Here is a 72,089-nt window from a genome sequence, read left to right as displayed (position 1 = left end):
ATCAATGCCCTCGACATACAGGAACTGCTGACACACTCTGGCCACATGAGGACAAGCATTGTCATGCATGAGCAGGAACCCAGGGCCCACTGCACCAGCATATGGTCTGACAATGGGTCTGAGGATCTCATCCCGGTACCTAATGGCAGTCATGATACCTCTGGCTAGCACGTAGAGGTCTGTGCGGCCCTCAAAGGATATGCCTCCCCAGACCATCACTGACCCACTGCCAAACCGGTCATGCTGGAGGATGTTGCAGGCAGCAGAACGTTCTCCACAGCGTCTCCAGACTCTCACGTCTGTCACATGTGTTCAGTGTGAACCTGCTCTCATCTGTGAAGAGCACAGGGCGCCAATGGCGAATCTGCCAACCAAGATGTTCTCTGGCAAAGGTCAATCGGGCTGCACGGTGTTGGGCTGTGAGCACAGGCCCCAATTGTGGATGTCGGGCCCTCATACCATCCTCATGCATTCTGTTTCTCACTGTTTGAGCAGAAACCTGCACATTAGTGGCCTGTTGAAGGTCGTTTTGTAGGGCTCCGGCAGTGCTCCTCCTGTTCCTCCTTGCACAAAGGACCAGATAGCGGTCCTGCTGCAGGGTTGTTGTCCTCCTGCGGCCCCCTCCACGTCTCCTGGTGTACTGGCCTGTCTCCTGGTACCTCCTCCATGCTCTGGACACTGTGCTGGGAGACACATCAAATCTTCTTGCCACAGCACGCATTGATGTGCCATCCTGGATGAGCTGCACTACCTGAGCAACTTCTGTAGGTTGCAGATACCGCCTCATGCCACCTCTAGTGGTGAGGGCACTAGCAAAATGAAAAACTAACCTAAGATCGGCCAGAAAAGATGAGGACAGGCAAATGGTCTGTGGCCACCACCTGCAAATCCATTCCTTTTATAGGGGTTGTCTTGCAAATTGTCTAATTTCCACCTGGTGGAAATTAGACAATTTACCAACAGGTGAAATTGATTCACAAATCAGTGTTGCTTCCTAACCGGACAGGTTGATATCTCAAAAGTGTGATTGACTTGGAGCTACATTGCATTGCTTATGTGTTCCCTTTATTTTTTTGAGCAGTGTACATTATTGATGAATCTCAAAATGGCTTTATGTCTGGTAGATATATAACTGATAATATAACACTCGTCCTTGATATCTTAGACTATTCAGATTTAGTACTAGCCAATAGTTTCATTCTCGATTTCCACAAGGCCTTTGACTCTATAGAGCATCAATTTATGTTCAAAGCAATTGCTTTATTTGGCTTTGGAGAACATTTAAAAAATCATCCATTTATTCATCATCAGCCGCTTCTCCGGGGTCGGGTCACGGTGGCAGCAAGCTAAGTAGGGCACTCCAGACGTCCCTCTCCACAGCAACAGCCTCCAGCTCCTCCTGGCGGATCCCAAGGCGTTCCCAGGCCAGATTGGACATGTAATCCCTCCAGCGAGTTTTGGGTCTACCTCGCTGTCTCTTCCCAGTTGGCTGTGCCCGGTAAACCTTAAAAGGACGGCGCCCAGGAGGCATCCTAATCAGATGCCCGAACCACCTCAACTGGCTCCTTTCAACGCGAAGGAGCAGCAGCTCTACTCTAAGCTCCCTCCGGATGTCCGAGCTCCTCACCCTTATCTCTAAGGCTGAGCCCAGACACCCTACGGAGGAAACTCATTTCAGTCACTTGTATCCGCGAATTCACCCTTTCGGTCACTACTCAGAGCTCATGACCATAGATGAGGGTTGCAACGAAGATTGACTGGTAAATTGAGAGCTTTGTCTTCCGGCTCAACTCCTTCTTCACCACAACGGTCCGGTACAACGTCCGCATTGCTGCTGATGCTGTACCAATCCGCCTGTCAATCTCCCGCTTCATCCTACCCTCACTCCTGAACAAGAAACCGAGATGAAAATTTTAAAAAAAATCAATACGCGCTTTATATGCGTTTGGGAATACTTCGATTAAGTTACCTCATGGAACTACAAAAAGATTTAGAATAGAATGGGGGATCCGTCAGGGATGTCCCATCTCCGCATATTTATTTTTACTTCTCATGAAAATTTTAGCCTATGACATTAAAAAGAGTAGCTTAAAAGGAATCCCAATAGCAGGAAGAATAATCTCTCTGAGTCAGCTAGCAGACGATACCTCTCTATTTCTGTAAGATAAATCTCAAATTGATATTGCAGTTAAACTCTTTGATACATTTTCTGCAGCTTCTGGTCTCAAGCTTAACTTATGCAAATATGAATTGCTCCCCATCAAGGCCTGCAATGATGCAGAAGTTTCAGGAATTCTTGTAAAATTTAAAGTTAAATACCTTAATCCACTTATTTCTTAACTACAGCAGAGATTTATCGATTCAGAGAGACTTAACCATAACTGGACAAGTGTTGCTCTCCAAAGCTGAAGGTCTATCTAGACTTGTCTATGCCAGCTCAGCTCTCGATGTCTCAAAAGATATTTGTACAAAAATTGATAGACCTTGTTTTATTTTATATGGAAAAGGAAATCTCATTTCATTCGAAAAAATGTAATGATTAACAAGCTCAGTAATGGTAGTTTCAATGTTTTAGACTTTCATACTCTACACTCCACTTTTAAAATTAAATGAAACAAAAAATACTTGACAAATCCAGATTCGTTATGGAACTTTATATCAACATATGTATTTGACGCATTAGGAGGATTACTGTTACGGCTCGCCCACCCCGCGCCGTGGCCCGCCCACCCCGCGCCGGCAGCCAATCAGCTCGTCAGGGCCGGGCTTAGCCGTCAGGGCTGGGTTTAAGTTTGGTGGCCTCCCACGCGACCGTTGTCAGTTCGTGTTGTAACCTCCTCGCAGTAGCGGCTACTCCTCCCTCACGGTCCTTTTCTCTCCTAACTCACCCCAGCCCTTGGTTTATGTTTCCCCGTGGAAGTATCCTGCCGTGTTTCCGTTTTGGATTACCCGCGAGTTTTTCCCTTTGGACTTTCCGTTTTTCTTGTCGCTCATTGCCTCCCTGTGTTTGACTATTTGTACGCGTAAGGAATAAAGTACGCCAGTTTTCGGCTAACCCCATCTCTGTCTGGTGTCGTGCGCTTGGGGTCTTCCACAAACCCTAACAATTACATTTTATATTAAGATGTAATTACAATATAGAAAAGCTCCCTGCAAAACTCTCCAATTTTCATAAACAGTTACTATTATTCTGGTCCTTGGTATACAAACATAATTTCCCCCCTCACAAATACTACATTTGGAATAACCAGGATATATGTTTCAAGCACAAATCATTGTTTTTTAAGAAACTGGTTGATAATGGCATACTTGTCTGTCAGTTGTTTAACAAGTTATGTCATATGTTTACTTATAATGAATTCTTATCAGAACATAACATTCCTGTACTTCCTAGAGAATTCGCTATTGTCTTCGATGCTATTCGGTCAGTTATTACATTTCTATTTTTATCGTCAACCAGAGATATTATCATTCAAACTACTCCACCAGAATTATACATATGGAATTCAGATCCTTTTTTGAGTAGAAAAACTTATAATAGATGTATAAGGTAAATAATTCAGAGGGGCACAATTAGTAAACCTGCTTCTGTTTTTGTTTGGAATAGACTGGGAAAAAACATGGTTATTGCCCAAGAACTATTTTGTTTCAAATACGGTGCAAGAGGTGTCTTTGAAAATATTACACAAGTGTTATCTCGTTAATTCTGTTATTTTAAAATATAGACTAAATGTTGATCCTCATTGTTCATTCTGTCATCACACAGATGAAATGTTAACTCTTCTTTTTTGGGACTGTACCTTTTGTCAAACTTTTTGGTATGACGTTAATCTGTTGTTAAACAGAAATTTATATATTCAGCTCAAACTCAAAATTGAATTCATTTTATATGGTCTCTTTAATGATGAAATGCCTGTCAAGAAAATGTCTGTCATTAATCTTGTTTCTCTAGTGGCAAATTTCCACATACATGCCAGCAAATTTGCAAAACAAAAACCCAACCTTACTGTTTTCATGTCTTACTTGAAATCCTACATGGACACACTAAAATGCTGCACAAACTCAAAAGCTGTGAAAACTAGAGCCTTATGTAATGAATTTGATTTAATTTGATTTGTAATGTATTTTAATTTAACTTTGTTTATGTCTGCATTGTTTTATTTCTTTATCCTTTTATGTATTTTCTTTTTATATATTATGATTTATCAACACCTCGAGCGTACACTGCCTTGTTGAAATTGTGACCATTTTGTAAGTTCAATTGTGTAAATAAAGTTTATTATAAAAAAAGTCAAGTCAAGTCAATTTTATTTGTATAGCCCAATATCACAAATTACAAATTTGCCTCAAGGGGCTTGTCAAATGACAGTGAAGGGAATATTAAATCAAGTCAAGTCAATTTTCTTTGCATAGCCCAATATCACAAATTACAAATGGGTTTGGCAAAAAAAGAGCTTTAATTTTGATAGCTTAATTGATTTGCATAGGTCTATTTTAACCCTCAGGTTGAATCAAGTGGAAACACTAAATGCCTTATTCCATTGAGTTTCATTTTAAGCTGTGAAAGGATTTGAGGGTGCATACCACATTCGTGGTTGCCTTATTAACAATTTCAATAGATTAACTGCACCTTGGGTTGTTTTTTTTTTGTTTTGTTTTTTTTGCTTTTCTTGATATACTAGATAAGGGCATATTTTTTAGATGAATGTCGAAATAGGCTTATATCATCCAAAACACACTAAATTCAAAGGTGTGGGATAGCACACGTAGGCCATTTGCCAATGAAAGGGACAATGGGAAATTTAAAGTTACATAGCCGAAGGCAATCAATTTAATCACCCAGACACTTATTTTGTTTGTTGAAGGTAGTGGCAATTTAAATAAATGCCCTGTTTGTGTCCAGCAATGAGTAAGGCACAATCTCTTTTATTCTTCGGACCTCTAGGAGAAACTGTTGAGGAAATGGTGATTTTTATTTTTAATTCCCTCAAATGAATAATAAAAGTCGTTACAGTGTCGACTTTATACTTAGGATGTCTTATTTTATTTCTCACTCAAACACTTTGTCTGTTATCTATGTCGCAGCACTATTCTACTCTGCTCTATTCTATGCTATTCCACTCCCCCCAATCAGCCGAGGCATGGGACAATTTTCCCAATTGCTGATTTTTAACACCTGGTTATCAACTACATGTCAAAGTCATCAACTTTGTGAACATTTTTAATCTATTCTAGACTCGCCTAGGCTTTTTGAAGAGTTGGTCTCCGTCTCAACTTTTTGGGGTCACATGTACTACTACCCCTACTACCACTTTTGGCTGCTCCCGTTAGGGGGCGCCACAGCGGATCACCCATTTCCATCTCTTCCTGTCCTCTGCATCTTCCTCTGTCACAACAGACAACTGCATGTCCTCTCTCATCACATCCATAAACCTTCTATTTGGCCTTCCTCTTTACCTCTTCCCTGGCAGCTCCATATTCAGCATCCTTCTCACAATATACCCAGCATCTCTCCTCAACACATGTCCAAGCCATCTCAATCTTGTCTCTTTTGTTTTGTCTCCAAACCGTCAAACCTGAGCTGTCTCTCTAATATACTCGTTCCTAATCCTGTCCTTCTTCATCGCTCCCAAGCCACCTCCAGCTCTACCTCCTGTCTTTTAATCAGTGCCACTGTCTCCAAACCATATAACATAGCTGGTCACACTACCATCTTGTAAACATTCTCTTTAACTCTTGCTGGTACCCTTCTGTCACAAATCACTCCTGACACTCTTCTCAATCCACTCCACCCTGCCTGCACTCTCTCCTTCACCTCTCTTCCATGCTCCCTGTTACTTTGGACAGTTTACCCCAAGTATTTAAACTCATACGCCTTCATCACCTCTACTCCTTGCATCCTGACCATTCCACTGTCCTCCCTCTCATTCACACATACGTATTCCATCTTGCCCCTACTGACTTTCATTCCTCTTCTCTCCAGTGCATACCTTCACCTCTCCAGTACCTTCTCAACCTGCGCCCTACTCTCGCTACAGATTACAATGTCATCCACAAATATCATAGTCCACGGAGACTCCTACATGATCTCGTCTGTCAACCTGTCCATCACCATTGCAAACAAGAAAGGGCTCAAAGCCAATCCTTGATGTAATCCCACCTCCACCTTGAACCCATCTGTCATTCCAACTGCACACCTCACCACTGTCACACTTCCCTCGTACATATCCTGCACCACTCCTACATACTTCTCTGCAACTTCCGACTTCCTCATATAATACTACACCTCCTCTCTCAGCACCCTGTCATATGCTTTCTCTAAATCCACAAAGACACAATGTAACTCCTTCTGACCTTCTCTATACTTCTCAGTCAACATTCTCAAAGCAAACATTACATCTGTAGTGCTCTTTCATGGCATAAAATGATACTGCTGCTCACAAATTGCTGCCTCTCCTCTTAACCTAGCTTCTATTACTTTTTACTTTATTACTCTTTCCCCTATCTTCATGCTTTGGCTGGTCAACTTTATGGCTCTGTAGTTGCTACAGCTCTGCACATCACCCTTGTAGTATACTGATACTAAATGCTTAGCTGAATGATAATCATTAGTAGACCAACAGCGCTACCTAGTGGTGGTTAAGCTAGGCTCTAATATACCCCGGATGTTGACTGCTGCGCCAGTCGGAGAGTTACAATAAAGAGGACCAGACGTTGGGAATTGGTCTCCGGCTCAATCACTGTTATGGATATATTAGCAGTATAAGATACATCCAGATAATATAGAGAATATATTACAGTGGCGACGAGGATGGGATACCTTTAATGTGAGAAGGTAATCCCAGTAGTTAATAAAAGCGAACGAAGCAACGTGACGCTACAAGCTAGCTTACAGCCAGCTAGCAAGAAAAGACTAGCTAGCTAAGCCAAGCACAAGCATGGCGCATTTCATCGGCAATATTGCTGAATACAAGGAAGGTAAAGAGGACTTCGAGTCGTACCTTGAAAGATTGGAGCAATGGATGATCGTTAATGAAGTGGAGGACGGTAAAAAGGCCAATGTTTTCCTGTCTGTGATAGGCGCAGAAGCCTATGGCCTACTAAAGAACCTCTGCATACCAGAAAAACCGAGTAGCCTCACGTATGGAGTACTGAGTGGGAAACTAGCATCCCATTATAAACCCAAGCCACTAATCATAGCTGAACGTTTTAGATTTCAGAAAAGAAACCAACTAGAAAATGAGTCAGTGTCTGATTATGTGGTTGCTTTAAAGCACCTGTCCACACATTGTGAATTCGGTCAGCATTTAAATGAAACACTGAGAGACCGATTTGTTAGTGGTTTAAAGGTGGAGGCTATTCAGAGAAAGTTGCTCGCAGAACACAATCTGACTTTTGCAAAAGCATGTGAGCTGGCCTTATCTATGGAAATGGTGTCAAAGAATACGCTAGAGTTTGCCAGCAAACCAAGCGGAGCTGCAACTGTGAATAAGATAGACAAGAAGAGAACAAGCAAGGGTGCGGGGAGAAGCAAGTCGTCCACCAGTGAGTGGAAAAGCAAGCAACCTACCAGTGATAACTCTAGACCACAGAGAACAGAAACGCACCAACCCTGTTACCGATGTGGAGGTAACAACCATGCAGCTCAAGTATGTAGGTATAAAACCGAGACATGCCACAAGTGTTCCAAGGTAGGGCACATAGCAAGAATGTGTAAAACTAAAAATAGACAGGGACATACACAGTATGCGGCTGAAGACCACAGTCCAAGTGAGAGAGGAGATGGAAATGAGGATGAACTGTTTGGTGCGTATCCAATGAATACAGTGTACCCCACGAATACAGTTGGTAATGGAAAAAAGGACATTGAGGTCAATATTAAGTTAGAAGGAAACCCTGTAGACATGCAGCTTGACACAGGAGCTGCCGTAACCCTGGTATCTGAGATAGTGTACAAGGAACATCTCTCACACCTGCCACTGAAAGAAAGTAAAGTGCGTCTGTCAACCTTTTCCGGTGAGAACATTCCCTTGATGGGCCAAGTGACTGTCAATGCGAAATATGACAACCAGAGTGGAGATTTACCTCTTATGATTGTGAAAGGTGACAGACCAGCCCTCCTTGGCCGTAACTGGCTGGCCAATTTTAAACTAGACTGGGCAAGCATATTCTCAGTTACACCAGCAGGGGGCAGTGATAACACAGATGTAGAGGCAGTGTTACAGAGACACAAAGCAGTATTTGCTGAGGAGCCTGGCACTATTCGTGAATTTAAGGCAAATATCAAAGTGAAGCCAGATACAAAACCTGTTTTCAGAAAGGCAAGACCAGTGCCGTACGCACTAAAAGACGCAGTTGAAAAAGAGCTAGATAGGCTGGAAAAAGCTGGTATTATCTCAAAGATAAACCATAGTCAGTGGGCTGCCCCGATAGTAGTTGTACCCAAATCAGACAAGTCAATTCGTATCTGTGGAGACTATAAAGTCACGGTTAATCAGAGTGTGGAAGAGGAGACCTATCCACTACCGAACGCCAAGGATCTCTTCACCACACTGGCCGGGGGCACTCTCTTTAGCAAATTAGATCTCTCACATGCCTACCAACAGCTTGAGTTAGAGAAGGACTCAGAGAAGTATTTAACAATAAATACCCACAAAGGACTGTATGTTTATCACAGACTTTCATATGGAGTGTCGAGTGCACCTTCTATGTTCCAGAATGTGATGGACCAGATACTACAAGGCTTAGAGCACGTGACCTGCTTCCTCGATGACATACTAGTCACAGGCAGAACAAGAGAGGAGCACCTGAGGAACCTAGAGGAGGTTTTGAGCCGACTGGAGAGCTACGGGGTAAGAGTGAAAAGAGCAAAATGTGACTTCATGCAGGAGAAAGTAGAGTACCTGGGGCATCTGATAGATAAAGAGGGACTTCACCCCACTGAGACAAAGGTTTCTACCATTGTAAATGCACCCCAGCCCACAAACGTCACAGAGCTATGGTCATTCCTAGGACTGTTAAACTATTATGGCCGTTTCATGAAAGATCTGTCGACCGTATTGCAGCCACTACACCAACTCCTGAAGAAGGAAGTCGAATGGAAATGGACACCAGAGAGTGCAGCAGCATTCAAGGCTGCCAAAGAACAGTTAGTGAAAAGCTCAGTAGTAGTACACTACGACACGCAGAAACCACTGAGATTAGCTTGTGACGCATCCCCTTATGGGATAGGTGCGGTAATGTCGCACATAATGGAAAATGGGGACGAGAAACCAATCGCCTTTGTGTCACGTACGTTGACAGAGGCAGAGAGTAAATATAGTCAGATAGAGAAGGAGGCGTTGGCCATAATATTTGGCGTGACCAAATTTCATAAATATCTCTATGGCCACAAATTCAGTTTAATAACTGACCACAAACCCCTCCTTGCCATCTTAGGACCCAAGTCAGAAATCCCTACACTAGCCACTTTGCGTATGCAGAGATGGGCACTGAGGCTTGTGACTACAGTATAGAGTACAGAACGTCAGCGGACAATGCAAATGCGGATGCGTTATCTAGACTGCCGGGGAAAGAAAAGGACAACACAGCGGAGGAGAACAGCATCTTTTATTTCTCATTAGTAGATGAGCTACCCGTGCAGGCTACAGAGATTGCACAGAGCACTCTCAAGGACCCAGTCCTATGCAAGGTACTGGAACTGACCCGGTCTGGATGGCCGAGTTACATCAACGATGACATACTGAAACCGTACTTCAACCGAAGGAATGAACTGTCTGTGGAACAAGGATGCATTCTGTGGGGAATTCGAATTATCATCCCACCAGCACACAGAGAACGACTACTGTACGACCTACACCAAGGGCACCCTGGAGGGTGCAGGATGAAAAGTTTGGCGATGGGCTATTTATGGTGGCCTCAGTTGGACAGTGATATGGAACGTGCAGTGCAGCAATGTGATGCTTGTCAGAGTGTGAGGAAACTACCAGCAGTAGCACCACTACACTGCTGGCAGTGGCCTACGAGAGTGTGGCAGAGGCTACATATTGACTTTGCAGAGAAGGATCAGCAACACTTCCTAGTGTTAGTAGACAGTCATTCAAAATGGCTTGAGGTGATCCCCATGGCAACAACTACCGCCGCCAAAACGATCGAAGTGCTGCGGAGTATCTTTTCATCCTACGATCTTCCTGAGGAGATCGTCTCAGACAACGGTCCACAATTCACCTCGCTGGAGTACAAAACATTCCTGAAAAGCAACGGCATTAAGCAGACCTTGGTGCCAGCTTACTATCCTGCTTCTAATGGTGCCGCAGAGAGAGCAGTCCAGACGGTGAAAGCTTCGCTTCTGAAACAGCTGCTCGATGAGAAGAGACAAAACGTCACTATTACAGTGAAACACAGGCTCGCCAACTTCTTGTTGTCATACAGGACCACACCACACAGCGTTACAGGTTGCACACCAGCAGAACTGTTCCTCAAACGTCAGCCTAGGACCAGGTTCAGCCTGCTGAAGCCAGACCTCGCTCGAGTGGTGGGGGACAAACAACAAAAGCAGAAGGACTATCATGACCAACCCGCCTCGAAGCTGAGACATCTGTCAGAGGGGGACTCAGTACTGATCCGAAACTTCCGTGGAGGAAAGGAGAGGTGGACAAAAGGGACAGTGGAAAAGAGACTCGGACCAGTCACCTACCTGGTGTGGAATGGAGTGAACCAACATTCAGTCCACATTGACCATCTGCTGTTCAACCAACCCTCCAGTCCTCCTGAGGCATTTCAGTTTCAGGATGACCAGATGGGCATCAGCAACACCTACCCTGCAGTTGCGGATTTGGGAGGGAAAGGCACACCTGGAGCCGTAGGTGCTAGCCCGTACTCACCTGAAGATACACCAAGGATGCAGGCTCCGGAGAAGCTTGCAACACCCTTACGAGGTTCGGTGGGCAAGGCCGTGTCACCTCCTCACCGAGTATCCACTTCCCCTGAGGTGGTTGAGCGCCGGTACCCTCAGAGAGAGAGGGCACCTCCAAAACGACTGTCTCTGTAAGATCAGCCGAGTTCCTGAATAAAAGAGTTCCTGAGAGACTAAATTGTTCAACTTCTGTTCAGAAAAAAATGTGAAAAAGAGTTCCTGAGACTGATAAGTCAATGGGCAAATGTGGGTCGAAGTGGGTTGTGTAACCAGTAATGACCAAGTAAAAGATGTTGAAAGTAATTTGCCATATCAGCATGTTTTAGAGTGATAATATTTTATTAGGGGAACTTCATAGTTTAAGGGGGAGGAGTGTAGTATACTGATACTAAATGCTTAGCTGAATGATAATCATTAGTAGACCAACAGCGCTACCTATTGGTGGTTAAGCTAGGCTCTAATATACCCTGGATGTTGACTGCTGCGCCAGTCGGAGAGTTACAATAAAGAGGACCAGACGTACTTCTTCTCCACTCCTCAGGCATCCTCTCACTTTCCAAGATGTGTTACATAAACTAAACTTAGCACAAAAAGTAAGGAAATTTGTGTGTGGTAGATTATTTCTTTGTTATTAATGCTTCTTGGCAATAAATCTTATATCAGGCACCTGATTGTCAGCACCTGGGGTACCAGAAGCTTAAAACAAGAGTCAAGAGTAACAGAAAAATAAGCTGTTTGGCATTGGCAGACAAGATTTGGCAAATGTTTCCTGGGCGCAACCCACGTACTCAGTTCTGCTGCTCATCCCACAAATGCATGTTCCTTACAAATTTGGCACCATGTAAAAGGGAAATAAACAGGCTTTCCAACGGTATAAAATGTATTGCCAAGAAACATTGTTACAACAAAGAAATAATCTACCAAACACAAATTTCCTTACTTTTTGTGCTAAGTATAGTTAAAATCTCCACTACCATGTCTCCTAAACATCTCCATGCCTCCACAGGTATATCATCTAGACCAATGGCCTTTCCACTCTTCATCCTCTTCATAGCTGCCCTTACTTCCTCCTTGCTAATCCACCGCACTTCCTGATTCTCTATCCCCATATCATCCAACCTTCTCTCTCTCTCATTTTCTTCATTCATCAGCCCCTCAAAGTACCCCTTCCACCTTCTCAACACACTCTCCTCACTTTGTCAGCACATTTCCATTTCTATCCTTGATCATTTTTACCTGCTGCACACCCTTCCCAGCTCAGTCCCTCTGTCTAGCCAATCAATACAAGTCAATTTCTCCTTCCTTAGTGTCTAATCTCTCATACAACTCACCATATGCCTTTTCCTTTGCCTTTGCAACCTCTCTCATCGCTTCACGCTCTATCTCCTTGTACTCCTGTCTACTTTCTTCATCTCTCTGATTATCCCACTTCTTCTTTGCCAACCTCTTCCTCTGTGTACTTTGCTGTACTTCCTCATTCCACCACCAAGTCTCCTTGTCTTCCTTCCTCTGTCCTGATGACACACCAAGTACCTTCCTAGCTGTCTCCCCCATTATTTCTGCAGTGGTTGCCCAGCCATCAGGCAGCTCTTCACTACCACCCAGTGCCTGTCTTCACTACCACCCACTCCTCCCTGAATTCCACACAACAGTCTTCTTTCTTCACTTCCACCATTTGATCCTTGGCTTTGCCTTCACTCTCTTCCTCTTCTTGGTCTCCAAGGTCATCCTACAGACCACCATTTGATGCTGCCTTGCTACGTTCTCCCCTGTCACCACCTTGCCGTCTTCAATCCCTTTCAGATTGTGCCTTCTACATAAGATATAGTCTACCTGTGTGCACTTTCCTCCACTCTTGTACATCACTCTTTTTTCCTCCATCTTCTTGAAATATGTATTCACCACAGCCGTTTCCATCCTTTTCACAAAATTCACCACCATCTGTCCTTCCACATTTCTCTCCTTGACACCATACCTACCCATCACCTCCTCATCACCTCTATTCCCTTCACCAACATGCCTATTGAAGTCCACTCCAATCGCCACTCTCTCCTCCTTGGATACACTCTCCACCACTTCATCCAACTCACTTCAGAATTCTTCTTTTTCTTTCATCTCACACCCAACTTGTGGGGCATATGCGCTGATAACATTCATCAATACACCTTCGATTTCCAGCTTCATACTCATCACTGTCCAGTACTCTCTTCACCTCCAGCAAACTATTGACTTCCTCTTCCTTCAGAATTACCCCTACCCCATTTCTCCTCCCATTCGCACCATGGTAGAAGAGTTTGAACCCACCTCAGATTTTCCTGGCCTTACTCTCCTTCCACCTGGTCTCTTGCACACACAGTATACCTACCTTTCTTCTCTCCATCATATCAGCCAGCTCTCTCCCTTTACCAGTCATACTGCCAACATTCAAAGTTTCAACTATCACCTCCACGCTCCTACCCTTCCTCCTGTCCCACTGCCTCTGGACATGCCTTCGCCCTCTCCTTCTCTGTCACCCAACAGTAGCATAGTTTACACCAGCACTCTGCTGGCCAACAGTACCAGTGGCGGTCATTGGTAACCCGGGCCTTGACTGATCCGGTATGGAAATCTGATTTGTGATCTGCATATTAGATTTAGCAAAGATTTTACGCTGGATGCCTTTCCTGACACAACCCTCCCCATTTATCCGGGCTTGAGACCAGCACTAAGAATGCACTGGCTTGTGCATCCTCAGTGGCTGGGTTTTTGGGGTCACATATGCTGACAGCAAATTGGTTTTATAAATTAAAAAAAAAATTTGTTAAAGGGCTTGGGCTGAACAGAAATCATCTAGAGGCACACAGCCCCATTTGTTTCTGGTTATTTAGACTATAAAACCGATTTCGGGATCACATATGCTCACATCAAATTGGTTTTATAGTCTAAATAACCAGAAACAAACGGAGGTGTGTACCTCGAGATGATTTCCACTTATCATCCCTTCCTTTTAACTTATAGCATTGGTTCCACTTCTCAATTCTCCAAAAGGTCTGGGCCATGTTAAGTCATCAATTTTATTTGTGTAGCTTAATATCAAACATTACAAATTTGCCTCAGTTGGTTTTAGAGCAATACAACATCCTGTTTTTAGACCCTCGCATCGGATAAGGAACAACTCCCTCAAAAAACAAAAAAAAAAAAAAAAAAAAAAAACACTTTAACAGGGTGAAAAAGTAGGAAGAAACCCCAGGGAGAGTAAGAGAGGAGAAATCTCTCTCCCAAGATAGACAACGTGCAATGAATGTTGTGTTTACACAATTTACAGAATACAACATTTAAAGAGGATGACAGAATTATAATGGAATTCTAAGACATATGAAGAATATGATGAGGAGGATGCCAAGCATTGTCCAGATGCCACTGGAACAGCCCAGGACCTGAGCCATGTGACCACCATCACTATGTAGACCTGACAGGAGGACAGACTACATATGCACACAGAGGAGACTCACATCACACCATTCATATACACGGGAGAAGAGACAAAAAAATATTAGTCACACATCAGAGAGAGAGAGAGAGAGAGAGAGAGAGAGAGAGAGAGAGGCATAAAGCATTGAAACAGGATAACAAAATTATATGGATTTATAAGATATATAAATAACGCGATGAGGAGGATGCCAAGCGGCGTCCAGGTGGTGACCACAGTCACCATGGAGACTCAGAAGGAGGCCAAACTAACTACATCCGCACATGGGGGAGACTCACATCACACCATTCGCATACACAGGAGAAGAGATGGGAAAATACACTATTAAGAGAGAGAAAGGCATGTGAGAGAGAAGAGAACGGTTTGCAATATGCAATAATTTAAACTCTATATTCTTGATGGCAGAACAGTGCTTGGTAAATTCATTTAGACAGAAACTGACTTGCCATGCAGTACAGGTTATGAAGTACTCAAAGGCAACTAATTGTAGGTTAAGGCAAAAAGATGAGTTTTAAGTTTGGATTTAGAAGACTCAGCAGACTCTGATCGTCTGACAGCAGCAGGCTGGTTATTCCACAAGAATGGGAGCTGATAGGAAAAGGCCCTGCCACCAGCTGACTTCTTTTTAACTTTGGGTATACACAGGAGCCCTGTATTTTGAAGGAACATATTGTTTAAGGAGATCGACCCAGCCAGAGAATGCATGGGCCACTGCATTCTTAGTGCCAGTCCCAAGCCCAGATAAATGGGGAGGGTTGCATCAGGATAGGGCATCTCATCTCAGCTCATCTCATCTCATCTCATCATCAGCCGCTTCTCCGGGGTCAGGTCATGGTAGCAGCAAGCTAGGGCACTCCAGAGATCCCTGTCCCCAGCAATGCCCTCCAGCTCTTCCCGGGGGATCCCAAGGCGTTCCCAGGCCATATTGGACATGCAGTCCCTCCAGCAAATTCTGGGTCTACCCTGGGGTCTCCTCCCAGTTGGCCATGCACAGAAAACCTCCAAAGGAAGGTGCATAGGAGGCATGCTAATCAGATGCCCGAACCACCTCAACTGGCTCATTTCAACGTGAATGGGCAGCAGATCTACTCTGAGCTCCTTCCAGATATCCAAACTCCTCAGCCTAGCTCTAAGGCTGAGTCCAGACACCCTATGGAGGAAACTCATTTCAACTGCTTGTATCTGCAATCTCATCCTTTCGGTTACTACCCAAAGCTCATGACCATAGGTGAGGGTTGGAACGAAGATTGACTGATAAATTGAGAGCTTTGTCTTCCAGCTCAGCTCCTTCTTCACCACAATGGTCCAGTACAATGTCCGCATTACTGCTGATGCTGCACCAATCCGCCTGTCAATCTCCCTCTCCATCCTACCTTCATTCGTGAACAAGACCCTGAGATACTTGAACTCCTTCACTTGGGGCAACAACTCATCCCCAACCCGGAGAGAGCAATCCACCATTTTCTGGTAGAGAACCATGCCTCAGACTTGGAGGTGCTTACTCTCAGCCGGGCCATTTCACACTCAGCTGCAAACCACCCCAGTGCATGCTAGAGGTTGCGTTCTGATTTAGCGAACAAAACCACATCATCTGCGAAGATGATGTCAGGAAAGAAGTCAGGAAGGGCATCTGGCATGAAATCTGTGCCCTCTCCCTTGAGCCACATATCTGCCAAATGGTCTAATCCTCCTTCTACCACCTTTACAACATTGCGAAAATAAGACCGTCTCTCACACGCCCTGCTGCTGAGATACTGATCCATGTCTTCATCTCCTCCCGCCTTGATTACTGCAGCTCACTCCTCTTTGGCATCAGTGCTAGCTCTATCAAGAGACTCCAATTGGCCCAGAATGCATCTGCCCGACTTTTAACTTTCACCAAATCCTGGCCCCACATCACCACAGTCCTAAAAGACCTCCACTGGCTACCCATCTCCCACCGGTTCAATTACAAAATCCTGGTTCTTACTTATAAAGCCCTTCACTGGCTCCCCCATACCTCACCAACCTCTTCTCCCCCTACCAATCCTCTCGGTCCCTCAGATTCACCTCAGCTTCTCTTCTCTCTACCCCCAGGTCCAACCTCCGCGGCATTGGTGACCGAGCCTTCTCCAGAGCAGCTCCCAGGCTCTGGAACTCACTCCTCCAAATCATTAGAGACTCAGACTCCCTCCCACTCTTCCAATCCCATCTCAAGACACACCTCTTCTCCATTGCCTTCTCATGCCCCCCCCCTCATCCACCCCTAATCTGAGGCAGACTAAGGACTGGGCACTCGACCTGCTGCCCCCTCCTCTTGGAACTCTCTCCCCAAGTACATCAGACACTGCTGCGATCTGCCCACATTCAAGTCATTAATCAGGACTCACGTCTTCAGACTTCATCTGTAATTTATGTGATTTATGATGTTTGTTTTTCTTCCCCTTTTGTATCTGTCTAAATTGGAAAGTATTGCTGGCATCGTGTGTGGCTGCCGCTTCTCCCTATCTTGGCCTCCCTTCCCATCCACCCCTGTATGTCTGTGTTATGTTTATCTGTTTTCTTGTTTCACCCCATTTATTGCAAAGTGACTTTGAGTGTTAGAAAAGCGCTATATAAGTTTATTTATTATCATTATTATTATTATTAAATCAAATATGCGGATCATGAATCAGATTTCCATACTGGATTGGCCGAGGCCCGGGTTAGCAATGACCACCACCGGTACTGTTGGCTAGCAGGGTGCACGTGGAAACTATGCTACTGTTGGGCAAAGGAGATGGAGAGTGTGAATGTTGTGAATGTTGGCACCATGACTGGTAAAGGGAGAGAGCTAGCTGAAATGATGGAGAGAAGGTAGGTATACTGTGTGTGCAAGAGACCAGATGGAAGGGGAGTAAGGCCAGGAGCATCGGAGGTGTGCTCAAACTCTTCTACCATGGTGCAAAAGGGAGGAGAAATGGGGTAGGGGTAATTTTGAAAGAAGAGTATGTCAAGATTGTGTTGGAGGTGATGAGTATGAAGCTGGAAATCAAAGGTGTTTTGATGAATGTTATCAGCGCATATGCCCCGCAAGTTGGATGTGAGTTGGAAGATAAGGAAGAATTCTGGAGTGACGTGTCTTGATGCATGCTCAATAATCCAGGTAAAAAAATCAAGGAAAGCTGAATCAGTTTCTCTGGATACAGTTTTATTGACAGATACGTTTCATCAGTCGACTAAGGGACATCTTCAGTCTAAACTGATTGCATGTATTCCCATCCTTATAAACACTACAGTTGCATAAGGATAGAAACCAACGACCAGTTTCATATGCAAATATGGGTGTGACCATTAATTAGAGTTTCAATGGCCATGTATACTATTCACAGAGGATTAGGGAATGTTTACAATCACAACATTTTAAGATGTCTGTGAATGTTCTCCTTCATTCAGGTGATGGTTATCCAAAGGAGTTGAATGAAGTGCAACTGGACTTGGTATATATCCGTATATCCACATTCACGGATATATACCAAGTCCAGCTGCACTTCATTCAACTCCTTTGGATACACAGCATTGTAAAATGGCGACAGATGCATAACGACCAAAACCAACTTTCAGTTTCATGTGCAAATATGGGTGTGACCATTAACTGGCATTTCAATGGCCATGTGTACTATTCACAGAGGATTTGGGAATAGTTGCAATCACACCATTGTAAGATGTGACAGATGTACTCTTAGCCTCCACCCCCCACCCCCCGGTTCAGGGATGGTCATTCCCTCTTAACATAGATGACCTCTCTGACTCCCCGTTCAAACCAGCGTTCCTCCATTTCAAGGATGTGCACATCCTCATCCTTTAAAGAGTGGCCACTGGCCTGTAGATGGGTGTAGACTGTGGAATCCTGGGCTGCACCTGTTAACTCTCCTGTATTTTGTCATTCTCTTGGCCAGCGTCTGTTTAGTTTCTCCAACGTATAAGTCACGGCAATCTTCTTGACACTTAACCGCGTACACTATATTGCCCTGTTTGTGTCAGGGGATCCAATCCTTGGGGTGGATAAACTTCTGGTGCAGCTAGCTGCTGCATTTATTTCTCGCTGCAGCATTTTGAACCATGTGAAGACTTTTAGTATTAGCATGTGGTAGACCTGAAAACATAACATTACAACAATCAAATCAGGATGAAACAAATGCATGTATTAGAGTCCCTGCATCAGTCATGGACAGGAAAGACCGAATTTTAGCTATGTTATGTAAGTGGAAAAAAGGCGGTCTTTGTGATTTCTATAACGTGCTTATCTAAGGAAAGGCTGGGATCAAATGTAACACCAGATTTTTGCCTGCCACACTTCGTGGCAACCAGATCCTTTCACCATCCCATCATCAAAGATGGAACAGACCGAAAATGCAGAATCTATGGAACATACGAAGAAACCATCGACCAGATTGTCTTAGGCTGCCCAGAACTTGCAAAGACCGAGTACATATACAGGCACAACAAGGCAGCAGCATACCTGCATTGGAAGATCTGCAGGAGTTACAAGATCACGACGACTGAGAAGTGGTAATAACATCAGCCAAAAACGGTCACTGAGAAAAATGATGTTACCACCCTCTGGGACATGCCCATCCACACTGACAGAGAGATAAACACCAACAAGCCCGATACCTTTATCAAGGACAGGAAGGAAAAGAGGCCCATGCTCATCGACATGGCAATACCATGTGAAAAAAAACACCTCAGTGAAAGTCACAGAGAAGGTGACCAAACATAAAGACCTGGAGATTGAAATCAACAGGATGTGGGGTATGAAGACCGAAACAACACCAGTGGTCATCGGAGCTCTAGGACTCATGAAGAAAGGAATGGAAAAGTTCACCAACCGTATCCCAGGCAACATCAACATCCATGCAGTCAAGAAGATCGCCCTACTCGGAACAGCCCACATATTATGACGAGTACTGTCAGTCAAGTGACATCTGCCCTATAGTGGCTCAGGTCCATAGTTTGGACCTTGTTCTACAGGATGTAAAACAGGAAACACAAAAGAAACAACAACAAGAACAAGAACAACAACAACAATAATAATAATAATGATAATAAAACCCGAAAATTTACAGACCCATCACCTGCCTACCAACAATGTACAAGATCATCACCTCCATCATCACAGAGAGGACCTATAGCTTCCTCGACAAAAACAACTTGTTACCAGCAGAACAGAAGGGATGTAAGAAAGGTAGCTATGGATGCAAAGACCAGCTACTCATCAATAAAGCCATATTGCAAGAGGTCAAATCGAAGAAAAAGAACTTGTCAACAACATGGATTGACTACAGGAAGGCATTTGACAGCATGCCACACTCCTGGATAGAGAAGAGCCTCAAGATCTACAAAGTCTGCCCAACAACTGTCAAATTCATCATGGAGAGCATGACGACCTGGAAGACCACCTTGACTCTCCATCATGCAGAGGGGTTGTTAACATCAAGACTGATCAACATCAGAAGCGGAATCTTCCAAGGGGATTCACTATCACCACTGCTTTTTTGCCTTGCACTGGCACCACTCAGCAATCTATTGAACAACAGCAGCTATGGGTACAAATCACAGAATGGCAGAATGACCCACCTGTTCTACACTGACGACCTCAAGACGTTTAGCAAGGATGACAATCAGCAGAAAGGTCTACTCACCATTGCCAAGACCTTCAGTGACGACATCAAGATGGAATTCGGAATCGACATGTGTGCCAAAGCCACTTTCAAGAAAGGAAGACTTACCAAGACTGCAGACTTAGACTTTGACACTAACACCATAATCAAAGAGCTAGACCAAGATAGCACATACAAGTACCTAGGAGTGAACGAAGAAGACGGCATGCAACACTCAACCATGAAGGAGAAGATCCGGAAAGAGTACCACAGGAGAGTGCATATGGTACTGATGAGCAAACTCAATGCGGCAAACAGAATTGAAGCTATCAACACCCTAGCGATACCTGTAGTGATGTACAGCCTCAACATCATAAATTGGAAACTGAACGACATCAAGAGACTAGACACCAAGACAAGAAAGACGCTGACCATGGAGAAGATGCACCATCTGAAAGCAAATGTCGACATGCTGTACCTACCAAGAGCTTCAGGAGGACAAGGCCTAGTCCAACTCGAACTGACCTTCAAGACTACCACTATCGGGCTGGATGCATCCCTGACAAAAACAGATGACCCACTCCTCCGAATAGTAAAACACCAGATCTACTCCATCAATAAAGAAGCTGCGCAATTCAAGAAAGAGCTTGATGTACCAGAAACCCCACCAACAGAAAATGAGGCAACTACCATCTATGCTAAATGAGTGAAGCAGAAGGCAGAACACCATGGCCAGCAGCAACTGCAAAAAAACCTGGGAGGACAAAGCAATGCACGGGAAGTACCCAAAAAGAATGACAGGTGCAGACGTGGACCAACAAAAGACACACCAGTGGCTGAGGAGCAATGGGTTGAAAGCAGAGACGGAGGGCCTGATAATCGCTGCATAAGACCAGAACCTGGCAACCAGATCCTATCACCATCGCATCATCAAAGATGGAAAAGACCGAAAATGCAGAATCTGTGGAATGTACGAAGAAACCATCGACCATATTGTCTCAGGCTGCCCGGAACTTGCAAAGACCGAGTACATATACAGGCACAACAAGGCAGCAGCATACCTGCACTAGAAGATATGCAGGAGTTACAAGATCAAGATGACTGAGAAGTGGTACGAACATCAGTCAAAAACGGTCACTGAAAACAATGATGTCACCATCCTCTGGGACATGCCCATCCACACTGACAGAGAGATAAAAGTCAACAAGCCCGACATCATTATCAAGAACAGGAAGCAAAAAAGGTGCATGCTCATCGAAATGGCAATACCATCTGAAAAAAACACCTCAGTGAAAGTCACAGAGAAGCTGACCAAGTACAAAGAACTGGAGATTGAAATCAACAGGATGCGGGGAATGAAGACCGAAACAACACCAGTGGTCATCGGAGCTCTAGGACTCATGAAGAAGGAAATGGAAAAGTTCACCAACCGTATCCCAGGAAACATCAACATCAGTGCAGTTCAGAAGATCGCCCTACTTGGAACAGCCCACATATTACGACGAGTACTGTCAATCAAGTGACATCTGCCCTGTAGTGCCTCAGGTCCATAGTTTGGACCCGGCTCTACAGGATGTAAAATAGGAAACGTGAAAGAAATAATAATAATAATAATAATAATAATAACTTTATTTATATAGCATTCTTCTAAAACAATGTTACAAAGTGCTTTACAAAGAAATAAAACCAGACAAGGCAAAAATGAGAGTAAGACCAAATAAGGGTAAAAATAAAAACTATAAATAAATAAAAACAAATATCAAACATTTGTAAAGGCTTTCATAACAACATACAACGTGTTTTTGTTTAATTGTAATTATTTTAATCTCTATGTAAAGCACGTTGGTCAGCGTTTGGTGTTTGTGCTCTATGAATAAACTGACTTTACTATTCTGTTCAAAAAGACATGTATGTTAGGGTTAATACTCCTGTCTGTGCCCCTGACCAAGGCAATAGGAAGAAATAACAAGTTGGTCCCTGGGCGCTGCACGGCTGCTGCCCACTGCTCCTAGCTACATAGCTAGGAAGGGTAAATGCAAAGAGTGAATTTCATTGTATGTATGTACAAATGACAAATAAAGTGTATTCTGCTATATTCTATTCTATTATACAAAAAGGCAAGGTAAACAATCACATCCTACTTGAAAACAACCTAACGCTTAGCCCCGGTAGTGAGACAGGACTTATCGATGTCACGTTTTCTTCCTTCCTCCTTTCTTCCAGTGACAAACATGCCTTAATTTATTACGAGTTAAATGCATGCCACATATAGCCAGGGGATTCAGTTACAGTAGATAGACATCAAAACATTGGCTAAATAAACGAAGAGCGAACGAGCGCGCGCGCGCGCGCACACACACACACACACACACACACACACACACACACACAAACACACATTGTATCGCAGATGTTTGGTTTCATTTTCCGACATCAGGAATTGTTAAGTATATTTAGATTTATGAGAGTCGCGTGTTTACGAGTGGCTGGCAAAACGTCATTAGAGGAAGTGGGGGCGTAACCTGTCACATGCTAATATCAACTTCCTGTTTACTGCCCGTACCTACCTTGAGGTAGTGCACAGATTGCGACCCGTTCTTGTCGCTAAGTTTTGATCGAGAGCAACGGATACCTAGTTGTTAAGTGCAAAAGCAGCGAGATTGGACGACGGCGTGACTTTCATCAGTTTCGTCTCCGTTGACAAAATGGATATAATGTGAAGAAGTGACATTGGAGTAACGTATGCAGGCCGGGAGTCCCCGGGATTTCTTGGAAGAGTTCAACCGGCGGGAGTTCAATCGACGCCCCGGCTGATCTCGAACCTACTTGTCAGTGAACCACAGTGCTAAAACTATAAGTGGGGCAGGACTACAAAATATGATCTGAAAATCCGCCTCAAACGAGTGTTTAGTGGATTTGATTATTTTGCGACGATTGTGTAATTCCCCATCAAACGAATAACATCTTACATATTTGAAAGCTTGGCTAACCGCAGTGTTTCCACTTGGCAAAATCAGCTAGCCCGGAGGCTGGCAGCGAGTTTTGAATCGGAGGGTATCAGGCCGCCGGTGCCCTGAATTCGGGAAGACTCCCCGGCTCCGGCCCCCTCAAGCGGGCAGTCAGGAAGAAACTGGCTGGGAAGGGATGGCCCGGTCGTTCAGCCCGTTCCCAAGGACAAGGTGCTGCGGTGTTTGAAGGAGGGCGAGTGCGGATAGAGCCCGTGGTGGGTAGCGGTGCTATGATGGCCGCCTCCCCCACCGCGTCAGGTGGCTTCACGGCCACCGGGCTGTCGGTCAAGAAAAGCGAGGAAATAGCGGATTTGATAGATTTGTTTTCCAAGACCCAGTACAGAGCAAAAGAAGTCACTCCACGGGTAAGTTTGTCGTCCCTATCTGCTTTTTCCCATCTTTACATCAAGAGTTTCAGTCTCTGCCATCTGGTACCTTAAGACTTCCACTACGTAAAACCAACAGATATAAACACTCCTTTATACCGTCTGCCATCTCCCCCCCTAAACTATATATGTTTTAACTTTTTTTTTTTGCTGACTTGAGTAATTTACCTTGTATTGTTGTGTTCTTTGGTCTGAGTGTTATATTTATGTGCCATGTGTTTTATATGTGCTAAATGTATGCGTCCCACTGCTGCATAACCAATTGCCCCCCTGGGAACAAATAAAGTTATTGATTGATTGATTGATTGATTGATTGATTGATTGATTGATTGATTTGTCGTCCCTACTGGACTTACTACTTGGCAGTATCGCAAACTTCTGCTCTTGTTGTCACACTTGTTTCCCCTTCGCCTACGTGTCCGACATCTGTCCGATGTCAACAGCCGGTTAATTGTGACTATCTCATGCTAAATATCATATCAGGTAGGGGTGGGGGACAAATATCGATTCGGCGCAAAATCACGAGGTTGTAATGATTTCCACCAGGGATGCACTGATATAACAGTTCACCCATACCAAGTCCAGATCTTTGAGTGTCAGCCGATACCGAGTACCAATCCGATCCTGAACAGTGCACACTTATACCATTAGTTTGGGGGTCAGTGGGCAAAATAAATTGGATAGAATCAGATTTTTTTTCTCGCCATTAAAGAAATACAGGCCTCCATGTGCCAAACATACAGTAAATTAAGCCGTTTTGCTTTTATATATGACATATTGTGTGTGACTTGTAGCAATTATTTAATTCCACCCAGACAATAAATGCATATGCAAATAAATTGCAATGCGTATACATTGTGATTTTTGAAAAATCGCAATATGTGTTGAATTGTCACTAAAATATTGTTATAATATCGAATTAGAAGGTACTGTAACTGACAGTTCCCAACCCTAGTATCCGGGATGTTGTAAACTAGAGGTATGAACGTTTACATGTATACACACCCATGATTTGAAAACATTTTAAAAAAATTAATTACTGTTAACCATGTGGTTTTGTTTATCTAGCTGAAATCACAAGCTCATATAAAAATAAACGTTCACTCACACCAATATAAAGGCAAGAAAAAAAAACCATTGAACTTCAAAATTTAATTTGCTTTCACATTTATGGTAGGCTATTTATTTTTGCAAACAACTCATATCGCCGAAACAATGGCAGAGGCAAGGCGTAAGCCTATACAGTGGGGTCATGCATAGCATTATTTGAAAAAATAAACAACAGTGTGAAATTCAATTGCTGTAATACAGTGGTAGTACTGGCTCTATGTTATGTGTCGTAGTTTATTGCCTTTAATAGCCAGTTATATTGTAGTGCACATTTATTATGAAGCTGTCGTTATATTCTTGTGTTGAACTTGAAATATGTAGCTTTTGCCTCAAAGTTTGTGTGTTTAAATTGTGTTTACATTGTTTTATTGATACTTAGTTTGGCTATTGAGATTATATAGGCTGTAAATGGGCTTTATGTTGTCCTAAAAAAACTCACCCTCAAACGGGACCTCTGTTTCCCTTAATGGTTGTGTGCTCATTTACAAGATGGTAGGTTAAACATTTACATAAATGTTGATTTGTCACATCTCTGTTACAAACGCTTGCATGTTATGCACGTAGTAACAGTAGCCCCTTGTTCTTTTTGAGAGCATATTATTTTAAGAATCAGACTTTCAGACTTTTACCCTTTACATAAAACTTGTATGATTTTGATAGCAGTCCAGTAATTCTACCATGAGTTTAAAACTAAAGACAACATTTAACCCTTTTGTAGAAGATTTTATTTGTGTGTATATATATATATATATATATATATATATAGGAAAAAAACCTTTTAATATAGTATAGCAGTACAACCTTGTTTCGTGTGTCGCATACTCATCAGCTACCAATGGCAACAAATGAGCGGAATATGAAGATATTTTCCTACATCTATCTTAATGTATGTATGTATGTATGTATGTATGTATATATTTTTTTTTGACTAACTTTCTATCTGTCTTCGTTCAGATGGAGGCAATAGAGAAGCGTTGCTTAGAACTCTTTGGCAGAGACTACAAGTACAGTGTCATCCAAAACACCAATGGAGAAGTTTGCGGCCACTACCCTCGGCAAATAGTCTACCTGGAGTATGAATGCACAGAGTTGCAGAAGGACAGGTGCCTCTCCATTCCTTAACTCATCTGTTTAAACAGTACAGGCATTCAGTTAGCAATTATGCTTTTGTTTGCGTCATTCATCTCATCTAATCATGTCTACCTTTGCTGTGGTGTCGGGAGCAAAGGTTAGATGTATAATCATTTTGATTTCATCAAGGCAGCAAAAATGAAGGCTTTGTTACAACAGGCCATGTTCTGCTCAAAATTGGAAATTGGGTCTTAGAATGTTATCCTCTTTATGATTTGTTGTAGATGTTGGGTTTTTTTTGTGGTTTTTTTTGGTTGGTTTTTTTTACGTGATTACTGTTGACCATTAACCACGAGTTGACTCATCAGAAACAAGAATCAAACACAATTGAAAAGGTAAAAAAAACAAAAAGAAAGTTGAATCAGTTTATCTGGATACAACTTTTATTGAGAGAGTATCTCAATTAATATTTCTCTATCAGTAAACATTGTGTCCAGATGAACTGATTCAACTTTCTTTGATTTTCTTACCTGGATGATTGAGAATGCTTAAAGACAACTGCAAAGGGACTGTTGTGCATCATTATATCTGTTGTCTGGTTGAAAGGCATTGTGCAGACATGTTCGTATTATCTGGTGAGATGCCATAATCGATGGGAAAAAGCTGTTCAGCAGTAAGTGGCCATTTCTAATAAGTGGGTCCAAGCGTCAGTCACCATATGATGCATTTCTGTGATTTGTTAAACCTCAATTCAAACTTTTTTTATTTACAGAAAATGTTTGCTGTGTTATGGAGAATCATGCTGAATTTTTTTTGCTCTCATTGTCACCAAGACTAGCAGAAACCCTCCCATCCCTCTGTAATAGTATACCATTATAGAGCTTTTTGAGTTTTGGACAGTAACAATTGCCTTTCAAAAAATCAACAGAGGGCTCAATTATTATTCTGCTTTGTAGCCTTTTTTTGGCAGTAGTTACAATGGTTTAGTTAACATGATTACATTTTCAGATGTTGTTGACACTAGAGGTGAAGTGCTTGATATTTAACTGAAGACCTATATCTCAAAAGTCAAGTAAAATTGATCATCTGGTCAAGTTGACTCTTAACTAGAGCTGTTGGCTCAGCTGACAATTGTAGCTTTGATACCACTGTATATTCTGAATAGAAGAAGACACTAGAATAATGGTCTGGATCAAGTGTTTTCTGTTTTATAACTGCTTTTTTTTTTGTTGCTTTAAATTGTTAAAAAGACTGGCCAATGGATAAAATTTGCTGCTCTCTGTCTCACCATCTCTGTCTGTGTAGATTTGAGAGCTCAGTGCAGATAAGTAAATTACAGGACCTGGTGAACCGGAGTAAGCTAGCTCGCTGTAGAGGCAGGTTCGTCTGTCCCGTCATCCTCTACAATGGCAAGGTATGGCATCTTAGACAGCATTTTCCAAACAGTCATTCTTTTGCTATTATCTGGTTTGACTTAGCTAAAATAAATTCTGCAGTTGTAATCAGAAGCTTCATTGAAAGATTTGTGTCAGGGCTCGAAATTAACAATATCCCATCATCCTGAGGCTAACTGGAAAATTTAACTCGGTGTGAATTAATATGACTTTTGGGGCAATCCTGTGACAAAAGAATATCCCTGCATCACGCTGTGTGTAAGATTGATTCTATAAACTAGACAATAAAATATTAAGAAGTGACATTTGAAATTTATCGCAAGTCTTGCTCACTGGCATTATATCAGTTTTACATCGACCTTGCAGCTGCAGAAGCTGATAATACCTTGGAAAATGTACAACACTTGTAGTTGTACAAGTGGTACGCATATAAAAACTACGAGTCGCTGCTTTGGGGTGATAAAGATTGACTTTGGGACGGTTGATGTCAGAGCTCGAGATGGTGCCAGGACGGTAGAGAAAAAAGTTAATTTTGGGGCCTTTATGTAAATCCAGTGAATATATTAATTGGTTTGTTTTACTTTTTTTTTTTTAATTTATTCTCCCCAATTGTATCCGGCCAATTACCCCACTCTTCCAAGCCTTCCCGGTCGCTGCTCCACCCCCTCTGTCGATCCGGGGAGGGCTGCAGACTACCACATGCCTCTTCCGATACATGTGGAGTCGCCAGCTGCTTCTTTTTACCCGACAATGAGGAGTTTTGCCAAGGGGACGTAGCGTGTGGGAGGATCACACTATTCCCCCCACAGCCTCCCCGACAAACCAGAGGAGGTGCTGGTGCAATGACCAGGACACATACCCACATCCGACTTCCCACCCACAGACACGGCCAATTGTGTCTGTAGGGACGCCCAACTAAGCTGGAGGTAACAGGGGGATTCGAACCAAGATCCCCGAGTTGGTAGGCAATGGAATAGACTGCTACGCTACCCTTTTTACATTTCTTTTTTTTTTTTAAGGATTGTTGAAACTAAGTTTATTAGTGATATTTGATTAAGAATCATTTTGCCCATTGATTACGCTCTTCTGTCTTGCTATTCCAGTAATCAATGAACTCTCATGTTATTAAGACTGCATATATTTATATATATATATATATATATATATATATATATATATATGTGTGTGTGTGTGTCTGTGTGTGTGTGTTTGAAAACATAGCGGCAGTCGCTATAATTCAACAAAGATGTTGCTCTGCCATAAAAGGTCATTCATTCATTCATCTTCAGTCGCTTCTCCTGGGTCGGGTCGCGGTGGCAGCAAACTAAGTAGGGCACTTCAGACGTCCCTCTCCCCAGCAACACCCTCCAGCTCCTCCTGGGGATCCCAAGGCGTTCCCAGGCCAGATTGGACATGTAGTCCCTCCAGCGAGTTCTAGGTCTACCCCAGGGTCTCCTGCCAGTTGGCCGTGCCTGGTAAACCTCCAAAGGATGGTGCACAGGAGGCATCCTAATCAGATGCCCTGACCACCTCAACTGGCTTCTTTTGATGCGAAGGAACAGCAGCTCTACTCCGAGTTCCCTCCGGATGTCCGAGCTCCTCACCCTATCTCTATGGCTGAGCCCAGACACCCTACGGAGGAAACTAATTTCAGCCACTTGTATCCGCGATCTCACCCTTTCCGTCACTACCCAAAGCTCATGACAATAGTTGAGAGTTGGAACGAAGATTGACTGGTAAATTGAGAGCTTTGCCTTCCGGCCCAGCTCCTTCTTCACCACAACGGTCTGGTACAATGTCCGCATTACTGCTGATGCTGCACCAATCCATCTGTCAATCTCCCGCGCCACCTTACCTTCATTCGTGAACTAGACCCCGAGATACTTGAACTCCTTCACTTGAGGCAGAAACTCATCCCCAACCTGGAGGGAGCAATCCACCATATTCCGGTAGAGAACCATGGCCTCAGACTTGGAGGTGCTGACTCTCATCCCAGCCATTTCACACTCAGCTTCAAACAGCCCCAGTGCTCGCTGGAGGTCGCATTCTGATAAAGCCAACAAAACCACATCATCTGCAAAGAGTAGAGATGCAATTCTGAGGTTCCCAAAATGGGCACACTCCACACCTTGGCTATGTCTTGAGATCCTGTCCATGAATCTCACAAACAGAATCGGAGACAATGGACAACCTTGGCGGAGTCTGACACCCACGTAAACGTGTTTGACTTTGTGCCGAGAATGCGGACACAGTTCTCACTTTGGTTATACAAGGACCGGATGGCTTGTAGTAACTGCCCCAGTACCCCATACTCCCGCAGTACCCCCCACAGAGTGCCCCAGGGTACACGGTCTTAAGCCTTCTCCACATCCACAAAATACATGTAGACTGGCTGGTCAAACTCCCATGCCCCCCTCAGCACTTCTGCAAGGGTCAAGAGTTGGTCTGTTGTTCCACGGCCAGACCAGAATCTGCATTGTTCCTCCTGGATTCAAGGTTCGACAGTCGGTCGGAGCCTCCTTTCCAGCACCCTAGAGTAGACTTTCCCAGGGAGGCTGTGCAGTGTGATGCCCCGATAATTGGAACACACCCTCCGGTCCCCCTTTTTAAATATGGGAACCAACACCCCAGTCTGCCGCACCACAGGTACTGTCCCCGACCTCCATGTGACACTGAAGGGGCGTGTCAGCCAAGACAGCCCAATAATGTCCAGAGCCTTCAGCATCTCAGGGTGAATTTCATCCACACCTGGCGCCTTGCCACCAAGGAGCTTCTTAACTACCTCAGAGACCTCTGCCAGGGATATGGATGGGGCTTCCCCTGAGTCTTCAGACTCTACCGCCTCCACTGAGGACATGTTAGCCAGGTTCAGGAGCTCCTCAAAGTGTTCTTTCCACTGCTCGACCACATCCCCAGTCTGGCTCAACAGTTCCCCTCCCCGGCTGAACACAGCCTGAGTCAAGCCCTGCTTCCCTTTCTTGAGTCGCCGGATGGTTTGCCAGAACTTCCTTCAGGCCAACCGAAAGTCCTCCTCCATAGCCTCGCCGAACTCCTCCCACGCCCGAGTTTTTGCTTCCGCAACTGCCGAAGCCGCATCCCTTCTGGCCTCCCGATATCTGTCTGCTGCTTCAGGAGACCCCTGGGCCAACCGAGCCCGAAAGGCCTCCGTCTTCAGCTTGACGGCTTCCCTCACTGCCGGTGTCTCCCAGCGGGTCCTTAGGTTGCCACCTCGACAGGCACCGATGACCTTATGACCACAGCCCCTGCCTGCCGCATCTGCAATAGAGGCTTTGAACATGGCCTACTCAGACTCCATGTCCCCAGCCTCCCACGGGATACACGAGAACTTCTTCCGGAGGTGGGATTTGAAGACCTCACGGACAGGGGCCTCTGGCAGATGTTCCCAGTTCACCATCACTGCACGCTTGGGTTTGCCAGGTCTGTCCAGCACCCTTCCCCGCCATCTGATCCAACTCACCACAAGGTGGTGATCAGTTGACAGTTCTGCTCCTCTCTTCACCCGAGTGTCCAAAACATACGGCCGCAGATCTGATGATATGACCACAAAGTCTATCATCGATCTTCGGCCTTAGCTGTTCTGGTACCAAGTACACTTATGAACTACCTTATGTTCGAACATTGTGTTTGTTATGGCCAATCCATGACTCACACAGAAGTCCAATAACAAGGCACCACTCGAGTTCAGATCGAAGAAGCCGTTCCTCCCAATCACGCCCCTCCAAGTTTCTCCATTGTTGCCCACGTGAGCGTTGAAGTCCCCTAGCAGAACTATAGAGTCCCAAGCTGGAGCCCTATCCAGGACACCACCCAGAGACTCCAAGGCGGCTGGAGACTCCAAACTGCAATTCGGTGCATAAGCACACACAACAGTCAGAGCCTCCCCCCCCCCAGTGAATCGTAGTCGTATAGAGGCAAACCTCTCATTCCCCGGGGAAAACGCCAACACGGTGGTGCTCAACTGGGGACTTGTGATTATCCCCACACCCGCCCGACGCATGTCACCTTGGCCAACTCCGGAAAAGTAACGAGTCCAGCCCCTCTCCAGGAATTGGGTACCAGAGCCCATGCTATGTGTGGAGGTGAGCCCAGTTATATCTAGATAGTACCGTTCCACCTCCCGCACCAGCTCAGGCTACTTCCCTGTCAGAGAGGTGACATTCCATGTCCCGAGGACCAATCTGTGATGCCGGAAGTCAGCACACCCCAGTCCTCTCTTTTGCCTGCTGCCTGGCCTGCATTGCAGCCTACCCCAAAGCTCAGCCCCACATGTGGTGGGTCCACGGGATGCAATAGAAATTAATGGTGTAATTTAATCTTAATTTCCTCTTTAAAAAAAAACCCCGCATATGTTAGTGTCCAGAATTTTGAATCTTGAAAATATCAAAAGAAAAAACAAATGGTATTCCTTTCCTGGACATGAGACACAGCTGGGGCCAGAACAAGGTGGAAGTGAAAATAAAAAACCCAGCCCTCATGTGACACAGAATCAGAGCAGACACTGGTTTTTAGCCTTCATTCCCTGTGCTGTGAAACATGGCTGGATAGGTAACAGGTGCATTCAAACTAGTTTCACTAATTTATTAAGACATGAGCAGTTTTTATACTGCCCCCTTCTTGATATACCTTAGTAATCTTATACAGCTTAATAAACATTAATTACCTGTAGAAACCTATTGATCTGAGCCGTTTATATACTGCTGAACAATCATGTGTCTTCCCTGTTGTAGCACATTTGTCGATCATCCACTCTGGCCGGCTGGGGGGAGCTGTATGGACGCACGGGCTACAACTACATCTTCTCAGGTATGAAATGTGTAGACACAGGCACACAGTGTCAAGAAAATTCAGACGCATAAAGTCACTTTAAAAGAGGAAATGTGGTAATATCTTTCCATGGGTGGTTTCAGTTCCATGTAACTTGATGACCCATGAATACATAGCTGCAGCTTTTTTCAGACAGCTGTCAAATCGTGCCTTTTAGGATTTGGTGTTCCTTTTAAAGACATGATACAACTTCCGCTAACAGTGTTTATTTGATTCATATGAAATCCCATTAATCTCCAAAAACAGTACATTTTCAGAAGTGTGTCAACACATAGTGATGTAAACGTCTACAGACACTACAGACAGCAGTACTTCCCATGCAGTTTGAAAGGTCACTGCAACATGTTCTCTGCTCACCTGTGAGGGCAGATGGCACAAAGTGTTTACTGATTTCAAGTTTTTGTTGGAATACTACTGACCTTTCTCTGGTTTGAATGTAAGATGAAGTTATGGCAGGAAAGTACAAACCCAGAGTGATGGACTGAGTAAAATTATGGAGCGGATTGTTAAAAAAAAAACATGCAAAAAAATAGGCTACTTGCTATTTTTTGTGACAAAAACAACATTACAATCAGTAGTTTCATCCATCCATCCATTATCCAAGCTGCTTATTCAAATTCGTGTTGTGGGGTCACAAGCACAGTCGCCTCACAGCAAGAAGGTCCTGTGTTCGAACCCCGGGGTTTTCCAACCTTGGGGGTCATCCGGGGTCGTCCTCTGTGTGGAGTTTGCATGTTGTCCCTGTGTCTGCGTGGGTTTCCTCCAGTTTCCTCCCATAGTCCAAAGACATGTAGGTCAGGTGAATCAGCCATACAAAATTGTCCCTAGGTGTAACTGTGTCAGCCCTGTGATGGACTGGCAGCCCGTCCAGGGTATCTCCCTGCCTGCTGCCCGATGACTGCTAGGATAGGCTCCAGTGTGTGTGCGTGTGTGTGTAGCCACGTTTCCAATGCAGGAATTGAGGAACTCAGTGGGTATCCACCACAGGGACCAGTGTGGGGACATTATTTACCCCCCAAATAGTCCGTGCTTGGGGGGGTAGTACTTTCCAAAATTACATGAACTTGGTCAATGGGGCTTGCAGCGCTGAACATTTCTGATTGGTCGAGTACTCGAAGCATTTTATTTCAACTGCCATTTTTTAAAATCTGCAACTGCAAACCAGCGCTGTGTCCCAAATCATTCACTCATTCACTGTTCCCTACTCACTATCTAGGGAGTTATATGTACAGGACCTAGTGAGCTCATCGGCAAAATGAAAACACTTTCGGACCCTACTCGGGTCATTTTTGCTGCTAATTACGTCATTGCTCTTGCACAATTAAAATGTGCCATATCAGTGTTGGCTGGTGGACCATCCATAATAAATACTGGCCTGCATTTTTGCGATAAATACATGATAATATACTGAGTGTACATTGTGGCCGTTTGTGTTGTGATGCACTGCTCTGCTCACATTAAACAAATTATTTTCAGGCAATTTGTCTTCTGCATTTCGTCATATGGAAAAACAAACTATGCTCCATCGAAAATACTTTTTTTAATAATACTCTATAAAAACAGCTTTTAGAGCTCTGGAAATGCCACACAATATCAATCTTTGTTTTTTGTTCTCATGATTATTCAAATATTTCGATTAGTAAAAGAATCATAATTATTAGACAGAGAAAACTGAGACGTGCTGCTGTAAAACAGCTGTCACTTTTTCATAAGTCACTTGACTAATTTACCTAATCTTTGCGGGTTTTACACTGCAGTGGAACAGCAGATGACAATGGGCGGAATTAACCTTTTAGGTCCTTGAAAAGTAGTTCCTGGGATCAAAAGTTCTAGGTAATTGGGGTGGAAACGTGGCTTTTTTGTGTGTGTCTGTCCACAGCTCGTCTCACATACTACTGGGCCTCTCTGCCTACAATTTCTTTCTTTTTTTTTGGGGGGGGGGATTTTACCCCTTTTTCTCCCTTATTGTATCTGGCCAATTACTCCTCTCTACCGAGCCATCCCGGTCGCTGCTCCACCCCCTCTGCTGATCCGGGGAGGGCTGCAGACGACCACATGCCTCCTCTGATGCACGTGGAGTCGCCAGCTGCTTCTTTTCACCTGACAGTGAGGAGTTTCGCCAGGGGTTCTTAGCATGTGGGAGGATCATGCTGTTCGCCCCAGTTCCCCCTCCCCCCCCGAACAGGCACTCCAACAAACCAGAGGAGGTGCTAGTGCAGTGACCAGGACACATACCCACATCCGGCTTCCCACCTGCAGACATGGCCAATTGTGTCTGTAGGGACGCCTGACCAAGCCGGAGGTAACGCAAGGATTCGAACTGGCGATCCCCATCTTGGTAGGCAACGGAATAGACCACCATGCTACCTGGATGCCCCCTACAATTTCTTTTTGCACAGTTATGACTGTATGATCAAGAACCTCTCGTGGTTGCAGTGATTCAAAACCGTTGAATGATGTTTGTTCTTGCTATTGCCAGTCCCTCTCTTCATTCACTCTCTAGCACTCAAGACCGATGCTGTTCTCTATCATCGCTCGATCTAAGCCAACCGTGTGCATGTGCAATTCGGATCTATGGTTAGCTTAGATTGGGCAGCAATTCGGGTATGAGTCTTGAAAGTAAATGAGAAGTCAATTGTATTTCGCAAGTCATCAAGTCATTCACTGCTGATATCAGCAGTGAACCAAAAATAATAACCTCTTATCTTTATTTTCACAATATAATTAAGCTCGGAAAACCATTTACGCTTGCATATAGTACGTGACTCACATCTACGATTGACTCAGATCGGGCAGTGATGGTCAAGGACCTCTCGTGATTGCGGTGATTCAAAACCTTTGAAAAACCTGTTTTATACTGCAATTGAGTGCTAACTCATCAGCTGGTTTTTCACCTAAGTCCGAGCACCGGAGGAGAGGAGATATGCAGGCAGTGCCTCTGTATTTTCCCTTCTCCCGGTAGATGAAAAAGGGGTGGTTTGTCACCAAGTCCGAGCACCAGAGAAGGGGCGATAAGCCAGGTGTCGATCTGCACTCTACTGAGTGCACTCTTCTAGTTTTGTATTTTCCTCATAATACATGATGGAAAAGGACAACAGCACCATGCAGGGGTTTCTCCGTTTACTAGTATAGTAAAGAGCCATTAAGACCCTGTTTCTGAGCTAATTATCTACAGCAACTATTTAATCAGCGTGCCTTTTACTACAGGGACTAAAGTGGGGGTTTTTTTCGAGGCCAGTATCTTTCAAAGGCCATGTAGAGTGTTGGTAAGAAATCATGAGATTTTCCACTGTGGGTGCAACAGGGTTATCATATCAGTCTCATAAAATCAATCTTATGAATCAGTCTCATAAGATTATTTTCAATTAATTTTGGTGTTCAATAGTTATAATTGAACCATTCAAGTTAATGCAGTAATCAATGTTGCACCAATTGGAGTACTTTAATGTTCTGTATTGTTCTGTGTGTGTGTGTGTGCGTGCGTGCGTGCACGTGCGTGCGTGCGCGTGTGTGCTGCCTTGTACACTGTAACAAGGGAAGATTAAAAAAGGGAAAAAAACAACTAACAATCGGACTATGTAACACTTCCTATGTGAATCATAGTGTGTCTAGATCATGAATGATTTCAACCTAACACTATTCTCATGTGAGATAATTAGACCAACTACTAAAACTAACTGCCACTAAACCACTAAGGTGAAATCTTGTAACTACACCACTAAGACTAACTTTGTCCTGATGCCAGCCTTATTTGAGCTCTTCTGCGGCAATCAGAGGTGATTCCTTTGTTGTCCGGCGTCGAAGTGCAACTCCTCGGAAAACAAAGTCTCTTTTCCTCTGGCAACTCATTAGCTGAAAATCCTCAATGCTCCATCCGTCTTCTGTTGATCTTGAAGGAGTCTTGGTTGCGATTGCATCGACGTTTAAGAAATAAAAGGGACCCGGTTGCATTCTCTTTCTGAGGAAACTTTGTGGCTTGCAGGAAAGGTTAACCGGTAATCACAGCCAGTTAGTGGATGAACAAGACGAGGTTATCTTCCATTAAAACCGGGGCCAGCGGTAATGTGAAAACATGGTCTGTTGTTCTCGTTGTTCTGCAGGAGAGGATATCTCTAAATGTCTAGCGTGCACAGTCCTACACGAGATAGAGTGAATTTCAATTCCGTTGCCATAAGGGAGAAATTGCATCACTGGATACAGTATTACTTTAACCAATATTATTATAGTGTAAGGTGGGATGGTGGGTGGAGATCACATGAGGTTGAGCAGGGAGTTTTAGGTATTGTAGTCCACAGGCAGTGCCAGTCCCTACACCGCAGTTTTTGTTTTTCTTTTAGTTTTATTAAAATGGATATTCTTATAGTCATCCTATACATTCTTATATTATCCTATACTCTTTCACTTTTCCAGGGGGCAGTGATGACACGTGGATGGACTCTGAGGAGGTTCCAGAAGATAGTGACAGTGCGGTCAGGTAAGTGAATCTCTTTAGTAGGGGTGTCATGATTCTCCAAATCCACAATTTGATTTGCCTTTTGATTTTAAGGTCATGATTCAATTCGATTTTGATTTAAACATTTTTTTCAGCACTGACAGCTATGCCATTGATAGATTGTCGAGTCTTGATTTGTAAAGATCAACATATCATTGGTTTTATGCCCTGAAAACTAATTTATTTACATTTTAAAAGTTTTCTTTAAAAAGATAATTTACACGTTATCAAGTGGGATTTACCCGCCATATTTTTTTTGTGGGTCATATACTACACTAAGGCCATATGGTCAAATTTAAATAATTTATTTGAAATGCAATAACAATAACTTAGTACACCAGTCATTTGGGAACAAAGTAGTTTTTCCATCGTTGACATAACTCACAGGGAAGGCAAAATGTCGTCACACCGGTGACTTCAGAGAAGCAGTAGGATTTTCCAGTTCTGTTGTTTCTCCGTCATCTCCAACTCCGGTAGTGGCCGTGGCGTCTTGAAAAGTCCAACTGCCGGCTTACAGTAAGCTACATTGTGTCGTCTTTGAAGTGTTTTTTTTTTCGTTTTTTTTTCGTCTGACTGCGCAAGTTGGTGGGGGTGGAGAGAAAAAAATAATACAAGGATACTTACTCTTTAGCTAGAAATGGCTCTCCCCATGGGCCAAATCAGTATGGGGCACAAATAGTTTATTAAAATAATCCAGGATGCCCTGTGAAAGTTATTTATAAATTAGTATATCCAACCTCTTCCTTTTTGCCTATTTCTGTCTTTTATTCCTTCTCCCTTACTATGTGCCTTAAATGCGCTCTCTCTCGCTCTCTTTCTCGCACTCTCTCTCACACTCTGTCCCTCTCTCTCTCTCTCTCTCTCTCTCTCTCTCTCTCTCTCTCTCTCTCTCTCTCTCTCTCTCTCTCTCTTTCTGTCACATCAGGAATGGGGACTCTCAGCTCTTTGACAAGGTGCGGGGCCACGACATTAAGCTGCTGCGCTACCTCTCAGTGCGCTACATCTGTGACCTGATGGTAGAAAACAAGAAGGTTAAGTTTGGCCTCAAGTAAGGAAGAATTCCAGGGCAGTTGTTCGCATACACACACGGATGCACAGATACACTTTCTGGCTGCCTCATTTGGGTCATTGTAGTCTGTCTTTTTTGGGGTGTTTTTGAAAGAAGAATTGTGTAAGAGACCTGACTTTGACTCCGTTTTGGCCTTTCATATTGCAGTTTTTTGAGTTACTGGCTGATTGAATTCAACCCCTCACTGTATTTCAAAGTGCATATATTTGTGTCAGTGCAGGCCATTTGTATATATATATATATATATATATATATATATATATATATATATATGACGGTTGTTGCTACTAGTACAACTGGATTTACTCATCCTTTAAAGGGGATTTAATGGAAAACAAGATTCGTTTTGTCTTGGGGTGGATTTTGCTGACTGTGAGGAGTACCACTTGTCAGTTTCACAGCACTTGAATGATATGTATGTTTCACCAGCTTTTTTGTGACAAAATAGCATCATGCCATTCAGAATTGCCACACAGAGTGATGTACCGCCAGGAACAATGAACCCAGATTTTGCACAAGTCCACCCAATACCGAGGGCAAGGTAGCCTCTGTGTTGAGCAGCCATTTTTTTCTGTTGGGGGTGGGGGGGGGGATACTGCCAGCCAGTCAGAGCCATTGGCTCATGAATAATGCTATCATGATGTACATGATCCCACAATCAGTCTTGTTCATTAAAGGTGAGTGTGCAGCACTGGAAACCAAGCAATTGTTGGTGAAACCGAACAACCTTTGGTGGGAAAAAAAAAGTCATGCTTCATAGCGTGACATGCTTCATAACAGTAGTTATACTAAGTTGCCAGAGAAGTAGGAAAATACCACCTCCAGATGGCTGGCTATACGTGGTCTTTTTGCATAATTAATATTACATACTGTTGAATGCTCACACTGCATTTCCTTGTTTTGATGAATTATTCTTTACCCCTCTCTCTTCTGTCTTCTCTCTTCTCTCTGTCTTGTCAGTGTAACATCCTCTGAGAAGGTGGACAAGGCTCAGCGCTATGCAGACTTCACCCTGCTCTCTGTGCCTTACCCAGGTAAATCACACACTGTTGGTTTCCTTTTTGAAAACCACTTGCCGCTCAAAATCAGAAGTCGGTGCCCAATTACATGCCATAGAAATGGCTACACCTATGGGAACGGGATGTAACGCAGTGACTTATCAGTCTCAAGTGCAAGAGTCAGTTGTTAGTCTTATTTCAGAATCATTATAAACTGAAGATTTGCTTTATGGGCCTTGGTGTGTCTTTGGTACTCATCTTCAAAAGCCTGCACACACAAGCTCTGGTCTCTTAGCAGTGCTATATGATGGGAACTGAGTTTTAAAATGTGTAATACACCTAGTTTTAAAGTCACAGAACAAGGACTTTACTGGTTCCATAGATAGTAGCCGGGTTGTGCTGCTCTTCAGAGTCTACAGAAGTTTGAGCTAGGCTAATTAGAAGGCTCAAGGTGTGTATCTGTTTTTTTTTCAGGTTGTGAGTTCTTTAAGGACTACAAAGATAGAGACTATACAGCTGAAGGACTGGTGTTCAACTGGAATCAGGTATGCAAAACTAACTGGCTTTCAATTTGACTTCTCACTTTTTGTTCATGTTCGCAGTCTACTGAATTCAGGTGATTAAGCCACTGAGATAACTAGATTTCACCATCAATCCCATCTTCAGGACTACGTGGATGCTCCTTTGACAATCCCTGTGTGCTTTACACAGAACTTGAACATTGACTGGAGTGAATACCAGGTTAGTTCTTCTTTTCTGTTTATGAGTATTTCACTGTATTGGCCATAGGATTCTTACCCGATATCAGACAGAATTGTTGACCCGTTGCACTCCATTTCCATCTTCTGTCTGACATTGCCTCCACTCTAACCGATTTCCTTGGGGGAGGGGAATTCGATTTTCCTTAACCAGTCACTAGAGACCAACGTAGCTGCCTAAATCTAACATCATTTTAAGTTGACACTGATGTGTAGCTATACCAACATATTGATTTTGGTGGGGTTTTAAGAGTGGAGTGCAGTGAAGTAAAAACAAACTATGATATCAGGTGATATTGAGCAGACATGCCGTCTATGTAAAACAGCTTGACAACAGCTTTACAACGGCATAAGTCCTGCCGGTGGCACTGATTAGCTTGTCATTAGTCCCCCCCATGGTGCTCATTGGATAATCACTTTTTCAACCGAGAAAACGCTGTTTCATGTCATGATCCCAGACCAGAATCAGTTAACTCAGTGGAGTGGGCGGATTCAGAGGTCTGGACCCAGGCAAATGGGATTCAGGTTTGGCTCTAAATATTACTTGTCTGCAAGTGACATCTGTTGGCCAACTCTGAAAGTGCACTTGTCAGGATTCCATGAGCATTTACAGGGGGTCTTGAGACTTGACTAGCAGGTGGTAAATTTTCTTCTTTGTTGTGTAGTGATTTAATTGTAACCAGGACTGTCTTTGCGGTATATTGTTCTGTGTGTTTACAACTGTCTGCTCTTCAGTCATGGGACTTGGTGGAGCAGACCCAGAACTACCTGAAGCTCTTACTCCACATCATCAACAGTGATGGTATGTTCATAGCAAAACCAGGGTGTGTCTACTTTGGCCCAATTCACAGTGCACATCAGGCTATAATACCAACGTCAGTGCTTAGATTGGGGTCAGGGAATGGTTGAATGATATATTTAGCCTTTTACAAAAGCACCAGTATGCATTTGTCAACATTTTCAATATTCAGTAAGCTGGGGTCACAAAAACTATACTTTTTAAACTTGGTCAAGGCTAGGAGAGGTTTTTTCATTGGTTCAAGGTTTGGATTGGGGCAAGTTCAAATACTCAGGCTTGAGTTGTGTGTGTTTATGTTTGGTGTTTGTTTCTGGATACTAGATGTTGAGTTTACATGCCTTTGTAATGCTAAACCCCAAAGCATCTGTTATGCTAAACCCCATGAGAATTCACATATTGCTGAAAAAGTTCCAAGTCAGTTTTATTTGTATAACCCATTATCACAAATTACAAATTTGCCTCAGTGGGCAATACAACATCCTGTCCTTAGACCCTTGTAGTCCCTTGACCCTTAGACCCTTGAAATACTAAATAAATATTTAACTATAGTTTTAATTATGAAAAACTTACTCAACTCTTTGGTCTTTGACTACAGGACAAGTGACAGTGTAAGTGTAGCATGTGTCCTGTAAATAGAACAAATTCCTTTTACAAAACTACCCTTTGGGCGTACACTTAAATTCAAAGCATCCTAATGCACTTTGAATGCTTATATATTTTAGTTTTGTGGACCTCATTTGGAATCAGGGCACATTTTTAAGTGTTTTCACATTGACTTAGGTAAGATTGTTTGATAACTGGATTTTTAAAGCTGATCCAAATGTTTGCTTCCTCCTCCTCTTTTAGATGAGAGTGGCCTTTTGGTGCATTGCATATCAGGCTGGGACCGCACGCCTCTGTTTGTGTCCCTCCTCAGGCTCTCACTGTGGGCAGTAAGTGTTCCACACCTCTCCCCTCTGGAGGTCTCTCCGCATGACAGTCACACACCTTTTCATTTCATGCTCCCACTAAAATAAGTTAATTCCAGAATCCTACATTGCCTTGGTTCTGTTGGACCCCGTTTAAATTCGCGCATATAAGTCCATTTACCCTTAAGGGCACACTTTAATCAACAAGCTCGTTATTAAACTGCCATTTTTAAAAATAATTAAAATGCTTATTTTGACCCGTCCGCACTTGAAGTTTTCATTATTTATTATCGCAAAGATTTGATATTGGGAGTGCGTTTCAAAGGGAATGAGGAATGTAGCGTGGGAGAAACGGAGTTTGAGTTTGAGCATTCCGTGCCCTGAGCTTTGTGATGTCTCCTAGGCAATTGGTGCGTGTTTTATTTTAATGGCATATGTTTGAGTAGTTCTTGTTATGTATTTTTCACAGGATGGAGCAGTGCATGCCAGCCTGGAGCCAGCTGAAATACTCTATCTGACCATCGCCTATGATTGGTTTCTTTTTGGGTAAAAATAATCATCTACATCATCACAATAATAATAGCCTAGTGCTGAGCTGTAGCTCACAGCACATTAGTCAACATAAGTAATGTAAGGGTGAGTCTGCAGTGCTCTTCTGCTTGAGACATATTATGTCTGTGGGGGATGCATAATTAAAAGTGACTGGTTAATAGAATGGTGGGAGAGGAGAAAGAGTACAGGTGGCTCTTTTTAATCTTGACCACTCATCTCCCACTCACTTTAATTCTCTGCTGTGTTTTTGACACCCCACATCACTACTGTTTCTATTACTTTGTCTGTCTCTCTCTTTCTCCTTATCCCAACCCCCCACCCCATATTGCTCTCTCAGGATTCTTCCTTCATAATTACCAGGGTGTATCTCTCGTATTTGAACCCATCAGAAGCAATGCAGTAGTGCCCCTCTATTGCCAGATAGCCCATGTAATTACACATTAGCAGTCCTAGCTAAGCTCTTGGGACATTGTTCAGGAAGCAAGAGGAAGGAAGTATGGTTGTGTATGAGTGTGTTAGAGAGAGAGATAAAGGGGAGAGAGAGGTAGATGATAAAGGAGGAGATAATTGTGGGCAGAGTGAGTAAAAGTGATACTGCCCCTTTCATCATTAGCCTGATCAATACAACACACCATCTGATTTGGACTTCAGGCTATTATGTGATGCAATGTACAGATTTCTGTCCTCTGCAGAAGAACTTAGCTTTTACAGTACAGTAACCACTATAAGTAACCTGTCTGGAAAGGTTTTTCTTTTTCACCAGTTAAATAAAATAGAGTAACAAATGTGTGAAAGGAGATCCCTGGTTACCATTAGAATCAGCATGGCTGGAATGTGTGTTTGAAACTACCCACTGTGTGAAGGGTAATGCAGTATTGTTGTAATAACTATTGATCCTCTGATGCCGCTGTGATTTACACCTTCCATTTCTCTTTTCCTCTCAAGAGGTTGGATCATAAAATAGGATTTAAGAAATGGTTCCCTATTTGAGAGATGTGCGGTGATACATCTTTCTCTTTGTAGTCTTTGTTTTTTTATTTTCCAAGAGTTTGTGATATGCATTTTTAAATGTTGTAAATTAGGACATTGTAGAACTATTAGCGTCTTAAAACAGCATGAGTGATAAGTAACATCAACCATTTTCTTTTCTCTGTATCCCTTTTCCAGTCATATGCTGCCAGATCGCCTCTCCAAAGGGGAGGAGGTGAGTGCATCCGAAAAAGAAAACAGTTGTTCCTTTGCAAAGTAAATACACCGTATTTGTTATTAAGACAAAAAGAAAATGCAATAGGAAAATTGTAAAACCTAAAATTATTTCACCTCAGATCAAACAATATTTTCAAACTATACTTGCAGAGGCTAACCTGCACATGCAGTTACACCTGACAAAACTATTGTATTGACACTAAAGACAGCCGCGCATCATAGAGCAGAGAATGAGAGCAATGAGTCAGTGAGAGCTGGAGCTGCTTGTCTTTTTGTCTTCTGTCTGTGTGTGTTTGCCTGTGTGTCTGTGCCTACTCCTGTTCCCATTTTCTTTTCTTTGACTGTTCAGTTCAACAGGTCATCCATCGGTTTGACAGTGCAAATGTTATACCCATTATTTCAGAATCAGAATGTTGACAGTAATGGAAAGTTATGTCTTCATTCAACCTGCAGTTTAGTTAAAAGAATAACATGACTCATGTCATTAAATCAAGTCAATTTTATTTGTATAGTCTAAAATCACAAATTGCACATTTTCCTCAGGGGGCTTCACAGCAACACAACATCCTGTCCTCAGAACCTCGCATTGGATAAGGAACAACTCCCTTAAAAAAACAAAACCCTTTAACAGGGAGAAAAAATAGGAAGAAACCTCAGGGAGAGCAACAGAGGAGGGATCTCTCTCCCAAGACGTACAATGTGCAATGGATGTTATGTTTACACAATTACAGAATACAACATTGAAAGATGATTCAGTAAGGGGGTGCTCTCATCCTGGCCATTTCACACTCAGCTAGAGTCAGCACCTCTAAGTCTGAGGCCATGGTTCTCTACCAGAAAATGGCGGATTGATCCCTCTGGGTTGGGGATGAGTTGTTGCCTCAAGTGAAGGAGTTCAAGTATCTCGGGTTCTAGTTCACGAATGAGGGTAGGATGGAGCGGGAGATTGACCTGCGGATTGGTGCAGCATCAGCAGTAATGCGGACGTTGTACCGGACCATTGTGGTGCAGAGGGAGCTGAGCCGGAAGGCAAAGCTCTCAATTTACCAGTCAATCTTCTTTCCAACCCTCAGCTATGGTCATGAGCTTTGAGTAGTGACCGAAAGGGTGAGATCGCGGATACAAGTGGCTGAAATGAGTTTCTTCCATAGGGTGTCTGGGCTCAGCCTTAGAGATAGGGTGAGGAGCTCTGTCATCCGGATGGAGCTCATAGTAGAGCCGCTGCTCCTTCATGTCAAAAGGAGCCAGTTGAGGTGATTCGGGCATCTGATTAAGATGCCTCCTGGGTGCCTTCCTTTGGAGGTTTTCCGGGCACGGCCAACTGGGAGGAGACCCCAGGGTATACCCAGAACTTGCTGGAGGGACTACATGTCCAATCTGGCCTGGGAATGCCTTGGGATCCCCCAGGAGGAGCTGGAGGGCATTGCTGGGGAGAGGGACGTTTGGAGTGCCCTGCTTAGCTTGCTGCCACCGCGACCTGACCCCGGAGAAGCAGCTGAAGATGAATGAATGAATGAATGAATGAATGAATGAATGAACGAACATTGAAAGAGGATAACAGAATTATAATGGAATTATGAAATATATGAAGAATGTGAGGAGGAGGATGCCAAGCAGTGTCCAGATGCTACCAGAACACCCCAGGACCTGAGCCACATGACCATCATCGCCACGTAGACAACAAAAAACAAAAACACATTAGTCACACATTAGTTTGAGTGAGAGAAGGATATAACATTGAAACAGGGTAACAAAATTATATGGCTTTATAAGATACATAAAAAGAAAATGTGATGATTAAGACATGTCTTTCATTTACATCAAAGGAGCTTGCTGGCAGGTATTCCCACACTTTAGAAGATCAGACTGGGACTAGACCTCAACAACTGTCCACCATAGCAGGAACAATCACAAAATATTTAGTGTTTTCAGTTCTGCTACACAGGATGTGCTGTGTAGATGTTACTAATCCATGATAAATGTGTTGCAAATGATTTTTATAATGGATTTTTGTTAATTGGTTGTTGCAGCCCAAGCCCCATTGTGTCATTGTGGATTTAGAGAAAGCATATGACAGGGTGCCAAGAGAGGAGGTGTGGTATTGTATGAGGAAGTTGGGAGTTGCAGAGAAGTATGTAGGAGTAGTGCAGGATATGTATGAGGGAAGTGTGACAGTGGTGAGGTGTGCGGTTGGAATGACAGATGGGTTCAAGGTGGAGGTGGGATTACACCAAGGATCGGCTCTGAGCCCTTTCTTGTTTGCAACGGTGATGGACAGGTTGACGGTTGAGATCAGGCAAGAGTCTCTGTGAACTATGACATTTGTGGATGACATTGTGATCTGTAGTGAGAATAGGGTGCAGGTTGAGCGCCTGGAGAGGTGGAGGTGTGCACTGGAGAGAAGAGGAACGAAAGTCAGTAGGAAAGAGCAAGACGGAATACATATATGTGTGAATGAGAGGGAGGACAGTGGAATGGTGAGGATGTAAGGAGTAGCGGTGACGGAAGTGTTTGAGTTTAAATACTTGGGGTCAACTGTCCAAAGTAACAAGGAATGCAGTATAGAGGTGAAGAAGAGAGTGCAGGCAGAGTGGAGTGGGTGGAGAAGAGTGTCAGGAGTGATTTGCGACAGAAGGGTACCAGCAAGAGTTAAAGGGAATGTTTACAAGATGGTTTTGAGACCAGCTATGTTATATGGTTTGGAGACAGTGGCACTAACAAAAAGACAGGAGGTGGAGCTGGAGGTGGCAGAGTTGAAGATGCTAAGATTTTCATTGGGAAGTGATGAAGAAGGACAGGATTAGGAACAAATATATTCGAGGGACAGCTCAGGATGGACGGTTTGGAGACAAAGCAAGAGAGGCGAGATGGAAGTGGCTTGGATGTGTGGAGGAGAGATGCTTGGTATATTGGGAGAAGGATGCTGAATATGGAGCTGCCAGGGGAGAGGAAAAGAGGAGGACCAAAGAGGAGGTTTATGGATGTGGTGAGAGAGGACATCCAGGTGGCTGGTGTGACAGGAAGATGCAGAGGACAGGAAGAGATGGAAATGGATGATCCGCTGTGGCGCCAACGGGAGCAGCCAAAAGAAGTAGTAGTAGTAGTAGTAGTCATTGCAGCCTAAGAGTGACAACAGACAAAAAGCCATAAACCTGAGCAGGTTGAGATTTACCAGTAAGTCATTTATTTGTGACATTGGTAGTCTTAATATCCAGCTTGGTAGTTTAATAATGTTGACTAAGTATTGAATCAATATCGCTAATCAACAGGTTTAGAGCAGATTTAGCAGCTCATTCTGCCTCTGGTCTTTTGGAATAATAGTATTTGAAATCTTCTCTCAGAAAATAGCAGTGTGAAGTGCTTTGCTCCCACCTCCTAATGGTGTTTTGCCAATTCCTCTAGTTACTACAGATGGTAGAGTTCAGGTTGAGGAGAACCAGACTCACTAGTGTGCAGGCCTGCCCTGACTGGCCTGCCTGTGGAGTGCCCTCTGGTCCATGTGGGGGAAAAAATTCCATTCCATTCCATTATCCAAGCCGCTTATCCCAAGTAGGGTCACGGGATGCTGGAGCCTATCCCAGCAGTCATTGGGCAGCAGGCAGGGAGGTACCCTGAACAGGCCCCCGGCCCATCACAGGGCTGACACATTCACACCTAGGGACAATTTAGTATGGCCGATTCACCTGACCTAAATGTCTTTGGACCATGGGAGGAAACCAGAGCACCCGGAGGAAAACCACGCGGACATGGGAAGAACATGCAGACGCCACACAGAGGACGACCCGGGATGACCCCCAAGGTTGGACAACCCCGAGGTTCGAACCCAGGACCTTCATGCTGTGAGGCAACCGCGCTAACCACTGCACCGCTATGCCACCCCAAACCTACACGAATAAGACAAAAAGAAACCATGAAATAAATAATAATAATAATAGTTATAAGAAGAAGAATAAGAAGAATAGAAATAAGAATAAGAAAAGAAAGAAATGAGGAAAAAATGTTTTAGCAAAACTAGTGTCATAAAGACCTAGGTGGCAGTATTCTGCCATTATTGTACTTCATTTTGACATTCTAATTTCTGCCTTTTCTCCAGATTTTCTTTTTTTGCTTCAATTTTTTGAAGCACATTGTGTCAGAGAAGTTCTCTGCTGTTAGGAAACAGAGGTAAGTTTATCTTTCTCTATGTCTCCGCTGTTACATTTATTTACATCTCTTTGTCATTAAACCTTTCTTATGATAGAGCAGTTTGTGTTCCGAAATAGTGTTTCACGTTATGCTGTGTGTTCAGCTACTCTGACATTTTAACAGAGGATTTTAAACAAAACAAAAAAAAAATCCCTTACTGAAGTAAATAACGCGTTCGTGGAGTAGCTTCAACAACGTCAAACAGACCAAACTCTACTTTTGATGCCTCTCTCTCTCACACACACACACACACACACACACATACATTCTCACTGTGTTGTCTGTTATTTCATCATACTTTTTCTCCTTTTTGCAGAAGGAAGAACTCTCACTTCAAAGACGGTGATTTCACTGTGGAGGACCTCTGCCAGTTAAGTGAGTTGGCCTCCTTCTCGGGGTTGCTCTCATCACACTTCAGTGACATTCCATTCAGTGACATCAGAAACATTTTATATATATAGGCTGTCAGTCTTCCTATATAATCATATTCGAATTTCTATGCATTATTATTTTTTATATTCGATTTTTTTAAAAGCTCTAATTTAGCCTATTACAAGCTTATGTCAATGTCTACAGTATCAGAATGTGGTTATTAAGTACATTCTGTCCACTAGAGGGCATTCCAACCACTCAAAACGTCTAGAAAGACAAACGAACTCTCAGAAAGTCCAGCTCAAGTCCAGGTTTGAATAAAAGCTATTTATCAACTTTCTCAAGGCTAAGAAACACTCCTACTCCTCCAGATATTTAGGAGACATCGAGAGGTGTCCTAAGTGGTTAGGAGTTGCCAGTAGCAGAATGAGACTGAGGAGACAAATTTCGCTTCTCAAATGGTCAGGAGTGATGATCTTCGTTGTTACATTACATTACATTACAGTCATTTAGCCGGCGCTTTATCCAAAGCGACTTACAATAAGTGCATTTAACATAGGAAATCGGGAGAACTATTAGTCATCAGAGGTCATAAGTGCATCTAAACAAGCATCTAAGGTCAAAACCAGTGCTAAAGTAAAAGCGCAAGAAAGAGATTTTTTTTTTTATTAAATGAGTGAATACAATAAGTGCTAACAACAAGTAACAGGGTAGTAGTTCTTGAAGAGGTGAGTTTTCAACCTGCGCCATTGTGTCCTCTCTTTCCGCCATTTCTGTTATAGTGACGTTAATAGTATTGATCATGTTTAATGATATTGTGATTCAGACTAAAACTTTATTGTTCATGACACATCAAAAGCATTTCACATGGGTAGGCAGGCGAGAGGAGCGAGATTCGCTAACATTAGTTAACACATTTATATATATTTAAAAAAAAGTTTTTTACACATTCGAATGTCAATTCTAGCATTTGAATAGTATTAATATTTTTAATATTCGAAATATATTCAAATATAGAAATTCGTTCCAACAGCCCTAATATATATATATATATATATATATATATATATATATATATATATATATATATACACAGTGCATCCAGAAAGTATTCACTCCCCTTCACTTTCCCCACATTTTGTTATGTTACAGCCTTATTCCAAAATGGATTAAATTCCTTTTTTTTCTCATCAATCTATACACAATACCCCATAATGACAAAGTGAAAAAGGTTTTGTAGAAATTTTTGCAAATTTATTAAAAATAAAAATTGAAATATTGCATATACATAAGTATTCACCCCCTTTGCTATGACACTCAAAATTGAGCTCAGGTGACACTCAAAATTGAGCTCAGGTTCATCCTGTTTCCACTGATAATCTTTAAGATGTTTCTACATCTTGATTGGAGTCCACCTGTAGTAAATTCAATTGATTGGACATGATTTAGAAAGGCACACACCTGTCTATATAAGGTCCCACTGTTGAAAGTGCATCTCAGAGCGGAAACCAAGCCATGAAGTCAGAAGGGATTGTCTGTGGACCTCCGAGACAGGATTGTATCGATGCACAGATCTGGGGAAGGGTACAACAAAATTTCTACGGCTTTGAAGGTCCCGAAGAGCACAGTGGTCTCCATCATTTTTAAATGGAAGAAGTTTGGATCCACCAGGACTCTTCCTAGAGCTGGCCGCCCAGCCAAACTGAGCAATTGGGGGAGAAGGTCCTTGGTCAGGGAGGTGACCAAGAACCCGATGGTCACTCTGACAGAGTTCCAGCGTTCCTCTGTGGAGATGGGAGAACCTTCCAGAAGGACAACCATCTCTGCAGCACTCCACCAATCAGGCCTTTATGGTAGAGTGGCCAGACGGAAGCCTCTGCTCAGTAAAAGGCACATGACAGCCCGCTTGGAGTTTGCCAGAAAGCACCTTAAGGACTCTCAGACCATGAGAAACAAGATTCTCTGGTCTGATGAAACCAAGATTGAACTCTTTGGCCTGAATGCCAAACGTCACGTCAGGAGGAAACCAGGCACCTCTCATCACCTTGCTAATACCATCCCTACAGTGAAGCATGGTGGTGGCAGCATCATGCTGTGGGGATGTTTTTCAGCGGCAGGAACTGGGAGACTAGTCAGGATCGAGGGAAAGATGAATAGAGCAAAGTACAGAGAGATCCTTGATGAAAGCCTGCTCCAGAGCACTCAGGACCTCAGACTGGGGCGAAGGTTTACCTTTCAACACGACAACGACCCTAAGCACACAGCCAAGACAAGGAAGGAGTGGCTTCAGGACAAGTCTGTGAATGTCCTTGAGTGGCCCAGCTAGAGCCCAGACTTGAACCCCATTGACCATCTCTGGAAAGACCTGAAAATAGCTGTGCAGCGATGCTCCCCATCTAACCTTACAGAGCTCAAGAGGATCTGCAGAGAAGAATGGGAGAAATACCCCAAATATAGGTGTGTCAAGCTTGTAGCTTCATGCCCAAGAAGACTTGAGGCTGTAATCGCTGCCAAGGGTGCCTCAACCAAGTACTGAGTAAAGGGTGTGAATACTTATGCACATGCAATATTTCAGTTTTTTATTTTTAATAAATTTGCAAAAATTTCTACAAAACCTTTTCGCTTTGTCATCATGGGGTATTGTATGTAGATTGATGAGAAAAAAAGGATTTAATCAATTTTGGAATAAGGCTGTAACATAACAAAATGTGGGGAAAGTGAAGGGGTGTGAATACTGCCTGATTCCATAAATCAGTGCGTGTGTCAGCGCCACAGCACAGCACCCTTATCTCTTTCAAAAAATACGTGGATTTTGAATCAAGAACAACTTGCATCAGTTACTTTTAATGTCTGTATGCTTTAAAGTTTCCCCTTCTAATAGGCTGTTGTTATCACTGCAGTTTTTAGACTGTCAGAGAAAGGGGGAGCAGCGCCGTCTATATTTTCAGATGATGCTTATCATATCATAGCTTTTATATATATATATATATATATATATATATATAGTTTAGCTCCCCCCCCCCCGTAAACCATCAATGGTGTCAATAAAAGTGCTCAACAAACAAGGTGGGTGTGTGTGTGTGTCTGTGTGTGTGTATATATATATATATATATATATATATATATATATATATATATATATATATATATATATATATATATATACACTACCGTTCAAAAGTTTGGGATCACATTGAAATGTCCATATTTTTGAAGGAAAAGCACTGTACTGTTCAATGAAGATAACTTTAAACTAGTCTTAACTTTAAAGAAATACACTCTATACATTGCTAATGTGGTAAATGACTATTCTAGCTGCAAATGTCTGGTTTTTGGTGCAATATCTACATAGGTGTATAGAGGCCCATTTCAAGCAACTATCACTCCAGTGTTCTAATGGTACAATGTGTTTGCTCATTGGCTCAGAAGGCTAATTGATGATTAGAAAACCCTTGTGCAATCATGTTCACACATCCGAAAACAGTTTAGCTCGTTACAGAAGCTACAAAACTGACCTTCCTTTGAGCAGATTGAGTTTCTGGAGCATCACATTTGTGGGGTCAATTAAACGCTCAAAATGGCCAGAAAAAGAGAACTTTCATCTGAAACTCGACAGTCTATTCTTGTTCTTAGAAATGAAGGCTATTCCATGCGAGAAATTGCTAAGAAATTGAAGATTTCCTACACCGGTGTGTACTACTCCCTTCAGAGGACAGCACAAACAGGCTCTAACCAGAGTAGAAAAAGAAGTGGGAGGCCGCGTTGCACAACTGAGCAAGAAGATAAGTACATTAGAGTCTCTAGTTTGAGAAACAGACGCCTCACAGGTCCCCAACTGGCATCTTCATTAAATAGTACCCGCAAAACACCAGTGTCAACATCTACAGTGAAGAGGCGGCTGCGGGATTCTGGGCTTCAGGGCAGAGTGGCAAAGAAAAAGCCATATCTGAGACTGACCAATAAAAGAAAAAGATTAAGGTGGGCAAAAGAACACAGACATTGGACAGAGGAAGACTGGAAAAAAGTGTTGTGGACGGATGAATCCAAGTTTGAGGTGTTTGGATCACAAAGAAGAACGTTTGTGAGACGCAGAACAAATGAAAAGATGCTGGAAGAATGCCTGACGCCATCTGTTAAGCATGGTGGAGGTAATGTGATGGTCTGGGGTTGCTTTGGTGCTGGTAAGGTGGGAGATTTGTACAGGGTAAAAGGGATTCTGAATAAGGAAGGCTATCACTCCATTTTGCAACGCCATGCCATACCCAGTGGACAGCGCTTGATTGGAGCCAATTTCATCCTACAACAGGACAATGACCCTAAACACACCTCCAAATTGTGCAAGAACTATTTAGAGCAGAAGCAGGCAGCTGGTATTCTATCGGTAATGGAGTGGCCAGCGCAGTCACCAGATCTGAACCCCATTGAGCTGTTGTGGGAGCAGCTTGACCGTATGGTACGCAAGAAGTGCCCATCCAACCAATCCAACTTGTGGGAGCTGCTTCTGGAAGCGTGGGGTGCAATTTCTCCAGATTACCTCAACAAATTAACAGCTAGAATGCCAAAGGTCTGCAATGCTGTAATTGCTGCAAATGGAGGATTCTTTGACGAAAGCAAAGTTTGATGTAAAAAAAATCGTATTTCAAATACAAATCATTATTTCTAACCTTGTCAATGTCTTGACTCTATTTTCTATTCATTTCACAACATATGGTGGTGAATAAGTGTGACTTTTCATGGAAAACACAAAATTGTTTGGGTGATCCCAAACTTTTGAACGGTAGTGTATATGTATATATATACTAGCAGAGGTACCCAGCATTGCCTGGGGAAAATGTTCTCACCAAAGCAACCAAGATGATCTGATCTTTATGATATAATCGATGATGAAATATAGGATAATTTATGATATGATACATGTGATGAACTAATGTTGAATAAACAAATGTTATTAATGAAAATTATCAAATGTCATAATTTTCAATCCATTCATCAAACTTCTTTGCCAGTGTGTGTATTAGTTGCTCAGTGCTCAAGCGCCTCAGGGTAAACCACGTTGCATGCCTTCAGGCTAGCATTGACAGTGTTGGGTGTAGTGCCTCCCTTGACCACTGTAAGGATTTGCCGGAAGTCTCCACAAAGCATCGTTGGAATGCCTCTTTCGCAAATAAATGAATTTTTTTACTTGGTTTTTGGAATATTTTTCGAACTGGGCAATCCTTGGGAAGTGCTGATTCTAAAGACACCTTTCTTTTTGTTCTACAATGAGTATTTCTGGAGTTTTAAGCAAACGTACAAGCATACACTTTTGCTATATACACACACACATACACTAAATGTGATTGAAAGACCATTTTCTACTTTTTGATATTATTGATAAGGAAGGAGGCCCAATATTTCCACTGTTGTTTTAAGTCTGTACTCACGTTTCCCAGCTGCAAAGAATCTCATTGTTCCACTGAAAGACTGTAAATATGAGCATATATTGGTTTCATTTGGAATTCAATTTAAATTGAATTAATTTAATTTTTTTCCTACCCTGGATAGCTCATCTGCTTCCTCTCCATTTGGTCGTTTTTACATGTTCCCAATTGTAATAATTTTTATAGCATTAAGTCATCCTTTGCTTTAAGCTAAATATCCCATCTGGCTAAACAGAGTGTGTAAGTGGAAACTTAAACTAACATGCCTCTGCAATTGACACAGAGTCAAGGGACCGCGGCAGTGTCACCAGTCTAGGCAGTGACTTCTCCCTCATCACTGAGGAGGTCGGGGGAGTGGCCTCCAGTCTCACCAATGACTCTGTGGACCTGCTTTCCTCCCAACCCCAAGCTTCCAGCTGGTAAGGAAAATCTGCAAACACTCAGAATCAGAATTCTTTTAAAATTGATTTGATTCAGTAACAGATAGGTATCTCATTTAAGCAACATATTACCAGTAGGTACTTGACACATTTACACAACAAATTTGCATTTGGTTGCTAAGTTTGAGCATCTTTCCAGGTGCTTTAGCAGGGGGCCAGCCAATATTTAGTAGGTCTGTCCTATTCTAAAAACTTTGCAACTGTGGCCAGCTAACCAAAGAAGTTGGGTTTTGTAGCATATCAGGAGGATTATATGCTGAGTCATACCAATTAGAAAGCCATGTACTTCCACCATTATACCAGTTAATGGCACCATGTTGTTGCTAATATGGAGGGATACTCTGTTAATGACTATTTCTGCCACTGTCTTCAGGAGGAAAGGCACAACCTCCTCCCCTCAGATGGTAATGTGGAGTAAACCTGCCCCTCCTGACGAGCATTTTTCACACCCACTCAGTGAGGCTAGGTCCTCTAGCTCCTCTTCCTCCAACCATTCAGAACATGGCTTCACACGCACTGGCAGCAGCCCATTGGCCGTCCCTGGAAGGAGGTAAGTCTTCACTGGTTGGGGTCCTGTTTAAAACCCAATACAAACAGCACATCTGGCCACATGATCTACCTGCCTAGTTCTGTCATGGAGCAAGAGTATGTGTGTGTGTGCATGACCTGTTGATTCCAAACTCATCAGTATTCATTGGTGCAAAGGCGTTTTTTCCACATCATACTCATGGTCTGCTTACAATGTAGCAGTTACATGGTGTTAATCAAATTACCCCTCGCATATCTGCATTGGTGAGTGTTTTGTTTGAGATTTTGCTATCTTGGAGAGTGTAAGCTTACATACTAATTTATATTGCATACAAAAACGCACAATTAACTGCGTATGTGCTGAGGAATTCTCATTTGTGTAGTTTTTGACAATGTGTTGTTATCAGTATTTCTTTGAGTGTGTATACTGTTGGATTGTGATTACCAGCTTGGGATAGTTGTTGCAACATGGTTCTCTCTGAAGATAGTGTTTCCTATATTCACTGCGCAATGTCTTCACTACTGTGTGTGTGTGTGTGTGTGCGCGTGCACGGGCGTGTGTGTTTTTGTTTGACCGTGTGTGAGCATGTGTGTTTGAGTTTGCATGTCTGTTTATCTAAACTACGTTTGTATGAGTGAATTGTCTTTTTTGCTGGTTCAAGGTCATCGGTCTACCCCGTTTGTATGAGATGTAAAGCTGTGTGGTAGAAACTATTGCATCCACTGAAACTGATTCGTAAATCTAATTTAGGCTCCATGAGCTTTGTATAAGTCCAATATATATATTGTTTCATCTGTCAGTTGTGATTTATGGTGAGGTCATGATCCTAAAGCCACAAAGCCCTCCCACTGACCTCATGACCCCATGCCGAGTCATGACTGGATCCTTTATTCCTGAACCCTGTCCCCTACTCCTCTTCTCAATTTATTTCTCCATTTTCTTTCCTTTTCTATCTGTATATGTGTCTGTCTGTCTGTGTGTCTTTCTGTTTGTCCCTGTCTTACCTCTGTTTGTATTTCTCTTGCTTCCTGTGCTTCTTTTCCTTATGTCTCTGTCTCTGTCTTTGAAAAATGTTTTCCTTCTGTCTACACCACCCTACCCTCCCTCCGTTTCATAGGTTAGCGGCTGAGTACTCCCGCTCTGGCTCTTCCCTCTCTACGGAGTACGGCAGCTGGCAAATTGTGTCAGGTTGCGGCAGCATCCATGACCACGCCCACTTTCCACCACCTGCTGCCTCCTCTTCCTCTGTGGTTGCTGCTGCCTACGACTCGCCCCTCCCCTTCAGCTTCCAGGACGAGGGACCCAGCGGACGCATGTGAGTAACATGTCTCATCCCACACCCCTACTGCCGTCAGTCTTTCCTGTTGTTATTCTTACATGCCTTTCCCACTCTTTTTTTCCCCCCTTCATTCATGCACCTCCTTGTCACAGGGCTCAGTGGGGGGGCTAAGGCCTCCTAAAGTCTGTTTGGTTGTATATTACTTGCGGTGTGTGTATGTGTGTGTGTGTGTGTGTGGGCGGGAGGGGTTGAATGGACTGTGATTGTTTCACCATGACAATCTAGTGTCAGTACAGACTATTGAATATGGGTACTTTGCCAGACTTCAGGGTGACTAATCAGCGGTTCATAAACAGACACCAAGTATTTTATCACTGTCAAAAGTTCCAGGTCGATACACAACCTTGTGAGAGGTCTTAAACCTTATCTTAAGTCAAAAGCATTTTAGCCACGCTTTTTAGTTGTCCATCTTTTGGAGCGGCTATGCTCTCATTTTAATGAATGCTGCTGTCTACACCAAGTCTATGCAGGCTCACAACTCAAAAAAGGACCACACATGTCACGCAGACCACTTGTTTTTTACCCTTCAAGTCTATTTTTCATTTGACCTTTTCACATAAACACCAGGTTGATGGCTATTGATTTATCTCTGTCCCCCCCCCCTTCTATAAATGTATTCAGTAGGCAATTAAGTGTATTATTGTTGTTTGTAAATGCGAGGTTGCTGCTGAGAACAAAGCCTATGTGACTGTCATGGGAATAGAGGTAGGCCTATAGGCGGTCAGTGCAGGAAATGCATCACTTCAATTCAGCTAGGAGATTATTTGCATTCACCCCCTCAGATTGATTGGGTGGACTCACCATCTGTGTTTTTGCTGTTGTTGTCTTCTAAAATGGAGAAGTGTGAAGCGCTCTTTTTTTTGTGGCGTTTTTCCCTCCTTTTTTCTCCCCAATCATACCCGGCCAATTGCTCCACTCTTCCAAGCTGTCCTGGGCGCTGCTCCACCCCCTCTGCTGATCTGGGGAGGGCTGCAGACTACCACATGCCTCCTCCGATACATGTGGAGTCACCAGCCGCTTCTTTTCACCTGACAGTGAGGAGTTTCACCAGGGGGACGTAGTGCGTGGGAGGATCATGCTATTCCCCCCAGTTCCCCCTTCCCCCCGAACAGGCACCTCAACTGACCAGAGGAGGTGCTAGTGCAGTGACCAGGTCACATACCCACATCCGGCTTCCCACCCACAGACATGGCCAACTGTATCTGTAGGGACGCCCGACCAAGCCAGAGGCAACACAAGGATTTGAACCGGCAATCCCCATGTTGGTAGACAACGGAATAGACCGCTATGCTACCCAGATGCCTGAAGCGCTCTTCTTCTATTTGCAGCTGGTACCGTCCCAACCACAACACAAAACAATGGATTAAACAATACATTTATCTATAGTAATCACAGAAGACATAGAGCACAAAAACAAGGTCTGCGTCATAGATTTTGCAAAAGAGTAGGTGATGGGCCTTGGGTTACTATTGCAAACAGTAGACCAATACTAGGCCAAGAGGATATCAATGCATGGTAGGCCAGCAGTCACAAATCCTTAGTCCTGTTTGGGACTTTAGTGCTAGTGGGACTACAAATAGCTTGCCCTGTAGTTCAACAGTAAATTCATTATTGAATCGCTTTATAGTGTCAACCACATACTTTCATTTTTGTAGGAAAAAAAATAGGTGTACTCATAATGTCGATAGACTGCCCCTGTTTTGCTGTATGTGCTCAATTATGCAGACCCATCTATTGTGCAATGGAACCTGTAGAGAAAGTTGCACAGTTGTAACGTTAGCCGCTTTTGTTTTGCTTACAGGTTGCTCACGTGACATGTCTAGTGTAGACATAGCGAAACTTAAAAAGGGAATGCATCTTTTGACTCTTGACTTGAACTGTATTGCCAAGGTGAAATGGTGGCATAGTCTTCTCATCAGCTAGCAAACCAGTTTTATTCAGCTTTTACTTGTTAGGATTTGCAGAATCCGCATTAATTTGGCGATGTGTCCGGTTATTGTTCATCATAGAGGCATTTGCTTTAAAAGTTGCTTTTGTTGCCTTAAATAGCTTATTTTGAAATTTGCAATGATGTAAATGATATATTTTCTTGCCGTGACAGTATGTTTTTTGGTCTATTCCATCCTGTTATCCTGCATGTTTTGAAGCCTCAGCAAAAGCAGTAGTTTACTCCAAACTATGATGTCAAGTGATATTGAGAAAGACATCCCATCTAACGCTTGATAACGGTGTTAGCCCCACCCATGGTGCTGATTGGTTAGTTGTTAGCCCCCCGCAACGCTCATTGGATAATCGCTTTTTTAACCGAGAAACTGCTGTTTCGTGCCATGATGCCAGACCAATAGAATCAGTCAAATTGGTGGAGTGAGCAGATTCAAAGGTCTGGATACAGACAAAATCTGATTGGTATGAGAGGGCAAACTGTACTTGGGTTTGCATTATGAAATGTTTCTTCTAAGTTACTTTATTGAGTATTGCTGATAGGGTGAGGTGTTATTAGACATTTATCGATATCGTTACTGAAACCGGTACCTTTTATCAAAAATAGTACTCGATACTGCGTAACAGTAGTTTTTATTATTAGGTTAGATTAGATTGTTTTATTAGCCACATGACCAAGGCCGGTGGAATTTGTTTTTGGTACACATTAAACTCTGAAGCACAATACATGCATGGACAACAACAGACATTCCGCATATTATCACGAACAATACAGTTACACAATAACAGAAATAAACATATCACACACAACAATTAGGTGAATGGTGGTTTTTATGCCAATGGTATGTGAGGAGGGGACTATAGGGAGGAATTCAGAGTCATGATGGCTAGGGGAAAAAAAACTCTTTGTGAAGTGTCTAGGCGAAGTGGACAGTAATCTGTAACGCCTCCCTGAGGGAAGGAGCTGGAAGAGGTGATCATGGTGTTAAAAATATTATTATTACTGATAATTGCCACATATTAACAACAACATCATATTTGTCTTTATTCATGCTCAATAATTCAGATAAGAAAATCACAGAAAATTGAATCACTTCATCTAGACACAACATTTATTAAGTGAAACATTTCATCACTCATCTAAGTGACCTCTTCAGTCTCAACTGACTGCAGGTATCCTCACCCTTAAAAACAATATAGTGGCATAACGACCAAAAACAATTATTGGTTTCATATGCAAATTGGCATGACCATTAAATAGAGTTGCAGTGGCCATGTGTACTATTCACAGAGGATTGGGGAATAGTTGCAATCACAGTATTGTAAGATGGTAAAAGATGTACCCCCATCACCCCCCCCCCAGCTCAGGGATGGTAGTTCCTGCTTCATATAGATTGCCTATTTGACTCTCCATTCAAACCAGTGTTCCTCCCTATCAAGGATGTGCACGTCCTCATCCTTGAAAGAGTGGCCACTGGCTTGTAGATGGGTGTAGACTGGAGTCCTGGCCTGACGTGTTAGCTCTTCTGTGTTGTGCCGTCCTCTTGGCCAGCGTCTGTTTGGTTTCCCTGATGTACAAGTCATGACAATAATCCTGGCACTTAACAGCATACACTATATTGCTCTGTTTCTGCCAGGAGACCTGATCCGTGGGGTGGACCAATTTCTGGTACAGTGTGTTTTGGGGTTTGAAAGTAACTGAGACGCAGTGTTTGGAAAATACGCGTCTCAACTGTTCCAACACTCCCGTCACATATGGAATCACCACTGATTTACGCTCAGGCAGCTGTTGTCCTTCATCTCTCTTCAGTTGGCTAGTGTACTTTTTGGGCATCTTCCTGGCTTTGACAAATGCCCAGTTAGGATAACCACACTTACCCAGGGCCTGTTTAATGTGGGATTTCCTCCTTTCCCCAGCCATTGTGTCGGTGGGGACGTTGTCAGCTCGGTGGTACAGTGTCCTGATGACTCCTAGTTTGTGCTCCAGTGGATGATGAGAGTCAGACCTTAAGTGCTGATCAGTATGTGTTGGTTTACGGTAAACATCAACAATCAGATGTCCCCCATCACCAGTTGCAATTTCACAGTCTAAGAAGGCTAACTTGTCATTTTTCACATCCTCCCTGGTGAATTTGATGTGGTTGTTGACAGAGTTAATGTGGTCAGTGAATATATTGTTTATAAGGGTGGGGATACTTGTAGTCAGTTCAGACTGAAGAGGTCACTTAGATGAGTGATGAAATGTTTTTCTTCCAATAAACGTTGTGTCCAGATGAATTGATTCAACTTTCTGTGACCATCATATTAGATAAATGTTTTTTTGTTTTTTTGTTGGTAACACCAGACGTCAACTTAATATGCATAACAGCAAAGTGAATAATGTACTGAAACATGTACAGCAAATACAGCTTTGAAGAATTGCAATTAGTATTTGACAGGCTTTAAAAAAATCTGTTAAAGGGGTGTCTGGGTAGCGTGGTGGTCTATTCTGTTGCCTACCAACACAGGGATCGTTGGTTCGAATCCCCGTGTTACCACCAGCTTGGTCGGGCGTCCCTACAGACACAATTGGCCGTGTCTGCGGGTGGGAAGCCGGATGTTGGTATGTTTCCTGGTCGCTACACTAGCGCCTCCTCTGGTTGGTCGGGGCGCCTGTTCGTGGGGAGGCTGGGGGAATAGCGTGATCCTCCCACGCGCTACATCCCCCTGGTGAAACTCCTCACTGTCAGGTGAAAAGAAGTGGCTGGCGACTCCACATGTGTCGGAGGAGGCATGTGGTAGTCTGCAGCCCTCCCCGGATCTGCAGAGGGGGTGGAGCAGCGACCAGGACGGCTCAGAGGAGTGGAGTAATTGGCCAAATACAATTGGGGAGAAAAAGGCAGGGACAAAATCCAAAAAAAAAAATCAGCATCTCAGCCTTTCCTGATAGAGTGCCTGACCTATCTTGGCTGGTTGTATCGTCTGTGGAAAGTTACTTATGTATGTTTGTGCAACCGGTGACACAGATAAGAAGCACTGTTAGTACAGACCTAGGGTGACCAGATGAGAATGGGTGAAATTCGGGTCAGGGGAGTTGGGGGTGGGCATGCCATGGTCATATGGCCATGGTTAACATGGCCTCCGGTTCATTACATTCAGTGTCAACAAACGGTAAAAATTAAAACACGTGAAAGTCAAAACTCAACTCTAAATCTTGTTTTCTTCATGAACATGGAGTTAACTGTCTGTCATTAGAAAAAAGAAACACAATTACTTTTTTATGTAACTGTGTAAATCAGTATCAGTTACATAAAATTAATTTTATTTCATTCATTTTTATCAGTGAGGTGCCTGTCACATCTGTCTTCACAACACTGCCTGCAGCTACACTTTCCCTGTCCTTGTGACTACAACTTGCTATGCATCGCCGCTATGTTTAGTTATTTATCAATTCGTGGCACTGCTGTACATGGCTAAAAAAAACTACAACAGCCACAATTCATGTAGGCTACGGACAACAGTCCCGGTTGATGGCAACACCAAAATAGTGTCAGTATTTTTTTTGGGGGGAAGGGATTTTTCCCCCTTTTTCTCCCCAATTACACTTGGCCAATTACCCTATATTCTGAGCCGTCCCAATTGCTGCTGCACCCCCTCTGCCGATCCGGGGAGGGCTGCAGACTACCACATGTCTCCTCTGATACATGTGGAGTTGCCAGCCGCTTCTTTTCACCCGACAGTAGGGCGTTTCACCAGGCAGACGTAGCCCATAGGAGGATCACACTATTCCCCCCAGTTCCCCTTCCCCCCTGAACGGGCGTCCCGAACGACTAGAGGAGGCGCTAGTGCAGCGACCAGGACACATACCCACATCTAGCTTCCCACCCGCAGATACGGCCAATTGTGTTTGTAGGGATGCTTGACCAAGCCGGAGGTAACACGGGGATTCGAACTGGTGATCCCCGTGTTGGTGGGCTACAGAATAGATCGCTATGCTACCCGGACACCTACAACAATCGGTATTTAATGTTTTATTAGGCTATAACTAATCAAAACTCAGGTCAACAGGACAAGATTCGGGACAACTGCTTATAATTCAGGACTGTCCCGAATTTTTCAGGACATCTGGTCACCTCACACAGACGTTATTGATCTGGTCGGTACATCCCACATCAATGCCAGCACCTTTTTAAAATGATCAGTACTGGATCCCAATCCCTAATTACTTAGTTGCGCCATGTGCTTGATTTTAGACAGCTAATCTTTACTGATGGCCCATGGCATTTGACGGAGAATATTATGGATTGATGTAATACCAAGGTAGATGAGGGTAAAATTAAGATAATTTTAAGTGGTTTATGTCATCAAGTTTTGTATCCACAAGTTATAAAACACCCATTCATTTGTTTCATTACCTCTGCAAGCTAATGTAAATCTATTGCTGTGATCTGTTGATCTGAGTAGTTGTTAACGAAATAGCCATCAACATTAAGTAGGGTTTTGTCTCTTAAAATGGGACAATTTTTTGGGCTGCTAGCCTTCGAAATTATTAATTTCAGCCTTTCGCATGCTCTGATTGAAATATACTGTTGTAACGGACTATATGGGCACAATGCACCATAATTGGTAGACACGGGCCCTTTAAGAAAGGGTTTCCGGGTTGAGAGGGCGGAGTGAGGACTAGGTTGGTTTGAGCAGCGCCATGTTGTTGAGGATGGCGATTTTGTACGGAAGAATAAATTATACACGCGTTCGTGTGGTCAATGAGAGAAATTGTCCATCTCTACTTTCCTGCAGTTTCCACACTGGTGACCCCGACGTTTGTCTGCTGGACGTTCCAGAGAAAAATCTTAACGAACATGACGACTAATGCGGTTTCTCTCAAGCTGCCGGAGTTCTGGGAGTCGTCAGCCTCAGCTTGGTTCGCCCAGACAGAAGCGCAGTTCACATTGCGTGAAATCACTGCGGATGCCACAAAATAGTATTGAGTGGTGTCAGCTCTCAGCAGTTCAACAGCAACCAGAGTGGTGAGCCTCCTCAAAAATCCTCCGCAGCAGGGTAAATACAAGACACTGAAGGCTCACCTGTTGAAAACTTTTGAACTTTCTGACGCTGAGCGGGCCAGCCGGCTTTTCTCTCTACAAGGCCTCGGTGACAGTAAGCCGTCTGAACTTCTGGACAGGATGCTGGATTCATCCAACTGTTTCTGCGACAGCTGCCTTCTCAGGTACGGGCTGCTTTAGCCAGCCCCGCCATCATTGATTGTCATGCTCTGGCTGAGGAGGCTGATAAATTTTTCCTGGCTGGTCAACAGCCCTGCGCGGCCACGTTTTTTCCTGCCCAGACATTTTCATCACTGCCTGGAGACACAATAGTTACCGCAGAAGCAGCAGCTCCTCAACGGCAGCAGGATCACAGTCTTGTGTTTTTACTACGCAAAGTTTGCACCCAAGGCCAAGCGCAGCGGGAAACGCCAGGGCCGGTGCTCAGTAGTGGCCATGTGCGTCAGCTGAACCGGCATGTTGCTTTTCATCAAAGACTCCATTTCTGGACGGCGGTTCCTGTGCGACACGGGCGCGCAGAGGAGCATCCTGCCCACATCGAGAGTAGACATCCTGTTCTGTGGATATGGCCCCCTCCCCCCATGGAAGCAGCTAATGGCAGCCAACATCCACACTTATGGCACTAGGTATGTGAAGCTGTGTTTTGGAGGACAGCAGTTCGGTTGGGACTTTGTCACGGCGAAGGTAGCTGTCCCCCTCCTCGGTGCAGATTTCCTATGCGCCTATGGGCATAGATGGATGTCAAAAACCACCACTTCATCAACGCTGTCACTTTCTGCTCATATGCGTGTACTCTCAGCGAATCGGACTCCATCAGACTGTCTAGCATGCTCTCTGCCGCAGACGATTTTCTCCAGCTTCTTGCTGAGTTTCCGGTCCTCACGTAGCCCACCTTCTCATTTTCCAACGTCAAGCACAGAGTGAAGCACCACATCGCCACCACTGGCCCACCAGTCTATGTTCGGGCTCGGCGCCTCGACCCGGCCAAGCTCACCGCCACCAGGGAGGACTTCGAGAACATGGAGCGTCTCAGCATCATTCGCCACTCCAACAGCCCATGGGCTTCACCCCTCCACATCATCCTGGAGCCTTGTGGCGGGTGGCCCCCGTGCGGTAATTACCGCCGACTCAACAATGCAATGACATCGGACCGCTACCCAGTCTCACACATCCAGGATTTTTCCACCCACCTGGCTGGAAAAGTCAGCTTTTCCAAAGTGGACCTCGTCCGTGGATACCATCGGGTGCGAGCCCACCAATGGATGTCCTCAAAACGGCGGTGATCACCCCATTTGGACTGTTCGAGTTCCTGCACATGCCATATGGCCTCAAGAACGCTACACAGAGATTCCAGCACCTCATGGATTCGGTGCTACGGGACCTCCCTTTTGTTTTCGTCTATCTAGATGACATCTTTGTCACCAGCACCTCCAAAGCGGAACATCTGTCTCACCTCCGGACTCTTTTTGAGCGGCTCAGCCAGCACGGGCTGATCGTCAATCCAGCCAAGTGCCAGTTTGGGCTGACAACCATTGATTTCCTCGGACACCGAGTCACCAAAGACAGGGCGGTACCCCTCCCGGCAAAGGTGGACGCCGTTGTGAAGTTACTGCGACCATTCACAGTCAAGTCCCTACAGGAGTTCCTTGGCATAGTGAACTTTTACCACCGCTTTATCCCCCAAGGTGCTCAACTCATGCAACCGCTGTATGAGGCCCTGAAAGGCAAGGCCATCAAACACACTGTTGACTGGTCTGAAGAGAGGGCAAGGCGTTTGTGGACACTAAGGCTGCTCTCGCTGACGCAACAATGCTGGCACACCCATCACCCAAGGCTCTGATTGCCATTACTACAGACGCTTTGGACTATGCTGTCGGGGCGGTGCACGAGCAGTGGGTGAATGGCGCTTGGCAGCCGCTCGCTTTCTTCAGCCGACAGTTATGCCCCAGTGAACGGAAGTATAGCACCTTCGATCGGGAGCTCCTCCCTCTCTACTTCACCGTTCAACACTTTTGTTCCCTGCTGGAGGCCCGCCAGTTCACGGCGTTTGTGGAATGCAAACGCACATCATTCCCACTCGCTGGAGGTGGCGTGTTTTTGACGCTGTCCATGGTTTCTCCCACCCTCGCAAAAAGCCATCTCAAAGACTAGTGGCGCCAAGTTCATCTGGCACGGCTCAAAAAAGACATGAGAGACTTGGCTGACACCTGCGTAGAGTGTCAGCGCTCTAAAGTGCACCACCATACCAGAGCCCCTCTGGCACAGTTTCCGGTGCCCAAAAGGAGGTTCAGCCACGTAAACGTGGACCTGGTTGGCCCCCTGCCCCCCTCCCATGGTTTTACTCCCCTCCTCGACGTGATGGACAGGACCACTCAATGGCCAGAAGCTGCCCCACTGTCATCGACGACGTCCAGCGACGTAGCCTGGGTGTTCATCGGGACCTGAGTTGCCTGGTTCGGCACCCCATCTAACCTCTCCTCGGACCGGGGCTCACAGTTTGCGTCTGATCTGGAACGCAGTCGCCGAGAGCATAGGGGTTAAGTTCCACTGCACCACCACGTACCACCCGCAGGCCAATGGGTTGTGCAAGCAGTTTCATCGCTCTATGAAAGCTCCTCTTCGGGCCAGCCTCAAAGATAGCAGCTGAGTCGACAGGCTCCCGTTGGTCATGCTGGGCCTCAGGACTGCCTTTAAGGACCTCCAGTCCTCGTCCACAGAACTGGTTTACGGACAGCTGCTGCGGGTCCCAGGGGATTTTGTCCCCAACACCACAGCTCCCTGGTCTGCAGCTCATCAACGGACCACACTCCTGGATAACGCCAGAGCTTTCACACCAGTCCCCACTTGGCAACACGCCCTCCCACAGTCTCACATCCGCGCAAGTCTGCAGAAGGCAGAATATGTTTTCATGCGCCACGAAGCCCACTGTGGAACCCTGCAGCCTCCCTACTACAGGCTGTTCCGCGTCCTGGAGACCAGAAACAAACACTTTGTGGTGGAAGTCGGCAGAGCGCATTTCAGTAGATCGCCTCAAACCAGCTCACCTGGACTTGGGTCCGCGGTGGTGTAGCGGTCTAAGCATCGGCTTTGTGTCGATGCAGTTGCCCACTGGGGACCAGGGTTCACGCCTCGGTCTCGTCAGATCCGACTATGGCCAGATTCAATGAAGCAGCAATAATTGGCAACGCTGTCTTCGGGGGGGGGGCGGAGTCGGCTTGTGTTCGTCACATGAATGCATCGGTGTGTGTCGGGGGGAAAAAAAACAGTGGTTCGGCCTGGATTCACCTTGTCTTGAAAGTGGCGAGGCGTCTCCTTCGAGACTGCCGGCGAGAGAGATGCAGTTGGCGAACGCATGCAGTACGAGGGTGGGTGTTTGAACTAAGAATGGGGAGTGATTGGCTACTAAATTGGGAGAAAAAGGGAAAAATCAGAAGTAAAATTTTTAAAAAAAAACAACCAAAAAGAAAAGCCCTGCTAACCTTGACTTGGACTGACCTGTTGGACTTGCCCAGCCCCCACAGCGGGGGTGCCCTCCTACCCTGCCCCCACCCCCCAGCAAGGCCCCTAAAGCTTCTCCACCACCCGCCCTAACCCCGCACCACTGCAAGGTCCTTAAGGCCCCTCCTCTAGGCACCCTAGCCTCCGCACCTGTTCGGTGAAGCCGTTGTGGCTGGGCCCTCCGCCCTGTACCACGCTGACTTTTTTCTATTGTGATGAATTCTGGGGGGACGTATGTAGCGGACTATATGAGCACAATTCACCATACTTGGTAGACACGGGCCCTTTAAGAAAGGGTTTCCAGGTTGGGAGGGCGAAGCGAGGGCTAGATTGGTTGGAGCAGTGCCATGTTTTTGTGGATGGTGATTTTGTACGGAAAAATAAATGATACACACGTTCTTGTGGTCAATGAGAGAAATTGTCCGTCTCTACTTTCCTGCAATTTCCACACTGTCAACATTTTTTACATAGCTTTTGGTAATGGTCGTTTGGTCTAATTCTCGTAATAAATCCTTGCACTTCTCACAAGTTCTTGTTGGCCGAATACATCCTTTATAACTCCTTAGTTATAATGACAAGTGAAAATCGTGACCATTAAGCCCTTCTTTCATGTACATTTCTCTTTTTGAGCCTTGCATCAGTGGTAGATGTGATCAAGAGATTTCTTTCATAGAATAGATATATGATGGATATGTACAACTTCTGGTTTGTGTAAGAATAACTAACAATAATATAATTGTCTGGGAAAGTTGTGTGTTCAGAAAACCATTGCATTGTATGTATCTTATCTTGTATCTGTTACTGTGTATTTGCATATAATTTTCAAGAAGGAAAGGATGTTTTCCACAGCGGGGCCCATATTATTTCAGCACTACATACAGAGGGTTCTAAACAGGTTCAAGAGCTAAGGGCTCAATCATGAAGTCAAGTCAAGTCCTCTCTGTTTATCAGAAATACCATGCAACATTAGCAACACCTTGTCACACAGTGTCATCCAGTCTGCTCCACCCTATCCCCCAGTGAACCATGGGGCTAGATGAGGACTGAGGTAGATGAATTTCCCACTCATTTTTCTCTGACTCACCCTCCTACTCCCTTCCCAGCAGGGCACAAATTTTCTTTGCCGCTTGATCTGATTGCCAAATCGAGTGTGTCCCATCAACAGCACTCACACCCAGCTCATGGCAAATAACATCCATCCATCTTTATTTGGAGAGAAAAAGGGGGGTGACAGCTTGCTCTCTTGTTAACTCCGGGTACCTTGTCACCCTCCTCTCACTCTTAGTGTCGGTGATGCTTCAGAAAAAGATGCAGTAGCTTCTCCCTCAGACCTTTTCCCCTGTTCAGCTCTTCTTTTCATTCTCAAACCCAATCAACCGTGGCTTCACACTGTTCCTTACCCATATCTCTCTCTGTCTCTCTCTCTCAACCACCATTCACACTTCTTTGCATCTTCTTTCTCTTTTGAATTCACTACTTTATCTCTCCTTTTATTGCCTTCCCCTCTCTCTTCTTCCATCTCTGTCTGTCCTCCACAGGTGTCCATTCCCCTCAGAGCGGCAGGCCCGTCTGGAAGCCGTGCGGGAGGTCTTCCTGGCCGCCTACAGCTCTACTGTGGGCCTCAAGTCGTCTGCGCCCAGCCCCTCTGGCGCCATTACCGGCCTGCTGGAGCAGTTTGCTCGTGGTGTGGGTCTCCGGGGCACCAATACCATCGTCTGAGCCCCAACCCACCCACCCTCTCAATGTGACTTCCGGCCACCCTCAACTCCAACCGTCTTCCATCCATCCACAAGCCGCTTGGGGCCCCACTCATGTGGGCTGTAGCATGTTCTCTCATCTGCCTTGAATCCAGCCACAGACGACTCGCTGCGTCTGGACTTAAACAATAAAGTGCCAAACTCCCTGACGATTATATCCAGGGGCTTAAGCATTCATTTTTACTTTTTGTTTTAGCTTTTAGATTTTTTTTTAAACCTTACATGCCCTGGTTTAATTGTTATTTTATTTCTGTTCGTGCTTTTCTTTGGACATAATATTTCCTTGTTTTTGTGGTTGTACAAATGTATCAAATTCAGGGAGCATTTTGTTTCTGGGGGAAACAGAGTTTAGCCACAGTATCAAAAAGGGATAGCTAGGTAGCGCTCTAGCTCTTGAATTATAAATGGCTTATCTTTCCTCATCTTTTCTTTTTTCATGTTTTTTGAGTCATTGCAATGACCATCCTACATGCAAAAGGCAATGTGTTTCTTGTTCTCCTGTTTTTGTGCTGCTATTTGCTCCCCCAAGCAGAAGAATGATTTTAAATAGTCATAGATGTTGATGTTGAGATAAACGGAGCACTTAATGTGTTCAAACCGGAAAGGCTTTTTTTTCTCGTCAGTGCATAAATCAGCTCAGTAGATGGAAATCAGAATAATGATCAGTCTTTGATGTTTAATTTAAAGATGTGATTCACAGGCCTAAGTGGAAGTAGTCTCATTTTAAATGTAATGTTATGCTTGGGATGCTACCCCTGTTTTGTTTAATTCTGCTTCATTAGTTCCTAATTCAAGTTTTTAAAAGGTAGTCTGAACAAGACAGTTTTACTTTCTTAGCTTTTTTTTGTCACCAGTATGTGTTCAGTAGCCTCCATTTCCTGATAATTTAAGGCCCACCTCTGATCCCTTTGGTCTAGCCAGTATAATCTTTCCACTACGTAGCCTTTTTTCTTTTTTAATCCACCAGCAGCACTGACACTGTAGTACAGGAGGCATTGTGATAGCAGTGTTCAGTTTACAGCTCTGTGACCCAGCAACCTCTTCAATATTTTTCCTTATTCACCTCATTTCCTTTATGCAAGTGACACTGGGTGCTGTTTGACCCCTGGCAGTCTGCAGTGATTTCTGCCCACTTGTCTCACACATTTTTCAAGAGCATGTGTCTTGATACATGCTCAATAATCCAGGTAAGAAAATCACAGAAAGTTGAATCACTTCATCTGGACACAATGTTTATTGAGAGAAGTATTTTATCACTCATCTAAGCGACCTCTTCAGTCTCAACTGACTGCAATTATCCCCACCCTTGTAAACAATACAGTGGCATAACGACTGAAACCAACGATCAGTTTCATATGCACATTGCCGTGACCATTAATTAGCATTACAATGGCCATGTATACTATGCACAGAGGATTTGGGAATGGATGCAATCACAGCATTGTGAGACGGCGTGGCTTGTACATCGGGGAAACCACACAGACGCTGGCCAAGAGGATGGCACAACACAGAAGAGCTAATGCATCAGGCCAGGACTCCACAGTCTACACCCATCTACAGGCCAATGGCCACTCTTTCAAGGATGAGGACGTGCACATCCTTGATAGGGAGGAACACTGGTTTGAATGGAGAGTCAAATAGGCCATCTGTGTGAAGAGGGAATCAGGAAGGAATTGGGAATCAGGAGCACTGTCATTTCACTTCATGCACTTGCGTACATGAAATGAAACGAAACGAAATGCGGTCTCCCCCAGCCCACAGCAGTACAACACAAAGACAAAAACACGTCCAAAAACTACAAGAACACACATATCCAAAACTAACACGTCAAAACTATTAAAAAAAATCACTGTCCAAGGGAACGAACACCAGCCAGGATGAATGTCGGAACTGCCGGTCATGTGCTCGCAGTTAGCTTAGCCCGCCCCGCTTCCTCGTCCTGTCAGACCACCCTCGGCGTTTCCGCATCGGGCACAGCTCCAGGCAGGGACCGTGGTCCCTGGGCCCACCGGAGGAAACAGACCAAGCTCTCCCAAACGATCCAGTGCCAGCTGTCCCAGCGGGACACCCTCGACCCTCCTCACAACGACATCAAAACACCACAGTCAACGCCAGGTGAGGCCGCCACCAGACCGCCCTCGGTGTTATCAGAATTGCCGGTCTGCATGGGCTAGCAGTTAGCTTAGCCTGCCCCGCTTTCCTAGCTGATCCAGCGCCAGCTCTCCCAGCCATCAAATGACAGAATTTAGACGCAGATGTGGTCAAAGACACTGCATGGACGGTACGGGTGAGGCTGCCGCAAAAGCGAATTCGCGCAGCCATCTTCCCACACTGGAAGCGGAATCAACCACCTGAACCATGCAGTTGGCCTAAGAGTGCCGCTGTCGCCATTTAACAATACTGTGATTGCAGCTATTCCCCAATCCTCTGTGAATAGTACACATGGCCATTGTAACCCTAGTTAATGTCCACAACCATATGTTTAGGTCGTTATGCCACTGTATTGTTTATAACGGCGAGGATACCTGCAGTCAGCTGAGACTGAAGAGGTCACTTAGATGAGTGATGAAACGTTTCTCTTAATAAATGTTGTGTCCAGATGAACTAATTCAAATTTATGTGATTTGCTTACCTGGATTATTGAGCATGCATCAATACTTTTACTTTATCCTTCATCTGAGGCATTGTTAGTTGGGATGCTTATGTGATTCAAGAGCATTTTTTTTCGAGGAGCATTTCTGTCTTGTCCGCACTAGGGTAAGAATTCAGGTTTTGGAGCCACATTTTAAAAAGGGAGAATTCTTCCACAAAAAAAAAAATCCCCCTAGCACGGAGGTGTCCGAAAGGTTTTGATGGCTGCTATACCTCAGGACTTTTTGTTGTGCCTTTTTATCTTTAGTGTACAGTGGAACAGATTTTTGCTTTTCTGGTCCAGTTTCAGGTGTATTTTTGTTTTTAAACGGTTATAAGTGCTTGTGGTTTTGCAGCTGAATTGTCCTGGATAGCTTCATGTGAACTACACAAAACATTAGCTCGGTTATCAAGCATCTAGAATTGGTCAGGCTAGAAGTCAAGTCAAGTAAATTAAATTTATATAGCCTAAAATCAAAAATTTCAAATTTGCCTCAAGGGGCAAAGCCAAACTCATTTCTCCCTTTATCCATCAATTTTCAAATCAAATCAATTTTATTTGTATAGCTCAATATCACAAATTACAAATTTGCCTCAGTGGGCTTAACAGCAACACAACATCCTGTCCTTAGACCCTCTCATCGGATAAGGAACAACTCCCTAAAAAAACCCTTTAACAGGGAGAACAAATCGGAAGAAACCTCAGGGAGAGCAACAGAGGAGGGATCTCTCTCCCAAGACGGACAGCGTGCAATGGATGTTGTGTTCACGCAATTTTACATAATACAACATTGAAAGAGGATAACACAATTATAATAGACATAAAATCTATGACAAGATTCGATTTAAATGTGTACTCTTTTAATTATTCTAAAATTAAAGTGTCCAAGGATGGGTTGTTTGAACACTATTAGAATTCTTATGGGACAGATGTTGACCCATCATTAAACCTACGCAGCAAAATTTGTGAGGCCCTAACAGACTCAAAAAGAGGAAGGGAAATGTGCTTTTCCCATCTGCCTTTGTAGAGGATTTGAGCTGAGAGGAAATTGTGTTGTTAAATGAGCAGAATCTGACTTTGGCTCTAACTTGGCGCTACCTCATTAGATGGTTGGTGGATTAACTGCCAGGTTTTGCTAACGTTGTGCCACAAGAAACATTTTTGACATTAAAGAGGTTTTTAAAACCAGATTAAGTTGATAAGCTTGTGAACTAATGTGTTCAGATGTAGGTGTACACAGTTTTAAAGTGAGGTGTTGTCTAGTGGGGAAATTGACATTTTATGACACGTGACCCTAATGGTTTTCATTGGCTCATTTACATTTTTCTTTCCATTTATGTCCTATTGTCTAAGTAAAGATCACATTTGTAAAGAAAATAGAGGAAAGTAGTCGGGAAACTCGGTTTGACTCAGTTCTTTGATTTTCATGACTTTCAGATTTGTTTAATTTTATTGTTACTTGACCGAATGCAGAACAAATCTGTTTACAACTCAATTGAAAATCTTCTCTCCATCTTATAAAACAAGTCGGACGCACACCAAGACATCAGTAGGGGTATAATGTCCAGTTTTATGTTGAAAATGTTGTTCATCACATAGCTCATTTGGAGATAATACATCATTTGATAACTTCATCTGGTTCATTTTGGGTTTATAATGTCTATTGCAGATAAATAGCCTCGCACAATACACCAGTATCCTTGAACTAATATCGACATATATAAATCACTGAATCTCAACAAAATCCTCACTTCTTAGATTATACTAAATCCAAAATTCTTAACAAAATGTTCCATTTCATCAACATTTTCCACCTGGGTTTTGCATGACATCCCTCTGACTTAAACACAGCATATAATGGTTTGATTTGTTTTACAGATTAGCTTTTATTTTGGAATGATTTTTTTCCCCTTTTGGTCTCATTGAAATGCTGCATTGCACTCGTTGTCCTTATATTTTCTGTGTAAAGAGATCCTTTTTCTTTGTACAGTTGAAGCATTTTTAAGTAATTTTATCATTTTGTTATAAAATTGCTCTTAAATGTAGACGGAGACTAAAGGTTAAATTGAGAGGTGAACTGAGCAGCCGGTGGTAAAATTGAATAAAGAAAAAAAGTGAACACATTGGCGGTGTGGGTGTTATCTCTGCTCCAGATAGTTTACATTAAAGCAGCAAATCTGAATTGTTTGTTTTATTTATTTTTACTCTTGACTTATTCATTAGCAGGGATGAGAGCTCAAGTGTACAGGGTATAGCTATATGTACATAGCATGTACATGGCAATAGATAATTAGTAATAGGAGGTTTTATAGGCTTTCACATTACTTGTTCAC

At 43.8% G+C, this 72,089-nt stretch overlaps 1 protein-coding gene across 3 annotated transcripts; it reads left to right on the top strand.

Moving 5' to 3' along the window:
• The first annotated feature begins 22,553 nt into the window (after positions 1-22,553).
• On the top strand, positions 22,554-68,312 carry mtmr14 (myotubularin related protein 14). 3 transcript variants are annotated; one of them, XM_056273527.1, is made up of 19 exons: positions 22,554-23,378; positions 25,464-25,612; positions 26,886-26,994; positions 31,723-31,798; positions 36,230-36,293; positions 37,237-37,359; positions 38,341-38,414; positions 38,853-38,923; positions 39,045-39,119; positions 39,872-39,938; positions 40,782-40,867; positions 41,313-41,389; positions 42,563-42,599; positions 46,695-46,765; positions 47,103-47,161; positions 52,862-52,997; positions 53,392-53,568; positions 54,665-54,862; positions 66,906-68,312. In XM_056273527.1, the coding sequence occupies exons 1-19, from the start codon at positions 23,244-23,246 to the stop codon at positions 67,084-67,086; spliced, it is 1,965 nt and encodes a 654-aa protein (XP_056129502.1). In that variant the 5' UTR covers positions 22,554-23,243; the 3' UTR covers positions 67,087-68,312. The 3 variants fall into 3 exon arrangements, with proteins under 3 accessions (XP_056129502.1, XP_056129503.1, XP_056129504.1); XM_056273528.1 differs by lacking the exon at positions 66,906-68,312 and adding an exon at positions 61,604-61,742; XM_056273529.1 differs by lacking the exon at positions 54,665-54,862.
• Positions 68,313-72,089: the final 3,777 nt, after the last annotated feature.

The sequence above is a fragment of the Lampris incognitus genome, chromosome 2, assembly GCF_029633865.1.
Source record: "Lampris incognitus isolate fLamInc1 chromosome 2, fLamInc1.hap2, whole genome shotgun sequence".
In the NCBI taxonomy this organism is placed as follows: Eukaryota; Metazoa; Chordata; class Actinopteri; order Lampriformes; family Lampridae; genus Lampris; species Lampris incognitus.
The sequence above is the reverse complement of the archived record's forward strand: the minus strand, read 5'-3'. Positions and strand labels throughout refer to the sequence as shown.

Coding starts and splice junctions, on each gene's coding strand:
- mtmr14 (XM_056273527.1), top strand. CDS start 23,244: ATGATGGCCGCCTCCCCCACCGCGTCAGGTGGCTTCACGGCCACCGGG. Junction 23,379..25,463: donor CAAAAGAAGTCACTCCACGG/GTAAGTTTGTCG, acceptor GTCTTCGTTCAG/ATGGAGGCAATAGAGAAGCG. Junction 39,120..39,871: donor TTGACTGGAGTGAATACCAG/GTTAGTTCTTCT, acceptor TCTGCTCTTCAG/TCATGGGACTTGGTGGAGCA.